General features: G+C 44.4%; 2 protein-coding genes across 3 annotated transcripts; both read right to left on the reverse strand.

The window, feature by feature from the left end:
- Nucleotides 1-19,703: 19,703 nt before the first annotated feature.
- On the reverse strand, nt 19,704-22,915 carry LOC147854728 (receptor-like cytoplasmic kinase 185). Of its 2 annotated transcripts, none has more exons than XM_087331670.1 (7): nt 22,785-22,915; nt 22,205-22,431; nt 21,921-22,110; nt 21,229-21,620; nt 20,282-20,569; nt 20,105-20,149; nt 19,704-20,014 (listed from the first exon to the last, which is right to left on the reverse strand). In XM_087331670.1, exons 2-5 carry the CDS (start codon nt 22,292-22,294, stop codon nt 20,321-20,323), a joined length of 921 nt encoding a protein of 306 aa, XP_087187796.1. In that variant the 5' UTR covers nt 22,295-22,431; nt 22,785-22,915; the 3' UTR covers nt 19,704-20,014; nt 20,105-20,149; nt 20,282-20,320. The 2 variants fall into 2 exon arrangements, with proteins under 2 accessions (XP_087187796.1, XP_087187795.1); XM_087331669.1 differs by having other exon boundaries at nt 20,105-20,141; nt 20,275-20,569.
- A 6,539-nt stretch (nt 22,916-29,454) lies between these two features.
- On the reverse strand, nt 29,455-36,674 carry LOC147854729 (sodium/calcium exchanger NCL2-like). The gene is made up of 7 exons (XM_087331598.1): nt 36,190-36,674; nt 34,364-34,564; nt 34,037-34,218; nt 31,560-31,708; nt 31,147-31,378; nt 30,686-31,006; nt 29,455-29,927 (listed from the first exon to the last, which is right to left on the reverse strand). Exons 1-7 carry the CDS (start codon nt 36,644-36,646, stop codon nt 29,679-29,681), a joined length of 1,791 nt encoding a protein of 596 aa, XP_087187724.1. The 5' UTR covers nt 36,647-36,674; the 3' UTR covers nt 29,455-29,678.
- Between the last annotated feature and the right edge of the window lie 35,415 nt (nt 36,675-72,089).

The following is a 72,089-nucleotide window of genomic DNA, read 5'->3' on the forward strand; positions in this document are numbered from 1 at the left end:
ACGTTTGTCGTGCCCTTCAGGTATCGGAGTATCCACTTGACCGCGTTCCAGTGCTCTTTGCCGGGATTGCTCATGTACCGGCTCACCACCCCAACTGCATATCCGATGTCCGGTCGGGTACACACCATTGCGTACATCAAGCTCCCGACGGCAGAGGCATATGGTACTTTCATCATGTCCTCCTTCTCAGCCTTTGTCTTGGGGCTCTGCTTGCTGGACAGCTTGCAGTTTGCCGGGAGTGTTGACCCGACCGGTCTTGCTTCCGACATGTTGAACCGGTGAAGCACCTTTGTCACGTACTTCTCCTGTGACAGCCACAACTGCTTCTTCTTCCGGTCCCGGATGATGTGCATCCCTAGTATTTGCCTCGCCGGACCCAGGTCCTTCATTGAGAAGGTTCGGTGAAGAGCCTTCTTCAGCATCCGAATCTTGACCTGGTCCCGTCCGACGATCAACATGTCGTCCACGTACAGGAGGAGTATTAGAAAGTCTCCTCCTTCGAACTTCTTCACAAACACGCAGTGGTCGGACTGCGTTTTGAGGTACCCTTCGTCGGTCATGAAAGAGTCGAACTTCCGGTACCATTGCCGGGGAGCCTGCTTCAATCCGTAAAGGCTCTTCTTCAACCGGCATACCAGGTGCTCCTTCCCTTTCTTCTCGAATCCTTCCGGTTGCTGCATGTAGATCTCTTCCTCGAGGTCACCGTGAAGGAATGTCGTCTTCACGTCCATCTGTTCTACCTCGAGGTCCATGCTTGCCGCTATGCTCAGCACCGTCCGGATGGAGGTCATCTTCACTACCGGGGCAAATATCTCGTCGAAGTCGACGCCCTTCTTCTGCTGAAACCCCTTCACCACGATCCTGGCTTTGTATCTCGGGGGGTTTCCGGCATCTCCCGGTTTCAGCTTGAACACCCACTTGTTACGGAGTGCCCGTTTTCCTTTCGGCAACTCCACAAGTTCATATGTGTGGTTCTCATGCAGGGAATCCATCTCCTCTTGCATGGCACTTAACCACCTGCGGCTCTGGGTGTCATGCTTTGCTTCTTCAAAGCTCTCCGGCTCCCCCTCGTCGGTTAGCAACACGTGCTCTGGTTCCGGAAATCTCCGGGGGGCCCTTCTCTCTCTTAGAGGATATCTCCGTTCCGGAGCTTCGGTAACCGGTTCTTCCGATTCTTCTTCATCCGAATCCATTTCGGGATCGGGGCCGGTTCCGGTATCATTTTCATCTTCCTCGGCCGGTTCTGTTTCTTCACCGTCTTCGGCCGGATCCTCGAGTGCTAACCGGTCCCTTGCCGGTCGGGACTGCTCCTCGTAGAGTTGATCCTCACCGGTCGACTTGGAGCTCTTCATCTTCTTCTCCGACTCCCAGTCGGCGAGTGTCTTGTCCTCCATGAAGATGATATCTCGACTCCTGAATATCTTCTTGTCGACCGGGTCCCATACTCGGTAGCCGAACTCGTCATCGCCGTAACCGAGGAATATGCATGGCCGGGTCTTTGGATCTAGCTTTCCTCTCCGGTCCTTTGCCACATGCTCGTATGCGAGACACCCGAACACCTTCAGATGCCGGTAGGATACTTCCCTACCGGTCCACACTCTCTGCGGCGTGTCTCCGTCCAAAGGTACTGAGGGTGATCTGTTTATCACGTATGTCGCCGTCGACATTGCCTCAGCCCAAAACCCCTTGGGTAATTTCGCATGCGCCAGCATACTCCGGACCCTCTCCATTATGGTCTGGTTCATCCTCTCGGCCAGCCCGTTCAGTTCCGGCGTCTTCGGCACAGTAAACTCGAGCCGGATTCCCTTCGAGCGACAGTACTCCGCGAACTGCCCCCGGTATTCCCCTCCGTTATCCGCTCGTATCGCTTTCAGCTTCTTGCCGGATTCCCTTTCCACTCTCGCGTGGAGTTCTTTGAAGACGCACAACACTTGGTCCTTTGTCTTCAACGATGCCGTCCACAGCTTCCGACTGTGATCATCAATGAATGTTACGAAGTACTGGGCTCCGCCATGTGACTTCGTTTCTACCTGACACACATCAGTGTGCACCAACTCCAATGGTGCGCTACGTCTCGTCGGTGGCCTTGAATGGAAGGAGGTTCGGTTCTGCTTACCGGCCAGGCAATCGGTGCACTTCTCTAGGTGCACATGCTTCACTGGAATAAGGTTGTCTTCTGCAAGCCTCTTCATCCCCTTCTCACTCATGTGGCACAGTCTCTTGTGCCACAGCTCACCGGCAGTGTCGGCTGCCACGTTCAACTCTTCCGGACACAGCCAGGCATTCATAAGGTACAGTGTGTTGACTTTCCGGGCCCGAGCCACTATCAGGCTCCCCTTGCTGAACTTCATTACACCGTTCCGGATGCTACCTGTGTAGCCTTCATCGTCTAGCCTCCCGGCCGAAATCAGGTTCAATCGAACCTCCGGAACGTGTCGGACATCCTTCAACAGCATTTTGCATCCGGTCGGGGTTGTCAACCACACGTCTCCTATGCCGGCAATCCGGCACGTACCTTCATTTCCCATCCGAACACAGCCAAGCTCACCGGCTGTGTAGGATGAGAAGTATCTTCTCTCCGGGGTCAGGTGGAACGATGCTCCGGAATCGACCACCCAGGTCGTCTCATCGCCGGCAATGTTTAGTTCACCTTCTTCAGTGATGAGCATGATCTCCTCTTCACTTGCCGCGAGTGCCGTCGTTCCTTTCCGGTCCTGCCCTCGCCGATCCGAACCATTCCGGTCCGTGGCTCCCCGGTAAGTCCCGTTCCGTTCCGAAGACTTCTTCGAATCGGTGTCGTTGGCTCCGTTGTCTTTTCGGTAATGCCGACAATTCTTTCGGAAGTGCCCCGGCTTCCCACAGTGGAAGCATGTGGGCCTTCCTCTTGACTGCGACCGGGTCCCCGACTTCTCCCGTCTTTGCGGACTCCGGTTCCATTGTCTTCCCCGTTCCGATTCGGTAAGCAGCGCCTTCGAGTCGGAGGCCGGTTCTTTATCTCTCCGACGCGCTTCTTCGTTCAAAATACTTGTCTTCACCGTTTGTAGGGACAAGTTATCTTCGGTGCAGGAGGTGCTGAGAGTCACCACCAAGTTCTCCCAGCTTTCTGGCAATGTACACATCAGAATGATGGCTTGCATTGCATCCTCCAGCGGGAACTTGATCGCCGCAAGTTGGTTCACGAATCCCATGAACGTGCTTACGTGTTCCACCATACTCTCGCCGTCCCGGTACTTGAGGTTCACTATCTTCCTCATCAGGGAGGTCCGGTTCAAGGCATTTTTCCTCTCGTAGAGGCCCGACAGCTTCCGCCACATCTCATATGCGTTGGTGTCGTTCGCCACATGTTGTAGAACGCTCACGTCTACGTATTGCCGAATGGTTGCAACGGCTTTCCGGTTCAGAAGCCTCCATTCCGACTCAAGTACCCCCTTCGGTATTTCCGACCTGTCAATCGGTTCGTACAGGTCCCGAACAATCAGAAGATCCTCCATCTTGATCTTCCAGTCGGCGTAATTCTGTGCATTCAGCACCATCATCCCCGGCTGCCCGCTGCCGCCGCCTTCCATTTTCTGCAGCAGCCCGCTCTGATACCAGTTTGTTGAGCAATCGACGCTCCGATTAACCTTCACCGCTCGGCCACAACCGAGTAAGCACGAATCAATGCAGCAGAAAATAGGAACCACAGAGAAAGAACACGAATACATAGGGATTAACGTGGAAAACCCTAGACGGGAAAAACCACGGGAGTACAAGACTCCGAACCAAAACTATGCACAGAGAAGTATACAATGGCGAGCTGCAAGGCAACGACCTTGAGCTCGCTGTCCTCGCCACAGGCGGCGGAAATACACAGAGGCGTCGACCTCTTCCTCTCTCACGCTCTATCTCTCTCTCTCACGGCTGCTCTCTCTTCACTCCTCTTGAGTGGAAAAACAGAAAAAAATAAGAAGCAACAACAAAACTGTTTGCCCTAAGTCATATTTATACACATATGACTTTAGGGCTATTTACAACTATAGCCTCAAGGGCCCTTAGCAAACATATTCACGGATATGTCCCCGCATCCGGATCTCTCTTCGGGTGCATTCGTCATCCGGCTCCGAAGCCGGGGTCTTCATCATCCGGTTCCGAAACCGAAACCGGGCTCGTCGGCATTCATCTCCAACATCCGACCATCCCATCCGAAGGGACCGTAATCCCAACAACATAGACTATGAATAATCAAAACCTAAAAAAGCCCATACACATACAAATTAAAAACAGACGGACAGGAAACAAAGAGAAAACGATAACATACCAATTGGAGGCAGATGGAGCCAAGGTCGAAGGCAGAGGTACCACACCTTCGGAGCACACCAAGCCTTCAAAATCACCTATATGCAAGAGATTGCTGACGAGGTTGCTACAGAGGAGACAAACAAGCATTAACAGAGGAGACAAACGAGCATACACAAGGAAAGCAAATCAACAACAAGAACATCAATCAGGGGAAACAGAAATCTCTGCATATACAGAGACAGAGATCGAACCTGGCACAGAGGGAACACAACAACAACTACGCGGGGAAACAGAGAATCGAAGGTGGAGTGAGAGAGAGAAACAGAAAGAAAGAAAGAAACAGAGATTCAAAGGTGGAGTGAGAGAGAGAGAGAGATAGGTAATAGATATGTGTCGTCTTTCTAACTTTCTGCATCTGTCTGTCTGACAGCTTCGAGACAGAAGAGAGAAAGAGAGAGATTGAGAGAGACACAAAGAGAGAGAGAGAGACTGAGAGAGAGACTGACCAACTATCACATTCCAAACCTTCTCCAGGTGTGCTTTCATACAACTCTACCTAGGAGAATGAAATTACAATTAATGTATTAAATACGGCCTTGGGACATTTCGAGTGTGACGATATTATCTTTGTACATTTGAGTGTGACGTAATGAATTTGTTATTTGAAATTGAACACCATTCAATAGATGATAATTTTTTTATTTTCAATTTTTAATGTTTATTTTCTTCCTCGATTTAGTACTAAATTTTTGGCCAAAAGTTGGTACATCGTAGCATGCTTCGACCCAAGACAAAAAATATGATGATAAAAAGGGAAAACAGAATATGCCAGAATATGAAATGCTTGATGATGGGTCTAGAAACATGGAAGATGTAGATTCAGATACATATATGGCTATGCATTATGCATACATCTCTAAAGTGGTACAAATCCCTGATACAAATAGTTTCGATGAAGCAAAATCTGATAAGAAATGGGTTAATGCAATGCAAGAAGAAATAGATGCATTGGCTGAAAACAGAACATGGGATTTGGTAAAGTTACCGAAAGAAAAAAATGTTGTAGGTTGCAAATGGGTCTATAAAACAAAGCATGATTCAAATGGAAATGTTAGTAGACATTAATCAAGACTTGTTGCAAAGGTATATACCCAGATGCAAGGAATTGATTATGATGAAACATTTGCACCGGTTGCAAAGATGGCAACATTGAGAACACTACTTGCTGTGAGTGCAGCCAAAAGATGGGTTTTCCACCATATGGATGTAAAAAATGCTTTTTTACATGGTAAGTTGGAAGAAGAAGTGTATATGTGTCAACCACCAGGTTTTGAAGATAAGAAGCATCCAGAATATGTATGTAGGCTGAAAAAGGCTCTCTAAGGACTAAAACAAGCACCGAGTACATGACATAAAGAACTTTCAAAATCTCTGAAACAATTTGCCTTCAAAATGTCAAAAGCTAATCCATCATTGTATGTAAAGAAGATGAATGATTGCATTGTTGTTATCTTGATTTATGTTGATGATTTAATCATTGGAGGTGATTCTATGGATGAAATACGCAAGCTGAAAAAAAATCTTGAAATGCAATTTCATATGAAGGATTTGGGAGAGCTGAGATACTTTCTTGGCATTGAGATGATCAGATCTGAAAGTGGTATACATATGTTGCAAAAACAGTATGCAACAACTATGTTGAAGAAGTATGGTATGCTTGGATGCAAACCTATTGGTATACCACTAGATAAGAACTGCAAATTGAGGGTTGATTTGGGAGCCAAAGTAGAAGATATAAACATGTACAGGTCTATGGTGGGTAGCCTCATATATTTGACCATAACAAGACCTAATTTGAGTTATGTTGTTGGATTAGTTAGCCAGTTTATGCAACAGCCAACAAAGCCACATTTGGACTACATTAGAAGAATTTTGAGGTATGTAAAAGCTACTCAAAATTATGGACTGTTTTATAGGGCTGATCTGGACATAAAGCTGGAAGGATATACAAATGTTGATTGGGCTGGAAGCCAAACTGGCAGAACATCCACAAGTGGATATATGTTTACATTGGGAAGTGCAGTTATTTCATGGATTAGCAAGAAACAAGCTACTGTTGCACTATCAAGTGTTGAAGCTGAGTATAGAGGAGCTGCAATAGCTACCTATGAAGAGGTATGGATCAGAAGATTCCTTGCTGATTTGGGACAATATATAGATGGTGCAGTCACAATTTGGTGTGACAATATGAGTAGCATTCAGCTCGCAAAAAATCTAGTGTTCCATGCAAGAACAAACCACATTGAAGTGCATTATCACTTTGTTAGAGAAAAAGTGATTGATGGAGAAGTGGACCTATTGTATGTAAGTACAAATCAGCAAGTTGCTGATATTCTTACGAAGGGATTGAGCATGGAAAAACATACACAGTTTAGAGACATGTTGGGAGTTATAAACATCGGCATGGTAGCTGAAAAGCATGAAGAAAAGAAGATTGAAGATGATTCCAAGAAAGGATAAGTTGAGCTTGAGGGGGAATGTTGAGAAGCAAGCTCAACAAAGGTATGTGATGCTTATTGAGAAATAAGCTATAGTAGCTATTAGCTAATTAGCTACTAGTGGACATAAAGGTGAAACAGTTATTTAGCTACTAACAGCTATTTCGCTACATATGTAAGTGACTTATGTACTTAGGTAAAAAAGTAAGTGTAGTAAGTAGAAAAGGTTGTAAGAGTGAGAGTAGAGAAAAAAAGAAGAAAAAACAGAGAACAGAAAACAGACGAGAGCGAGTTGAGCTCTGCGTGTAATGAAATAGAAGAAGCTTTTTGGTTTGCTACATAGAGGTAAGTCTCCTTCCCCTTCCTTTCTATCTTGAGCACTAAACGATCCAGCACATCACGATCCGATGTGCACACGGAAGAACCGTAGTGCCTTCGTAACAGAAATCACCTTCATCGTACCTTTTGACGAACACACAGTGATGAGCCTGTGTTTTCTGGAACCCATGTTCCACCATGAAGGACTCGAATTTCTTGTACCATTGGCGTGGAGCTTGTTTTAGGCCATACAAGCTTTTCTTCAGTCGACATACCAGATTCTCTTTACCTTTCTCCACAAAACCTTCGGGTTGCTGCATGTAGATCTCTTCATCCAATTCCCCATGCAAGAATGTCGTCTTGACATCCAAGTGTTCGATCTCTAGATCCATGCTGGCAGATATGCTCAGAACAGTTCTAATGGATGTCATATTCACGACTGGAGCGAATGTTTCGTCAAAGTCGATGCCCTTTTTTATTGGAAACCCTTCACCAAAATGTGGGCTTTATACCTAGGCGCACTGTCGACTTCTCCAGTCTTCACCTTGTAGACCCATTTGTTCCTAAGTGCTCTCTTACCTTTCGGTAATTCTACTAGGACGTAAGTGTAGTTTTCGTGCAAGGAGTCCATCTCATCTTGCATCGCGCTCAGCCATTTCTCTTTGTGCTCGTCGGCAATGGCTTCATCATAGCACTCTGGCTCACTTCATTAGTCAAGAGGATGTATTGACTGGCATATGTTGTCGGTGCTCTCCTTTCTCTGAGTGGGTATCTCCTTCCATTTATTGTCGACTCTCATTTAGGTGTCTCTCCCGACTCTCCTCTTTGTTAGGGTTCATATATATCGATCGTCTTCTCAAGGTTGGACGACTCCAACTTGTATTCCTCGATCAACCTTAACAACTCAACCAACTCAAACTCATAGTCGGTCGGTCTCTCCGAGTCGACCGACTTGGAATCGGCTATGTCGGCTGGTTGTCTCCGAACAGCCGACTGTGTCAGTTCACTTGGCCTCAAATCGACAGTAGTAGAGGTTGACAGGGTAGTCAATTCCGACATCTGTTGCTTTCAGTCCTCTATCATCTTGTCTTCCAAGAAGATACATCTCGATTCCTCACTATTTTCTTGTTGACTAGGTCCCATAGCCTATAGCCGAACTCATCTTCTGAGTTTCCCATGAATATGCATGGCGTCAACTTACTGTAGAGCTTCGATCTCTAATCCTTAGGAACATGCATATACACTAGGCATCCGAACAGCCTCAGGTGTCGGTAGGAGACATCCTTTCCTATTCACACCCTCTATGGAACATCACCCTTCAATGGTACTGAGGGAGACCTATTGATCAGATAAACAGTTGTATACATTGCCTCAACCCAATATGATTTCGGCAGTTTAGCATGAGAGCGCATACTTCTTACTCTCTCCATGATTGTTCTATTCATCCTCTCTACAAGCCCGTTCAACTCAGGGGTCTTCGGTACTGTGTATTCGATTAGAATACCTTGGGCCTTGCAGTATTCCTCAAACTGCCCTTTATATTCACCACCATTGTCGGTTTGAACAACCTTCAACTTCAGACCTGACTCTCATTCAATTCTTGCCTCGAACTCCTTGAAAAATGAAGAGAATATGCAGAATAATCTTCGGCCACAACCAATACTTAGATCACTTAATGATAATCAAACATAGAAAGATGAGAAATGGAAGTAAGTACACAAACAGAAGAGAATGCATAGGATGTTAACATGGAAAACCCTAACCGGGAAAAACCACGGGAGTCCACAGACTCCAACTCTCACTATGCAAGGAGAATACAACAAGGGAACACAGATGCAACGACCTCGTGCTCAGAATCTTCACCTGGTGGCGGTTACAATAGACACTCTCTCTCTCTCTCTCTCTCTCTCTCTCTCTCTCTCTCTCTCTCTCTCTCTCTCTCTCTCTCTCTCTCTCTCTCTCTCTCTCTCTCTCTCTCCCTCTCTCTCTCTCTCTCTCTTTCCCTCTGCTACGCTCTGTACAGCAGTTACACCAATAACTCTATACAAAATAATGACAACCACAACACATTGTTTGCCCTAGGTCATATTTATACTGATATGGATTTCGGGCTATTTACAAATGTAACCACAATGGGCTAGCAGAGACATATTTACATATATGTCCCTTCATCCGGTGAGAGGTTCTCACCGAGCCTGCGTCATCTGGTCCTCACCGGGTCTTCCTTGTCGGGTCTCATCATCCGGTTCTCACCGAGTCTTCCTTGTCGGGTACTCATCATCCGGTTCTCACCGGGTCTTCCTTGCCGGGTACTCATGTCCCATCCGGGGGGAGCAAAATCCTAACAAAAAATGAGAGTACTTGATCTTTTGACTTTAGTACAAAAGCCCACAACTTTCGACTATAGTCGTCGATGAAGGTCACAAAGTATTGTCCGCCTCGATGCGACGGAGCATCTACATAACACACATCTGTGTACCAATTCCAGTGCAACATCTCTTCTTCTTGGTGGCCGTGTGTGGAATGTTGCTCTATTCCGCTTTCCGACTAAGCAGTCAACGCACTTCTCTAGGTGCACTCCCTTTACCTCTGGTAGAAGCTTCTAGTCGGCCAACATATGCAGTCCCTTCTCACTCATGTGACCTAGCCTCTTATGCCATATCTGTCCTGCCAAGTCGACTACCACATTCACTTCCGACTTGCACAGTCAGGCTTGCATCATATACAATGTGCCTTCTTTCTGTGCTCGAGCCACTATAAGATTTCCTTGGCAGAACTTCCATTTCCCAAAGCTACCATTGTAGCCTTCGTCGTCCAATCTTCCAGTCGATATCAGATTCAATCTGATGTCGGGGACATGTCGAACATCCTTCAGAGTCAGCCGACACCGTGTCGACGTCGTCAAACAAACACTTTTGACTCCGGCTATCTTGCACTCCCCATTGTCACCCATCTTTACATCACCATGATCCCCAGCTATGTAAGCCGAGAAATACTCTCTCAACGGAGTTATATGGAAAGATGCACTGGAGTCGATCACCCAAGTGCATTCCTTGTTGGCATACAAGGTTGACTCCTTCCAAATTGTATCCGTCCTAGTGTGAACTCATTAATAAGTTAGGGCTTAGTATATAAGTGAATACCTAACATTGTGATGAGTGATGATGAGCAGAGTATTGTATCTCTGAGAAAGAACGAAGTAATAAGAAGCTTTCCATTAAAGCTCCATCCGTGTAAGTCTCCACGCCTATTCTATTTTCTGTATGTGTTGTTTCTGTATGTGTTGTTTGTTGTCCAGTACCGACTACAAATCCATACACGTTTCCGCACATAGCACTTGTAACCACAACTGGTATCAGAGCCGAATCTTTGTTGTTCGGCGGCAACTGACAACAGAAGAAGTTGAAAGAAAAGACCAGGTCAGAAATCTAAAGTTCATAAACAAAATATGGCATCAACATCCAAAATAGGAGTTGAAATCAGAAAATTCGACGGCAAAAACTTTGCCTTGTGGAAGGAGATGATGCAGGATGTGTTGATCATTCGAAGACAGGTCGAAGGCATTCGGCACAGTGAAAAACCTGCTTCAATGACAGCCAAGGAGTGGAGATCAACGGACGAAATTGCACGCTCCACCATATGAATGCATCTGGCCGAAAACGTCTATTTCAACATGGTGAAAGAGACAACAGCATTCTCATTGTGGGAGAAGCTAGAGGCTATCTATGAGAAGAAGTCCTCATCTTCGAAACTAATCTTGATCAAACAATTGTTTAACATGAAGATGAAAGAGACTGATCCGGAAACCTCCCACATCAACACCATCAATAGGCTATTGTCAGAGCTCTCGTCACAAGGGATCAACTTCGAAGAAGAAGTGAAAGCCCTCGCCCTCCTATCGAGCTTGCTGGCGAGTTGGGAGGTATTCTGTACGACTTACGCCAATAGCCGACCGATCCTAAATCTAGACGAAACAACCGGCCAAGTCCTCACAGAGAACATCAGGCAAAAATCGATGGGACTAACCATCGATGAGTCGGCAGAAGCCCATCACTCAACCGAGTCGTTTGACCGACAGAGTCGAACGAAAGAACAAGCTGAAAGAACTCGTCCTCGCTACAGCCGATCGAAAACAAGGGGTGATTGACAGCGGTCGAAGTCGAGAATGGGCCGAACAAGTGAGTATTGCACACACTGCAAGAAAGTTGGCCACAATGTTTCCGACTGTTGGTCAATAAAAAGAAAAGAGAGTGGTCGGCGATCCGAACGGAATCCAGGACGTTCCGACATGGACCACTCTCCAGTCGGCAACCAAATCAATGTTGCCGACACCCGAACCGGAGAAATCCTCTCCCTAGAGGATTCGATGATCGGAGAAGTCCTCTATAGTGCACAAGTTGCACACACGTGGCTACTAGACTCTGGTGCCACATTTCACGTGACCCCCAACGTTGAATGGTTCTTGAACTATTCAGCTGACGCCAGCGGCACATTCCAATTGGGAAACGGGCAGGAGTGCAAGATAGCCGGAACCGGGGAGGTTCCCATCAGATTTCCAAATGGCAACACAATAACCCTGCACCGAGTTCGGCACGTACCCGATCAAAAGAGGAGTCTGGTCTCCATCGGCATGTTAGCCGAAGACGGGTATCGAACGACTCTACACGAGTTGACATGGGTGATCAGCCGAGGAAACCTCAAAATCGGTAGTGAGCATAAGTATAATAATGGAGATCAACCCTGAAGGGTCCGTGAACGTAGCCGAGAAAACCGACCCGAACTTATGGCATGGCCGACTTGGCCACATGTCTCAAGCTGGACTTGATCGGTTGATGTCGGTCGGCTACATCCTGAAACTCCAGGCAAAGATGGACTTCTACGAGCATTGTCGATATGGGAAACAGACCCGAAGTCCGCACTCTCTCCACTACGAGACAATACGACAACCCCTAGAGCTCGTGCACACAGACATATGTGGGCCTATGCTAGAGTGATCACTAGGAGGCTCTCGGTACTTCATTACATTTGTAGATGACTGTACACGGAAAGTTTGGGCATACTCCATCAACTCCAAAGATGAAGCGCTCAAGGTCTTCACTCAATGGATATCTGAAGTGGAGAACCAGTCGGAACATAGAGTGAAGACACTCTGATCCGACAACGGAGGTGAGTACACCTCCAGAGCCTTCAAATAGTACTTGTCTGAAAAAGGGATCCAGCATCAAAAGATCGTTCCTTACACACCCATGCAGAATGGGGTGGCTGAACGGATCAACCGAACAATCCAGGAGAGGGTGATGACAATGCTCCAGCAAGCCGGACTAAAGTTGGAATTCTGGGCCGAGGCATTGCATACGACAGTGTACTTGATAAATCGGGCACCGTCAAGAGCAATCAGACTCGAAGTGCCACATGCACTATGGTCAGGCAAACAGTAGACCTACAATAGGCTCCATATATTTGGATGCGAAGCCTACGCGTTCATCCCCAAGGACAAAAGGACGAAGTTGGCACCCCATGCAACAAAGTGCATATTTCTCGGTTATGGAACTGATGGGGACTTCGGCTATCGAAAATTGATCCGGAGCAACGACGTAGTCTTCAATGAAGACTCTATCTTCTCTCAACGGAACCAACAGAAAATAGTTGGTAAGAAGGTATCCTTCAAAGATGACAGCATTGTCGTAGAGGGACCGACCCAACGGGCTGAATCGGAGACTCAACAAACAATCAAACTCCAACAAATTGCCAACTTCCCTGCCGACACCGAATCGGCAACAAGTCCTAACTTCGAACTCAAAGACCAAGCAATCAAAGACACAGCCGAATCGACAAGAGTCAACAAAGGCAAAGTCGCTAAGAGGCCAGTCAGAATCGAGTCGACAACAACCACAGGGGAGAACAACCAAACACCGCCGAAATCCCAAACCGAGGGCGAGACACCTCACAAGACTCCTGACACAACTGGTTCAACAAATACCGATCGTCAATCCGAACCGATCGAAGAATCCGAACCACATATATTACGGCACCTAGGAGATCTAGATGAGCTCGAAGGCAAATAGAGTTTTATCAACCGGGCCTCGACTATGTCCACTACACGAATGCAGGAGAACCACGCACGTATGACGAAGCTATGGCCGCACAAGACGTCGAAACATGGTTGTAGGCCATGAAATCCGAAATGGACTCGATTCATTAGAATCTGACCTGGGAGTTGGTTGAACTACCAGCAAGAAGAAAGTCGCTACCTTGCAAATGGGTGTTCCAATACAAGTATGTATCCGACTTAGAAAAGCCCAAGTACAAAGCTCGGCTTGTCGCGAAAGGATTTAAACAGGAATACGGGGTCGACTACGACGAGATATTCTCACTAGTAGTCAAGATGACCACCCTCCGACTCCTACTAGGAGTCATGGCGACAAAAGATCTAGAGCTCGAGTAGATGGACGTAAAGACGGCATTCCTACACGGAGATCTTGAAGAAGACATATACATGTCTCAACCGGCAGGCTTCACAGCGACGGGGGAGGACAATCACCTCGTATGTCGACTAAAGAAAAGTCTATATGGCCTAAAACAAGTGCCGAGAATGTGGTACCAGAAGTTTGACTCCTACATACAGCAGCTTGGATACAATAGATCAGACTCCGACCCATGCATGTATGTTCGGCAATTGGCCGATGAGTCAAGGATCTATCTGATCTTATACATCGACGACATGTTAATTGCATGGAGCAATCAAGCAAAGATCAATAAGCTGAAGCGAAGCCTTCACACAAAGTTCGCGATGATGGAACTCGGACAAGCATGACACATATTAGGCATGAGGATAGAGCAAAATCAGACGACCAAAACTCTCCGACTCTCCCAATCCGAATACGTCTGCAAGGTGTTGAAGCGCTTCAACATGGAGAACGCGAAGCCAGCACCGACACCGCTTCCGACGTTGATCAGACTATTGGATAGAGACTCTCTAGCAACGGACAAGGAGAGGGAGCTTAATGGAAAGATACCCTACGCATCGGCAATAGGAAGTATCATGTACGCAATGGTGACGACCCGACCCGACCTAGCCTATGCCGTAGGGGTGGTCAGCCGGTACATGTCAAACCCAAGAAAGAAGCACTAGGAAGCCGTCAAGCACATCCTTAGGTATCTAAAAGGAACCACGGATGCACATCTGACTTTCGGAATGACAATCTTAGTCGAAATAGAAGGCTACACCGACTTCGACTATGCCGGGAACACGGACAATCGGAAATCGACATCAAGCTACATCTTCACCTATGGTGGCGGTGCGATATCATGGAGGTCGAAACTTCAAGAGTGCACGGCTCTGTCTACCACAAAAGTCGAGTATATAGCAGCATCAGAAGCAATGAAGGAAGTGATCTGGCTGCACCGACTTACTACCGACTTCGGAACTGCAAACCGAATAGACCAACCAATGCCGACTATCTATTGCGACTCACAGGGCGCAATACACCTCATCAACAATCCCGTCTACCATGCGAAGAAGAAGCACGTTGAGGTGTGGTATCATCATATCCGAGAGCTCATGACCGAGAAGAAACTCGAAGTCCAGAAGATCGACACCAAGGTGAACATCGTTGATTGCCTAACGAAGCCACTCCCAGATCAACGCTTCGGAACACTAACGATGAGGATGGGGCTACGACAAGCGACCGAGCAGAAGAAAGCCGAACGAGGAGCAAAAGGTAAGAGTTGACCGACACTCATACTATACCTCTATCGACTCGACTACTTGCCGACAGACTTGTAACATAAGATCTAGTTAAATTTGTATCTAGGTTTATGGGGGAGATAACCCCAAGCACTTGTACATGCAAGAAAGAGTAGTCCTTTTACGGGGGAGTTTGTTGGCATAAAAGGCTGACTCCTTCCAAATTGTATCCGTCCTAGTGTGAACTCGTTAATAAGTTAGGGCTTAGTATATAAGCGAATACCTAACATTGTAATGAGTGATGATGAACAGAGTATTGTGTCTCTGAGAAAGAACGAAGTAATAAGAAGTTTTCCATTAAAGCTCCATCCATGTAAGTCTCCACGCCTATTCTATTTTCTGTATGTGTTGTTTGCTTTCCAGTACCGACTACAGATCCATACACGTTTCCGCACATAGCACTCGTAACCACATTCCTCACTCACTAGGTTTGCACTTGCCTGTTCACAGATGAACAGAAGTTCTTCATTGCTCATAGGAATGGCTGAAGTGCCCTTTTCATCAGGAATCTTCCTAGGTTCGACACCATTACCGACACTTCTGTCCTTTCTCATGTGTTGGTAGTCCTTCTGGAAGTGTCCAGGTTTTCCACAATAAAAGCACAGGAGCTTTCCTCTGGCTTGAGGCTTTTCTTGCCTTGGTGGACTCCTTTGCCGGTTTCTTCCTCTACCGGTATGTTGAGTCAAATTTGAATCCAACTAGACTAGGACACCCTTGTCCTTCCTTCTCGCTTCCTCATTTAGGATGCTAGTCTTCACCGCTTGTAAAGACAAGTTCTCTTCTTGACAAGAGGTGCTGAGAGTAACCACCAGGTTCTCCCAGATATCCAGCAGTGTGCACATTAGTAGGATGGCCTGCCTAGCATCATCAAGGGGAAACTTGGTTGCAACAAGTTGATTTACATACCCCATGAATGTGTTGATGTGTTCGACGATGCTCTCACCGTCTCTGTATTTCAATCGAGCATTCTTCCTCTCATATAGACCTGACAGCTTCTGCCATATCTCGTGGGCATTTGTGTCATTCGCCACATGCTAAAGGACACTTACATCAATGCACTATCGGATGGTGGCCACCGCCTTTCTGTTAAGAAGTTTCCATTCCGACTCTAATACCCCCATGGGTATTTCTGCTCTGTCGATCAGCTTGTACAGGTCTTTGACTATGAGAAGGTCAAGACCCCATCTTTATCTTCCAGTCTGCATAGTTCTAAGAGTTTAGAACTATCATTCCTAGGAAGCCACTCACACCTCCTTCCATGCTTGCACCTCAAGCTCTAATACCAGTTTGTAGAAAAATGAATCGTCTGTCCACAAAAAAAAGAAAGGAATATGCTGAAATACACAACTCTTATATACAAAAGATGGTGCACATAGATTTAACGTGGAAACCCTAAAGCAGGAGAAAACCACGGAGAACGGAGCTTCACTATACAGTGGATATACAACAACAAGATTAGAGTACAACACTCTCTACACCGAGTGTATTAGCCGTGCAGGGCTCTTGGCGTATGCTGTTACAGAACACAACTATGGCACTGCTACCTCTCTCTCCTCCTTTCTCAGTCTCTATCTCCCACACTCTTATTTAACCTACTTATCCCTGTATGGGCTATTTACAAATGTAACCCCTACTACACATCACTATTAGTATTATCTATAATAATAAGTAGCCATGGGAATGCACATTGTCCGGGAAAAGGCAAAGAAGTTGCTCCAAAGATTCAACCTGCAAGACACGAAGCCAGTCGGTTTGACACTGCCGACAAATTGCAAGCTGAACAGAGGCCAATGTCCAAAAATGACAGCGGAGAAAGTTGAGATGAACAAGATCCTATAGGCCTCAATAGTCAGAAGCTTGATGTATGCAATGGTTTGCACCAGGCCAGACATTGCATATGTTGTTGGAGTAGTCAGTCTATTTATGAGTAATTCCAGAAAGGAGCATTGGGCCATAGTAAAATGGATATTTTGGTACCTAAGAGGCACCTCGAGTGTGTGCCTTCGATTCCACTCAGGTAACCCTATGTTGGAAGGCTTCACAAATTCCAACATGTCGGCTAATGCAAATACGAGCCGATCAATGTTTGGATATGTGATGATGTTTGCAAGGGGAGCCATCTCGTGGCAATCGAGGCTACAGAAGTTCATGGCGTTGTCGACCACGGAAGCCGAATACATGGCCACCGTTGAGGCCGGCAAGGAAGTCATATGGATGAAGGAGTTTATTGGTGAGCTGGGAATTCGGCAAGAAGAATTCCGACTCTATTGCGACAACCAAAGTGGCATCCACCTTGCGAAGAATGCAGCCTACTACTCGGGGACCAAACACATTTAGAGGAGATACCACTGGCTCCAAGAAAGGGTAGAAGACAAGGACTTTGCTCTAATGAAGATCCACACCACGGAGAATAGATCGGACATGCTGACGAAGGCCTTGTCAGCAGAAAATTTGAACAGCGTGTCGACAGACGAAGACGAGCTCGAGATCGTTGCCTGCGAGTCTCCTTGTACTTTCTCTCTTATAGTGCAATAGTTCGGAGTTTGGGGACTCCCAGGGTTTTCCACTTAAAACATGTTGTGTGTTTTGTGTATTCATTTTCCGTTCTTTCATTTTATTTGTGAGTGATAATCGGTTTTGGCCGATTCCATTAACAACAGTCTATCTTGGTATTTTGCCCTGATGTCAGCATAAGTTGGACACTTGCATGTAAAGTGATACCCATTCTATATCACTACGTGACATAATCTACATATCCTTTCCTCTTTGGGAACTCCATTAGTACAACCATTCTCAATCTCAAGTTGGTGAGATGATATTCTAAGTTGTCCAATGGCAACTCTTAGTGCATTTGGAGAAAAGAAAGGAGAGAAAATGGGGAGATAGATGAGGGAAAAGAGTTTTATTATGATCAATGCCTTGGGCTTTATGATGGGTGGTGGTGGCATTATAGAAGACCACCACCAAGGTGAATGAGAAGGAAACCATCTTTATAAAAAATAACTATTATTATTATTTCGTTTATTTATTTATTATTTTCCACATTGGAAGCAAGGATTTTGGAGCATTGGCATAAATACAATGTTATGAGGCCTGTGAAGGAATTTTTAAAACTCGATTCCAAGCTCCAATCGAGAAGTGAAGGGAAAAATGAATTTTGGACGAAGGGAATCGAACTCGTCACAACGACGAAGGTTGGCATCCTACAATGTCCATAATTGTGATATCAGTTCTTGTTGTTACTACCGTAACTAACATCTCGTTGCTGATGCACCTGTAGCTGGAACTTGTACCTAATGCTACCATCGACATCTACATGTTGACATTTGTAGGTGATGTCAGCAAACAACAACTGGACATGTCACTTGCTACATCACTTGCGTTGAAGACCTTTACATGTTTTAAAACTAACGTCTTATAAAAATCTAATTACATACATCTTGACTTTTCTATTTTCCTAGATACCCCTCCTTCCTGCCAACACATAAACATACATATACACATATACATTCACCTTCAAACCAACACTAATGCAAAAAAACACACATACACGATAACATACATTAGCACTCATTACATATATTGCATATATACTTCTATACAAGTGCATCCACACAAGCATGAATACACACATCATTCATACATTTCTAACTTGCATACTATCGTACAAATAAAAAACATACGAAAACAAATACATGACATATACAAGACAATGACATTGATACTCTTAACGTATTCGGTTGTTGTCACAAAAATATGTTGTGCATGTGAAACGTGAGTGGGACATCGAGGTATTGAACTAGTGAGGATGGCTTAACCCAAGTTGTCAATGTTAAAGTGCTTGAAGTTGTAGATAACAATCGGCAACGATTTGGTTTGAATCGAACCAAATCGCGAAACCACGGCTTAACAGTTGAAACGATTCAATTCCTATTCAAGTTTTTTTTAATGGTTTGGTTTCGGTTTCGGTTGAGTTTTAATGGTTTGAAACCGTAGCTAAAATGGTTTGATGGTTTTTTAAATTCTTTAAAAAAAAAAATTTAAAAATTAATTTTTTTTCCAATAACCTTTTCATTTTTAAGCCTAATTCTCACATTTTAGGAAAAATCTTTAAATTTTTGAAATTTTGAAATTTGAAATAATTCAAATTTCAAAATTTCAAAATTTTGAATTTTGGCCAAGTTGAAAACCGAAACCGAACCACAAAACCGCGATGATAACGATTTAATGGTTTGGATTTCTACATAACGGTTCGAGTTAAACAGTTCTGATTTTATGGTTGTATGGTTCAGTTCAAGTTTCAAAAAATTTAAATGGTTCGGTTTTGACACTCTCGAACTGAACCATTACCGATTGCTAGTTGGATATTATATATCTTTTGGGGAATTAAGTTAATCTTTCTCTGGGACTTTTCATGTATTTGAGTGCATGAATGCACATATATGTGCTTATATATCGATTTGTTAATGTGTTTACATGTAATGGTAGATCAATGTTTGCAAAGTTTTATCTACCCATCAACACCCTAATGAAATAGACAGAGTTTGTCTCTGCCAACAGCAGCATTACACACAACATCAAACATCATAACCCCTATGTGAAGCCACCTCACACATCACCTCCTTATCATGGCTTTGAGAAATCAAGGGCTTTTGCTTTGTTTCAGAATGTATAACCCGAAGGTACACCTTGTTGGTCAACATAGGACAATAATGGATCGATTTTAAATTGGATATGTTAAGCCAACATACGGAACACATGTGAACAAACCAGCATAAGCCAAATCAAAGATCACAAAGAAGAGAATTCGACAAGAACCATGAGGGGGAAGCCCCATACGGAGGATTCAGACTACAAGTCGGTCATGACATTGTGCACGTATTAGAATTTGATGAAAACAAATTATCGAGAAGCATTAAAAGTTATTATTTAGGGTTATAAAAGCATCATTTCTTTATGATGATTGTTTTGTTTGCAAGATCCTTTATAATAAAACCCTGTTGTTTGATTACATATATGTTGATTCTCATACACCCTCATAAATGTGTCATGTAACCAATCGTCCATCCCTGTATTCCCTTTATATGAGACCATTTGCAATGGTATTCTTTCCATTAAGCCAAGGCATTCCACCCGACATACAGCTTTGCACAAAACCAGTTTTTTAACCATGCTGTAGGTAAGTTTAACGAATTAATGGAAAGGCCTTATCATCAAACATGTGAATATACATTAGTAGAAAGTGACAATTAAGGTAACTTACCAGGTATACACATCACAAAATGTGTCGACTCCATTTAGTTAAAACCTAGATAAAGTAGTAGTCAAGGTAGCTTAGAAACGAATAATGATGTCCATTTACAACCATTACACATTATCCATGTACAAAAAAAAAATGTCATTAGTAGAAGATTAGACTCTGTTGTAATGAAGATTTTACCAATTGATCCATGTCCATTTATCAGCATCTATACAAAAATCATGCCGGAGATTGCGTCACTGAACAAGTATCATTACGGATAACTTGTGGAGGACGACATGGTCGTGAGGCTAAAAACTCGAGGGCTGTAACAACATCAGCTATCATGGGTCTCGATGCCGCTTGCTCATGTAGACACATGGCTGAAACCGCTAGGGCTTGGAACAAGCCCTTGACGGGAAAATTGCCTTCGAGCTTTGGGTCAGCCATCTGAGCAAACTTCCTTCTGTCCTTGAAAAGGGGTCGTGCCTGCAAAACATCTCACACACCATTTCATTTATGAAAGTTATAAACAGATTGCAATACAAGAAAAAAAGCATGCAATATAATTTCCTTCAGGGTAGACAAAATCGCATCAACTTTTGAACACTAAATAAATGATAGGATATATTCTAGTTAAGAGTAGGATATTTGCATGTGAATCATATATCTTACGTTTGGGATGGGCAACCCATGGTCATGAATAAGGGTGAAACTTCTGTTAATAGAGATGTGGCCTCTACGAAACTTCTGTTAATAGAGATGGGGCCTCTATGAGCTTCTGTTAAAAGAGTTATATTACATTATGAAATGTACTTTTCCTGATACATAGTGCCATAAAATCAGTTTGTTTATTGGAAAGTTTTAACTTCAGAAAAAAAAATTGTGTCACAGGTGAAATTCATTCTTTTCTGGTTTATGATCATATTAATAGTTTTCCTTGTATGAAATACTAAATGAACTATGCATCAAAATATTTTCTTTCTAGGATACATTGATATTGAAAGAAATAGCTTAATTCAAGCGAGAACAAAACAATTCTAGATCATGACCAAGACAATAAAAACCTTCCAATACGATATAAATTGTGATAACGCTAGAGAAACCAATCAATGGTTAATAATGACTAATAAGACAATAGATTGTACCCATGCAACTAGATTGTGGTCAGCTGACGATCCTGATGGATCGATTGCTCTTCTTCCTGTTATCAATTCCAGCAACACAACGCCAAAACTGTAGATATCAGACTTCACAGTCAACTGCCCTGTCATCGCATATTCCGGTGCGCAGTACCCATAGGTCCCCATCACCCGTGTAGAGACATGAGTCTTGTCTCCAACTGGTCCAAGTTTGGCCAAGCCAAAGTCTGATAATTTTGGATGGTAATTTTTACCAAGTAGAATATTTGAAGACTTGAGATCCCGATAAATAACTGGTGGATTAGCTGTATTGTGGAGATAATCCAAACCCTTTGCAGCACCTGCGGCTATTTTCATACGCGTGGACCAATCCAGCGGTTCTTTACTGGCCGGAAGGTCTGAAATTGGAGAGGAATGGAGCTAAATTAGATATGGGAAAACAATCAGAGAAGAACAGATAATAAAGAGAAGGGATAAGCATTAAGTAATCAGACATATTTGGAGAGTGCCAGAACATAAATGTATACCTACGCACTCTGGAAAACCTATTCTGAGGAACAATCACAAAACACAATCTACATACCTAAGCCTGGAGCTGATACAAATGTCGAGATATGATCCAGACAAGAATCAAACAGGGTTATTGTTCTATGATATATTGCGATTATGGACAAAATTGAAAAGGATTATTATCTTACCGTATAAATGGTTCTCCAAAGACCCCAATGGCATGAACTCATATACAAGTAGGCGCTGATCTCCTTCTGCACAAGATCCTATAAGGTTCACAAGATTCTCGTGGTGCAAAAGACTAAGCATCAATGCCTCCACCAGGAACTCTCTGTTCCCTTGAAATCCATTCCGGTTAAGCTTCTTTATTGCAACCACCTGGCAGTAAAACAAAAAAAAAATTATACTTACACAAAAAAAAAAAAACATCGATTGAAATGGCAACCAGAAATTTAGAGCAGTTTTGTTTCACCTGGCCATTTTCTAGTTGGCCCTTAAACACGCATCCAAATCCACCTTCACCAAGCAAGTAGTCTTCTCTGAAGTTTCTGGTAGCTGTCATGAGCTCACGGAACGTAAATGTGTGTGCAGACGTATCGGTATCCCGAGATGTATTCGCAGTAGGAAAGCTCAGTGGCCCAGCCTTATGATGGGATTCATCTTCTAATGCTTCCAACGGGACTACTGTTTTCGAATTACCTGAAACATATATATGTATGTGCATATGTTATCCATGTACAGTTACACATGCATGCATGCATGCATTCTTATGGGAATCATCATCATCATACTCCCTCCATAGGAATTACGGTTTTCTACATCTATTCGCGTGTGTCTGTCTGTCTGCATGTATCCTTATTTGCTATCTGCACACATGCTTCTTCTTTTTTGTACATTTCCCTGGAAAATGTTTTTTTTGTGTGTAGGCTATGGCGTGTGTCTAATGTAGGTACAATGTCTCGCACAGATGTCTTCCACAATCGTCTATATAAGATTTTCCCTATACGTTCATTTCAGGTAGAACACAGACAGTGTATGTATCGTTTCTTCACCTGGTTGAGCCCTGGGATGAGGTCGAGAAGGAGTCTGCTCAGGATGACCTAACGCACGATTTCTTGCCCCTACATCTTCATCTGCTTCTTCTTCTGCTTCTTCTTCTTCTTCTTCTTCTTCTTCTTCGTCTAAGTCTTTGTCTTCTTCGTCTTCCTTGCTGTTATTGCGAGCAGCACCATAACAGAAGCTAAACAACCACCACATGAGTAGCGAAGATCAAAGGCTGTGCAGAGATGGAGACGAAGGAAGCTCTGAGGAAGGAACATGAAGAAGCAACAAAAGAGAGACGAGCAGATCAAAGGCTGCCGATGGCGAGAAAACAGAAGAAGAAGAAGAAGAAAGAAAGAAAGAAAAATGCAAGAGTTTATTAATTGAGTGCGCAAAATTCTCTCACTCTTCTCTTTCTTTCTCTTTATTTTTGTTTTTGTTTTTCTTTCTTCTTCTTCTTTTGTTTGGAGAAGAACAATAAATAACAACATGATGTCATGTCCATCTATGTACGTACGTACGTACGTATGTACGTATGTATGTCATGTATGTACGTATGTATGTATGTATGTATGTATGTATGTATGTATGTACATACGATGTGTCTAACTACTACCAAATCTTATTAAAGAGGGCAAGTGAGGGAATTGCGGGCACGGACGGACGGTATCTGCACCGCCCGATGCAGATAAAAATAACCGCACGCTCAAAATTGCACTTTATTGGAGGGGGGCAGCCCCGAGGAGCCCGGCTCGCCTAATGCAGGACCCTTGCCATTTGTCTTTTGGAGATTATAAAACCCCTGATGCCTGTCGTTTTAACTTATTTTTCAAACAGGAAGCCGGGGCTTTTGGACGGAAGAATGACCCAAGGAGCACCACCTGTTGTTAGTGATCACCTACCAACCACCTGTTGTCGGCGAGCCCCTGCCAACCACCCACATCCACATGATATATCGTATCTGTAGAGCTTGTCACAAGAGGTATGTATTTTAATGTTTTCTTTTTCTTTCTTGGGGGCTACAGAAATAGTCACAATGAAACTTTTTGGGGTTTAGGGTATATGTTAAAATGACCCTGATGACCCCCAAAATAATTAAAATATGTATATGGAATGATTGAGTCAAATATCTTTAGCAACATGCTAGACACATGATGGTGAAAGATACTGATAAACACTAATTTATGTTCATGAAATGAACCTTTCTTAATCAACCCATGTTTTTAGTAACACAGTATGGAGCAATGAATTAGATGCCATGTCATACATAATTACACATGTATTGTGAATGGGACCTCATGTGCATTTAAGCCTTATATTGAAAAATGATTTTCAAAATGGTAGATGTTCATGTATATCATGCGTTAGAGTTATAGCTTCATAGTACATTGTGTCTTTTTTTCCAACCATAACCATGACGAAGAAAAGCCATCCAAGTGTTTAAATTTGCATGAACCACAACTTAAGTCCAAACTTTTGATATCAAAATCCTTAATCATTTAAAAATCCTTTTGGCAAGTTCTCCTTCATAGTGTAAGTCTTTGAATATATCATGCCAATGTAGTGGTACTTTAAAGGTATAGTATACAAATAATCTTTCCCCCTACGGTTGCATCTGAATCTTATGTAATTATGGGAGTGGCAAATGTGTGAACCTTATGTAAGATTGAATCGTGTGTGTGAATCTTATGTAAAACTAAATATTATGTATGAACTTCAGCGTATGAATCATGGGATTCCCATTTTGGAAGATGATGGCAATTGCATCACCCCATGGTGTGGTTAACCAACCCTCTCTTGCAACAACCCCAAAACCAAGGAGGCCGAAAATCCAATTCCAAAAGAAAGAGGTGTACATGTCTAGCTATCATGAGATTACATCGTCCTTGGCAGATGAGGGTTCAAATGTTGGGACTGTCTTCGTGGGATTTGGGAAGGCCACAAAAACATGGGATAGAACAACAAGAAATAAGTTTGCACGGTATGCCAATATGTTTTGGATATGAGATAATGAGTTAACTTCGTGTTTTTGTGATACATGTTGATATGGCCTAAGAAATAGGTTCCAAGTGGCATACCGAAGACTAGACCTAGCGGTCTTCATGACTGAGGCGGAATTGCGTTCGTTGTGCGCCGTGCGGGAGATGGCATCCACGTGGACAATGACCCTCTTCCGCATGTGGATGGAATACTCACTGCCCCTCAAGATCACCGAGTGGTTTCAAATTGTCTATCCATTATGGGGTACAACTGGCAGGGCAAATTGCCAAGGTGGAAGACATCCTCAGTCGCACCCCTGAGCGGGAATATGTCTTCATTCCAACATTGCACTCAGGGCATTGGGTGCTTTGGATGAAGATGCGGCAATGTCCTACATGCATGAATAGGTTGAAAGTGAGCAACCGAATAGTCTTTTCTAATCCATTGAATAATCCTCCAACTAGCATTTTGAAGACATTGGGTGATTTGGCTATGTGACATATCTCCAGTGTTGCACACAACCATTGCATCATCAACGAAGAGCGTCATCATGTATTGCACATTCCAACCCAACCCAATGAGACGGATTGTGAGTATTACGTGATGCAGACTATTTGGATATTGATCGAGGAGTTCATTCATGGATTCCATTTGGATGATTTTGTAAGTATGGCTCTGGATTGAGTATCAACAAATTTTGTTTTTGGTAGGGCTTTAGTGATTGTGTAATCTTGGTGTGTAGGGTAATGAGCAATGGTTCGGTTTTGAAGACATGGATGTTGAGAGAGCAAGCTCAACTAGATCTGGATCGGCTGGATAAGCCTAAGCCGAATGATATCCGGAACCAGGAGCCAAATCAGAGAGCTGGATTGGAGAGCCGGATTCAAATGTGAACCAGAAGGCTAGTAGTAGCCTATACTCCTAGACTACTATGTAGTCAGAGTCCTCGTAGCTAGTGTCAGCCGCTCGTATGAGCATTGAAGTAGATAGTACTTCTATCAGTCCTTTTGAGGACTTGTATAAATAGTGTTGTTTAGCACGTTGTATGTACAGAGTTATAGAGTGTTATTTTTTAATTAAGTTTATGTTATGCTCTCTCTTTGTCTCTCCCATGTATGCTAAATATTCTCAAGCTTCCATTGAACCTGTGTTTTCTATTCTCTGTTGCTATCGGGCTAAACCGGTTTTGTCAAGCTTCCGCACGCTAACTTTTATAGTGGAGCTCCTTCGAAAATGCTTGGCCAAATGGGCACACCGGATTGTGGGCTTTCCCATATATTAAATGTTTGTGACAGCCATCCAAATTGCTAGCATGGTTTGTATGTATTCAACGTTCATAGTGTGCTCTCGGGGTACTATCAAATGTAGAAAATTATTTTTATATAGTGGAACCAAGGCTGTATATGTTTTTTGTATATTGGAACCAAGGCGGCCAACCTTTTTTGTATATTCTTGGCCATTTGTATGTGGTTAATTTTGTAATTACAAATCAATGGTCAACACTTATTCCCATTTGTATATGAAATTTGTATCTCTTGTATATGAAATTTGAATAGGTTGAATATATATTTTGTATGCGCGTTGTGAATCTTATTCCCATTTGTATATGAAATTTGAATAGGTTGAATATATATTTTGTATGCACGCTGTGAATCCTTTGAATGCAATCACCAAAAATAATCACAAGTGTCCAACCTAAATACAATTTCTGTTGGATTCATTCACACTGAAATCAATAATCAATCTTCACTTCCCTCATTGTAGTAATTGATCACACTAAATTCATTCACTACAATTAATTTAACACAAAAAGCAATGGATTGCACAATTGCACAATTAATTTCCCATGTCGGAAGATGAATTGGAGGATACGTCATGGTCGTCCACAACATCATTTATAACTGAGGACAATTTGGAGATGCCAAATGAGTCGTCATGTTCTAATCATGAGGATGAGGCAATGGATCCCTTCATGTATCGTTCCCCGAGGTATTTTGCATTCTCAAGAGGCACGTATGATTTGATGGTTAAAGATTTATCGGGACAAGTTACAATAACATTAGAAGCATTAAGTGATGTCATAAGGGGTGCACCTCTCAATCTCCATGCATGGAAGCACATGAAGAGTTGACTCATGCTCGGGAATGAGCGTGCGATTTACCTTAAGGCATCACCTAATCTTCAAGTAATATACGTAGAGAAATGGAGGGAGGTAGTATTAGCGTCACATGGTGGCGCATCCCATTGCACATTTTCAGAGACTCTTAAAGAATTGAAACAGGATTGGGTGACTCATGTACGCGATTATGGCATCACATCGGAGTACAAGAAAGCACTCATTTCCCATTGTGGTTGCCAACTAGTGTCAAAGGTCAATCCGAACAACATGTTGGGAGCAAGCATTGCCAAATATAACAAGACTCTACCCATAGAGGTGATCAAGGTTGAGTCCCTTAAGTTAGACAATGCGCTCACAGATTTGCAAACCAAGTATCACACATGCTTAAGGAAAGGAGCCAAGAAGGGTGTGTGACTAGGCATAGTTGTCTTCATGTTGGGACATCTCGACACACACCTAATTCCACTTGACGACGCAAGTGTACACCCCAACGTGGATGTACATTTCATGTGGACGTTAGAATGAATGATGGAATTGACAATGGGACCTTGGTTCAAGCTTTCGGGATCGTCTTTCGATACGAGGTCATATGCCTTGCATCCGATAATCCTCAGCTTGTCGTAATTCGGCTTACTGCCGATCCATAATTCCTGAGGTATTTGAAGTCCTAGAGGCCTCCTCGGCGACATATTAATTATGTGTACTGCCATAAACATGACCTTTGCCTAGAAGCCATCCCACAATCCGGAGTGTTGGAGCATAGCAACGATTTTTTCTTGAATTGTCTAATTCATTCATTCGGCAATTCCGTTCTGGTCCGAACTATATCGTGTTGTGTATTCAAGTCAAATGCCATGCAACCGGCAAAATCTAATGAATTCCTCTTATTTGAACTCTCCTTCATTGTCGAACCGTAAGCATTTTAGCTTTTGTCTAGTATGGTTCTCCACCATGGCAAGTCATTCGGAAAATATCGAGAACATCCAATCTTTGGTTCTGACCAGGTATGCACACACCTTACGAGTCGAATCGTCAATGAAACTAATGAAGTAGGAGGCGCTGCCAAGAGACTGATGTGCCATCGGGCCATAGATGTTCGAATGGACCAAATCGAGCAGACTCAATTCTCTTGGTGTTGTCGTCGGGTGTGAGGTTGTTGCTTATTTGCCATATTGGCAATGCTCGCAGAATTGGTGGTTCGAGAAGGAGAGTTTGGGGATGTATTCGACTCTGGATAAATGCATGATGCAGGCCTTGCTGAGGTGTCTGAGTCAACTGTGCCATAATGATAACACGAGAATATCGACCAGAAATAAAACATTCTAATATCACCCTTCTTATAAATGTAGGAAAATAATGCATTTGAGTAGAGATTCTTATAAGCACATATATTTTATTATTGTATTTGGTAGTGTTGTTTTTGTGGGTATAAAATACATGTTTGTAATCGATGACTTGTTTATAATGAAGGAACATTTGCAAAATATAAGATGACACGTGTATATTTATAATGTCATCTCATAAATCTTTGTTTGAGATATATGAAGACAATGATTTTGCGTTGCCTATAATATATTGTTAGATAGCTTTTAACAATTCCAATATTGGAACACTTTGAGTAAACAAGAGTAAGTCATCATAAAAAATAGGATGTTGTAGTGGTTACGGTAATTTTATGTAAAATTAGGACATTGTAGCAATTAAGGTCGAAGGCTCTACCTAAGGAGATTGTTGGTTTGAACTTTGAATATTTAAAAAGGCTACGCATTTCGTATGTGTGTTCAAGATAGTTGGCAATGGGCATGACAAGTGAAGTTGTCCTTTTATGTCCTCTCTAGGTGGAACCAAGATAGCACTAACCAAGCCAATATCCCTCTAAGGCCATTGCCTCCTATTCATGGAAATGCAATGAAGCATTAGATCAACCTCTCTCTCTCTCTCTCTCTCTCTCTCTCTCTCGTGCCACCACCAACACCTTTGCTACCAATCACCAAGTTGCTCAATAACCACTTTTAGTCACCAAATCAATCAAGAAATGATGAGTTGATCCCAAACATATTCAAGCTCTCTTTGCCTACCCAGTACATTCAGAAAACCTATTGTCCCATGACTCACTCTACTGTGTGTTGGTCATCTAATGGGTGTATGTAACTAGTTTAAAGGAGGATAGGTGGAAAATAGGAAATAAAGATCTTTAAATAAGAAGGCTATCAATTTGGGATTGAAAATGATGGTTAATAGACCCATATAGCTTTAAAGCCAGCTAGTGGGATGGTAATCTCTCCAACAACTACACATATCACCCATAATAAAATAGAAGGGTGTGATGGTGGGGGGGATTTGCATAGTGATTCATTCCTCTTGATGACTCAATACTAAGGAAACATCTATCTATTTTGTTTTGTTCTATGCTCGTCTATCTGATTAATTAAGCAAAGTCTTTTAGTGGTTAATATGTGTATTTTCTAAACCATATGATGGGTTGTGTATACATATTTAGAATCGGTAATTGTCTTAGCTTGTTAGAGTAGAGCGCTCAGTGTACTAGTAGTTCATTCCGATGTTGCAAGGCCGCAGCCGCAATACGAAACTATTTAGTATTCTTTTATGTCCAACCTAGAACCTAAACAAAAGAAAAGCCTCTTAAACTTCTCATTAGCTTTTCCTCCTGTTTTGCTAATAGTTTCAACAAATTTACTGCATTCATACTGTTACAAATTCACTTGAACGGTGAAACCCACCCTTTTTACAGAAATAAATAAATGAATGAATCCACCCACCCAAACAGAAACCTTTCTTTGTTTTCTTACTCCCACCCAAATACATAATCTAGGATGGCAACAAGACCGAGAGAGAAAGGATATAAAAGCAATGCAATGCCCGCCACCCATGTGGGGAACACTTTCCTGAAAGATGCCAAGAGACCCATGATAATGGTGACCGCGCATACGATTAGCACCTCCGACGAGAAGTCCCAAACAAGCTCTCGGAAGTACACCAATGCCAAGAAAATACCTAATCCCATTGTACAATTCATTGTCACACCTCCATAGATCTGTAAATACATCATGAATCAAGAACATTAGTCATCCTCTCCACGTCCCATTTTACACACAATCCGCAAGACAGATTTATCGTCAAGCCCTCCAAAATCTTAAATGGGTACACACCTATCTCATGCACTCTAGGACCTCTTCACAGAGACAGGCAAATATGCACACAAATCTATGGAAGTGCATTATCTGCCAATCGTGCTTTCGGGATGTGGAATCAGATCAAAACTGTTCGCTAATCTTGCCAAAAATCATGAGACATAGAAATTATTGTAGACAATACAATAAAACCACAAAATGTTTTTCGACGCCCCTCATATTAATACCAGTCAATCAAGGGCTACACAAGCAGGTTCTCAAACACAACATTCAAAAGGGTTTACAATAGATCGGGAAACAGCAAATTGTTGTGCATTTAAATCACATCCATCTAGATCATGGGCACATCACTCTTGTCATTGACAAATAAACGTCATCATCGCCAAACACCGAATGTGCTCTCTTACTTCGGAGTCCTCTCCAACTTGGATTGGCCCTTCTTGGAGATCTTTCGAAGGCAGAAGTTTCAATTCATCTAAACTCAGAAAATCTTAAGCTCTTAGCTAATGAGATTATCTGGTATTTTAGGTGATTTTACTCATTTTGTGATAAATCGACATACATCCCTGTGACTCTAGTCTAATCGTTGAGTAGAGATCCCTATCCTAACTCATGTCAAAATACTAGAAATGAATTTGAAACAATTAAAAGTGTTTATTACCTGGGAGTATGTTAATGACATGTTCCTCTTTTTCTTGCGTGATGAGAAGAGGATAGATGTTACTGCTTCATTTGAGTTTGCAGAAAGTGGAAGCAGCACAAAGGAGATGAAAAAAGAAGGAATATTACTTGATGCAGAGAATTCTGTTACAGCATCCACGAGTGGATCTGCAAACACAGCTGTAATGATAGTCCCCATGATTAGCAGCAACACTGCTTTTCTGATTATCTGCGATTTGGTTCGTAAGCCGTTTTCTGCTTCTTCTTCTTCTTCTGTTTCTTCGCTCTCAAATCTCTCAAGATCGTCCAGATAAGTCCGAGCCTGAATGCGTATAATTCAATATAAATAATTGCTAAAAACAATCTTCTGAGAAAGAAGACTTCCAACCATATTTATTTGAACAAACTTAATTGAAACAAAACGAAAAAAAAACTGAAAAAGCTCTTGAATGAGAAGCTCACTCGGTTCAGTTTTTCCTCATTCAAATCTGTACTCCATTTCCGTAAACCATTCAGAAATTCATCAAGTGTTATTTTCTCGTCATGGTTAACGTCATATTCCTCCATAATCTGGTTTGATAATATCTCTGCCAATTGATTGTCTTTTCCTTCAACAGAAGCAATTGCCAATACAAGCCTGAGTTCTTTTCTTTCCAGTAGGCCATCCCCATTATTGTCAATTGTGTCAAATAGCCTGAGGAAATATGATAATATACCAACTGAATTATTCAGCACATAATCAAATGAAAATGGAAACTTGGACCGATAAATCAGCATTCTTTTGAATGTTAAGACAGGTGTTCAACAAACACATGAGTTCTCCCTCCATTATCACTGATTTCAACAAGGAGTACACAGTGAACGTCTTCACTTACTTTTTGGCAACATCGAGATCTAGGATCCCACGGTCATTGATCAAACGAGCATTCGGAACTTTATGACGAAAATGCTTCAGTACACCATCCTTTAATAGAACTTTTTGTGCTATTTCTTTCCGTCGCATCTGTATCAGTGGAGTGAATACCTGCAATATAGTGCAATACAAACAGTTTCACATACAATGAGCTATCTTCAGGCATTAGCAAACATATATTCAACATAGTTCCATTTTTAAACATAATATTCAGTATATGATCACAGTATAGGAATAACTGGACCTCTGTTGCACAGTGATGCATCTTATGAGGTTGTGCTGTTGGTTTAAGACAAGGATAGAGAACGATGATTTTTTGTAGATTTATTAAGAGCATATAAGCAAGCTAGATCAGGTATATAGTCATTGGAAGAATGTGTTGAAGAAAAAATTCATGATGTTTTGGAGGATGCAAGGGAAGATGTCCGAGAGGAATAAAGCAATGTTTATATGCCAAATGATGCCTCAAAGAGTTAGCACACAAGATTCCGAGAGGTGGATATTTCTGAACACCACCAAGGGGATATTTGTGCTTCCAATTAGCACAAATTCTTACACACAGCAAAATGTGTGAAAAGCTGAAGCAATGGATCATCCTCCATGAATGATCATATTCTGTTTTATGACGGTTCAGTTATTTGCATTTCTGCATTCGATATGACAGCTCAGTTATTTGCCTTTCTCTAGCATCTTGGATAGAGTTCTCTCTAGTCCAGACTCCTCTGTCTATGGCTTCAAAGAACAGAGCTTTTTAAGGTTTCTTAGGGTGTCTTTCCATCATCTTAGGTCTTCAAAATTTTTACTTTTCTGAAATGGTCAATGGTGAACATGTGAGTTTTCTACTATACATAATATAATACATTTTTAAGTGTGAAGTTAGTTTCTGTTATTGTTGCAAAATATGTTGGATGCTAAGGTGTCTAAGAATAAAGCTCCACAAAGATTCAAGTATCATAACAATCAAAGAAGGAGCTTGAAGAGATAAAAGTTAGAGGCGTTTTCCAAAAGTGTCAAAAATTAAAAAAAAGCAGGGCGTGGATATGAAGATTTAGAAAGATAAAAAAGCTCACAGCTTCTTCATCCGATATCCAAATTTCGAAAGAAAATATGCATAAAAACGCTGACAACGAGAGATTTCCAAAAATATATTGTATGATAAATTTGGGATTACAGAGGAGAAACAATGGCTCGAATATATTTGTTTTTTAAAAATACAAGAATAACGCAACCAAAATCCTATAAATAGGAGGGTATTATTAGCCATAGGGAGAGGGATGAAAGAAGAATAGAAGGTCTACAAGAAGTGAGAAGGGGCTTGGTAGAAGAAGGAAGGAAGAAGGAAAGCTATTGTTATTTAGAGTTATACAAAGAAAAGGAGTTCTATGGAGTTGTGTTTGTATTTGGAGTCTAAGAAGTTTGTATTGTTCACATTCTTTTATCTTCCTCTTCTCTTCTCTGTCTTGTCTCTAGCTCTCTTCATCAGTAAGCTTCTCAAATGTTTAAGGTATTGAGTAGATAGTAAAAGGAAAAGCAGAGACAACGTCCATGGAGTGGATAGCTTACAGGTATGGAGGAACAAGATAGTAAGAAGAAAACAGCATCGAATCAAAGCTTTAATATAGATGATGCTTCAAGCATAAAGAAATTTGGTAGTGATCAGCTTTCTCTTTAACATTGTCTTTTATAAGTGTAACTTAAGTGCTATTGTACATATCTCTGACCAAAAAGTGTTACTGCTTTCTATAATGGATGTAAAATAGGCCCAAGTCCAACAACTGAAGACAATACCTTCAGGTTCTGAAGCATAAGATTTACCGTTCTATCATGTTTATATATTTAACTTTTCCTAAGACATTTGTTGCAATGTTTTCACACTGTGCTATAGCACGAAAAGTTCTGTGCATTTTGTTCCTTTGCCTGTGCTCCATTCCCTCATTCTCCATTCCTCTGCATTTCTGCTATGTTTCCTACAAAATATAATTGCTTCTCCATAGGAGCAATGTGAATATAAAACCATATTCATCAAAGCCAGTCCTTTAAACTCCAGAGACTGCAGCATTGAAATCTCCTCTGAAGATTATTTACCCCCCATGTTTCAACAATTTCTTGGAGGCTAATGGGCATTCTGCAAAAACACAGTCAAATACTTTTCTATTGACCATTCATTAACTTCCTTCCCTGATAACCTGTTCATAAAGCAATAAAACAAGAGTATTCTCTCAACGACCATACTGGGAGCTGCCAGCCATTCATAGGGAACCCTTGACTGTGTTTTTCATAAGTATGGAGGGCAGGCAGCTAGTTAATACTGTATTGATAGGACCATTGATATGATCTATGGTGACTTAATCAGTTTGACATCTCTTAACATGAAAATTCAAAGTGGAAGTAATTATAGCAGACATAGCTTTAAGAAACAAACATAACAAGGTAGCAAACCTGGTACAGACAGTAGCTCAATAGTCCAGCCAAGGATAGCACCAAAGCTACTATGATAGGAATATTCCCAATGCCAGTGAAATTAAATATTCTTGAAAGTTGGGCTACAATGAAAGGAATAACAGATAAGACCATGATTCGAGCTGACAGCATGGTCAACTCATCATTTTCGACTCCCGTTCCTGCACCAACAATACAAGAAAAGTAAGGAAGACCATATAATGATATAAAAGTGTAAAGGTAACTTTTCCTACAAAACCCAATTTGAAGAATATTTTTAAAATTTTCCAGAAAGAAAAACAAACTAATAGAAGATATTGTCGATACCTGTCAGATCAAAATGCCTTGTAAGTTTTTTGTCTTCTGCCGTAAGGTTGTGGCTATCATCAACCTTTAAGTCACATCGTCCAAGTAAAAGGCAGCTTCCCCACAGAACCGTTAAGAGCATCACAGTTGACCCTGCTAGCAACCCAATACCAACTAGTATCTGTTCCTGAGCTTCAGTTTGTGTGCCCCCTAAGCCGGACACTACAAAACAGCAAGAAACTCATTATACCAGTATTCTACTGCTGATGAGAATAACATGCTTGTATATTTCACCAAAATATCTAGAAGGATGCTGAAACTTACTTAATAATCAGAAACAGAAAAATCTCCTAGCTTAATTTGCAGTTAATTTTTTTATGCATTCTATATGTTTCACCAAACATATACGGAAAGGGTATATATACTTAATATACTTCTATTTTTACAAGATTGAAAAGACTCAAATGATCTGATGCAAACCCTAATTTAGTCCAAATATACATTGTCTTTTAATATAGTGTACGATGATGAAAACAAGATCTATACATCTGACTAGAACATAACGCCAAATCATGTGCGCATAAAACTGTGTTGTGAAGCAAACATATGCAAGATTGGATTTCGTGTTCTCAAACCAGGTTGCATCGAGATAATCATTGCTGGTGTGCTGACTTTACAAGAATGGCTCCTATCACATGACACAAATATAAATGCATTACCCTACTTGGACGTGACAAAGTAGAAAAGAACAGAGTGATATGAACTGATATCATTAAATTGGATAATGAAAGAATGCAGCTCAGCCCCACAACAGCTCTTCATAGGCATATGGCCCACCCAAAGGTCCCCTTTTTCCAGTCAGCACATGTATAAATCATCAGGCTCTCTTATATGGTTACACATCTCCGTAATGTGCTTCGTAGTGTGATAAGGCAGCTCAAGACCTTTTCACATCAATTGTAGAATCAGGATATGGAGTCAAAGGCACATTATATCTGCCATTGCACTATTTTTGCATGAAATAAGGGGGAGATACCATTGCCTCTTTAAACAAGGCTTTGATCCACTCCACAAGTTAATAGAATACAAAAAACGGGAATCCTTGGGACAGTTCTTGCTAGAAATCAAGAGTAATAGAAGATGTTGAAGAACCACAAAAACTCATCAGCAAATCACTCATGCTACAATGGTCCACACATAAATGCATTGGTCCATCTTTTTCCGTCACAGATAAGATTGGCATGAAGACAGGGTAATTTACTTGGCGAAATAAAACCTTCTGCCACGTAATTAGAAAGGTGTTGTGATGCTTCATTTTTTTCCAACAATACTCAATGTATTGAGGGATTTACTGATATAGTTTTCTTTGGGTATAAAGACTATAACATGTTTACGTGAGGAGGGGATCTTTAAAGGCCAGTTTTCTGGAAATTCACCATTAAACTTACTTCCTAAAATACCTATTTGAAAGCAAACTTCATTTGAAGATGAGTCAAGTAATTCAGAAAATTCCTTATTTTCACAGAATTTAACTTCACTTTGATAGAGTGGAGAGGTGATGTGACATAAAACAATCCTAAATTTACCAGTATTCTGAAGGATTGGTTCCCAGATGTACATACAACATATGTATCCATGTATGGACGGATGGGCGCATGTATATATGTATGTATGTGTATGTATGTGTATGTATGTATGTATGTATGTATGTATGTATGTATGTATGTATGTATGTACGTATGTATGTATGTATGTATGTACGTATGTATGTATGTATGTAAGTAAGTAAGTAAGTTTGTATGTATGTATGTATGTAAAGGATGAGAAAGAGTTAGATGAGGCATTACCAAGTATAAGAATGGAATCAGGTAGGGCACCCAAGATCGGAAGGAGAAGGCCGCCGATGAGACCCACATCGAGTATGGTGAGGAGAAGCTCACTGCCTTTCGCCATAAGCTTTGCTGCAACATAGAGTAGGTAGACATAGACTGCCAGGAGGAAGAGATTTCCAAGGACTGAATCGGTGCAGGGGAGGAACCCATATGTGGGTTCGCAAGAAGATGATGATTTGATGGAAGATGCATTAGTATCTGATGAAATGGACCCTGGAATATCTTCTATTATGGCTTCATCCGAGAATGTAGTGTAGCCGATGGAATGGAAGTGGTCATCTGAGAGCAGCAAGGGGCGTGGGCTAAAAGGGGTAGCTGAAGAGAGAAAGGAAGAAGAGAGTATGAATGATAAAATCATGAACAAAGAGAAGCAGAGTATTGAAAATGAAGAAGAAGAAGAAGAAGAAGCCATGGATTCTTCTTTAATCTCTCCTAACTGATCGATCACATAGAGAGCGAGCTGTGTATGTACATATGTCAAATCATTAGTCAATCGCTAGTTTACTACAAACAAATTATAGTCTCCGACTACTTTACTAAATTTAAAACAGCTACAGAAAATGGGTCTTTTAGATAGATCCTCGGGATATTCTTAATAACAAAAGTGGGAATTGGAAAGTATGTATGTATGTACATTATACATATGTATATGAATGCAATCCACTTAGAAATGTAGTGATCACATTTTGGGGGTCATTGTTGATATCATAGATTAACAGCAATGTTAGGCTCATTCCAATTAAATAAATCTACAATAAAAGCATCAAGAACTTGGTTTGTACGAGTTTATCAGTGAGTTATACTCTCATTCTGATGATGCCTTACCTATCCATATTGTGAGTGATAACGATGCTACGTTTACTAGTTATGTTTGGACGGAAGTTCTTAAGAAACTAGAAACTGCTTTTGGCATATGAGTTTCACACTCCATCATCAGCCTAATGGACAAATCGAACGAGTTAGTCAAATAATTAAGGATGTGCTTGGAGCGTATGCCACTAGCCTAGCAATGGGAACAATATCTTCCTATTCTGGAGCTTTCTTGTAATAGCTCCAAACATACATCGACTCGATATGGTCCTTTTATGTTAATGTATGGTTTTCAACCACATGTTGTTTTGTCATGTCCATGTCACGTTGTCGTGATGTTTTCGACGCATAGTGCGAAACCCCACCCTGAAAAGAGAATAAAATAGTAGTCCAAATAAACTACTGTTGTTAAATCAACTATTGTAATAAATGAAAGGATAAAAAGTTAGAAGCAGTTTTCGAAAGTAGACAAAAATAGAGAAAAAGATGGGAAAAGAAAAGCTAGTCGTGGATAGGGATCGGCAACGGTTCGGTTTAGGCTTAGCCGGCTCGGCTTGATCCAAGCCAAACCGGCTAAGCCTAAACCGTTTACAGGATCTCAAACCTAAGCCGAGCCGGTTCACAAACCGGTTAGGCTAAACCGGTTTATGCTAAACCGGTTTGTGAACCGGCTTGGTAAACGTCTTGTAAACCGGTTTCTAAACCGGCTTGGAAACCGGTTTAGAAACCTCCCTCTCTCTCTCTCTCCCTACCTCCCTCTCTCTCAAATGATCCACTATATACTATATACTATATACTATACATTGTACAAGCTCTCCCTCCCACTCTCTCTCACGTCTGTGGTCTCGACTCTCTCTCCCTCTCCCTCTCTCTCCCCTCTATGTAGTTCCTCTCTCTCTCTCACGTCTATGGTCTTGACTCTCCCTCTATCTCTCTCTCTCTCCCCTCTATGTAGTTCCTCTCTCTCTCTCTCTCTCTCTCCCTCTCTGTAGTCTCTCTCTCTCTCCCCTCTATGTAGTTCCTCTCTCTCTCTCTCTCCCCTCTGTGTAGTCTCTCTATATCCCTCTCTCTCTCTCTCTCCCCTCTGTGTACTCTCTCTATATCCCTCTCTCTCTCTCTCTCCCCTCTGTGTACTCTCTCTATATCCCTCTCTCTCTCTCTCTCCCCTCTGTGTAGTCTCTCTCTCCTTATATGTTGTCTCCCTCCCTCTGTCTCTCTCTCCTCGTCTATGTAGTTCTCCCTCCCTCACTCTCTCTCTCTCTCTTTCCCCTTGTCTGTTGTCTCTCTCCCCCTCTCTAAAGTTTATAAATGGCTTAAACGGCTTAAACGGTTTATCCGGCTTAGCCGGCTTGAGCCGGTTTGGCGAGGCTCAAGCCAAGCCGAGCCGAGCTCAAACTGTTAAGGCAAGTTCAAGCCTAAACCAAGCCGAGCCGAGCCGCTAAGCCGCTAAGCCGTTTTCAAGCCGGCTAAGCCAAACGGTTTAGGCTTGAGCCGAGCCGTTGCCGATCCCTACTCGTGGATATGAGGAGCAAGGTCGAGTAAAAAGCTCGTAATTTACTTGTCCAATGTCCAAATTAGAAAAGGAAAGATGCATAAGAAAGCTAACTGAAATAGCTTTCTAAGAGTTGCTTGCATGTCAGATTTGACGTTGCGGAACAGAAATAGTGATTAAAAGAAAACTCGACTCATATAGAGAAGCTTTTGGGAAAAAGAAAGGAAGCAAGCAAGCAAGCAATCCTAAACTTATAAATAAGAGCTTATTTTAAGAAGAAGAAGAAGGGGGGAATTTGAAGAAGAAAAGATTTATGTTTCCTCTCTCATACTCTTATACCCTAAAAGGGGATAGAAAAAAAATCATGCAACAAAATAGATCCATTATAGTGATGATTTAGTAATAAAAAGCTTTCCATGTTTCCTCTCTCATGATCTCTTTCTTTAAACTTTTCTTATGTATAAGTAAAATTAAGTGTTATTCATGCTTGCTTACTCTAAGCCTTCTTACTCATAAGAATAAATAAGTATTATTTAATCTCGCATAATCTCCTACTCGAATATTTGCTTATGCATAAATGTAATTAACTATTATTCGATCTCTTATACTACCAATTTACTCTTATTAGAGGGAAATCTCTCGTCTTTAAGCTTAAAGTGCATTAAGCGTAAAGCCCTAGATCCTTCCGGTCCAGAACCCCGGTGGTTCCGCCTCACGATCCGCACTTATTGGCGGATTTTCACGACAACGTGTCTCGATCAATGTCAGCATTCCATTGTGATGAGTTACAACGCACACAAAACTTTCTAAGGTATATGCAAGACATGTTGCATATATCTTGAGATAATATAAAAACGGCTTAAGACAATGTCCACTTTTATGCAAGTGGTAAGTGTGTTAAATTTGCCCCACGCCTTTTTGAACCTTTGACAATCCTCAAGTGTATTGGTTCATTTGCTTATTGCCTCAACCTTCTAGCTTGCATCAAAGTTCATCCTATCTTTCATATTAGTCATATGAAAGAGCCCTTGGGTTCTTATGATAATTTAGTTTCCATCAAAACTTTGGTTACACATGAGGATTTGTCATCCAAACCTTATAATCTAGAAAGAACTCTCAATTCAAAAACTAAAGGTTGACATTCTAATTATATTCGAGAGTTTAAAATTAAATGGATGGATAGTTCTATTGAAGATGCTTTTCAAACAAACTTTCTGGACTTTCCAACTCAAAAGTGCAATCTTTTAGACATGGGAGTATATTATGAGCATAACCGTAACCGTAATTGTATGCTAATTTGTATGTATGACAGGTAAGGATTTGAGTTATCTCGATCCTACAGTGGGATATAACTTTGAGAGTGTTTCATCACTTGGTTGTTTAAATATTAAAAAACAATCTAAATATGAAACACAAAAGGGCCTAGAGTTTAAGCCTATATAAGAAGGCTAGCTACCTTCATGAAAGGGGATCTCTTTTCTTTATTGTTTCGAGGTAGAGACTTTGACAATGTGGCAAAGCTCTAGTTTCGTACATGTGTGCCTCATTCTTCTTCAAACCCACGGTATAATCCACGTTTGTACAAGATGGTATGGGACGTTGGCAGGGGACTTAAATTCGTCTCTCACCTTCGCTAGGGGGTAGTCGAGTGGATTGGCACCCTTTCTTGCTTATTTTCCTTCTTTAATTTTGCTTACCATTAATTTAGATTCTAATAGTTATCGAAAACTTGTTATTAGATCTTAATCCATAGTTGATAATCAAGGTAACAAAAATATAAAAGGTTTAAGAAGTGATGGTGGTGGTGATTACAGTTCAAACGAATTTTGAGAAAAAAGAAATGGAATAATGAGATGTATAACACCAAAGCATGATCCCGAGATGAATGGGGTTGTTGAATGAAAAAATCAACACATCTTAGAGTGTCTTAGAGCCACGATGTTTGAAATGAATGTCAAAAAGGTGTTTTCAACATATGCATGACATCACCAACAGTAACATTAATTAGTAGAATGCCAACAATAGTTCGTAAAAAAGAAAACTTCATATGAACTATTTTTTGGACAATAGCCAAGAGTTGATAGTCTAAGAGTGTTTGGATATGTTTGTTATATGGATGTTCCTAGTCATGTTTGAAATAAATCATGGATATTGATGTTATGATCCATAAAGCAAGAGATTTTATGTTTTTGGATATGTCAAATTTGATGAGAACACAAGTTTCCAATGTTTAGAGTGTAAGGTGCAGGTACATTAACCACAAGAAGAACTTGTGGAAAAGAAAGAAGAAAAAGGAAAGGAAGATGACTCACAAGAAAAAAAAAAGAATAAAATTATGACTCTAATATCAATCATGGAGGTATGTTTGAGCATGACGATCGCAATGGATAAGAAAGCCTATAGAAATATTAACTTATCATTCATTGTTGGCAAAATATTATTTGTTTATGTCACAAATTGAATATTGTGTGAAACCAAGTTTGTATGAAGAAGCATATAATAAAAATGAATGGTTGGAACTTGGACGCCATGCAAGAAGAAATGAACACATTAAAGAAAAGTCGCACATGGGAATTGTTGTCGAGAATTGATGGTCAAAATCTAATTGGATATAGGTGGATTTATAAAGCAAAATACAATTCTGATATTACAATTAATTGATATAAAGCTAGATTTGTTTTGAAAGGCTGCGCACAAACTTATGGTTTAGATTATGAAGAAATATTTTCACCTATCGCAAAATGTTTAGTGTAAGATCTGTAATATCACTTGCCATTAGTCCAAATTGGAAGCTTTCGCAAATGATTGTCAATTAAAAAAAAAAAAAAGGTAATTGAAATGAAATTGTTTACATGGAATAACCACAAGGATACATAATATGTGGTAATAATTTCGCGTGCAAGCTAAAGAAAGCTTTAAATAGATTGAAACAAACATTAGGTTCTTGGCATGACAGGTTAACAAAGTAATTTACAAAAGACATGTTTTAAACAAAGTATAGCAGATGTGTCTCTCACAAGCACATACAACATAAAGACGAAGAGAAATGCACAAGACGTTTAAGCTAAAGAAACACAAACAAGGTAGTGGTCGTGTTCCACATTTCACATGTATGCACAAGATTCGATTACAACGGCTCAAGTTATTGCCATGTAAGCGACTTGGGGTCTTTGCTAACAATTGGCAACGGTTCGGTTTGACGGCTTAACGGTTTGAACGATTCAGTTTGGTTTGGTTTGGTTTGGTTCAGGTTTAGGTATTTAAAAACGGGTTCGATTCGGTTTTAATGGTTTAATGGTTTTTTATTTTTTATTTTTTAAAATTTAAAAATTGTTTTAAAACTATCTTTTCATTTTTAGACCTTATTCTCACATTTTAGGAACATCTTAAAAATTTTAAAAGTTTAAATAATGAAATATTATAAATTTTAAAAAATTAAAAATTAAAAATTTGACTTATATTGAAAACTGAAACCAAACCACGAAACCGTGGTTTTTTACAGTTTAATGGCTTAACGGTTTGAAAATGGTTTACCGGTTCGGTTTAATGGTTTCATGGTTCGGTTCGGTTTGGTTCAGGTTTCAAAAAGTTTTAACGGTTTGGACCCTCTCAAACCGAACCGTTGCCGATTGTTAGTCTTCGCGTGGAATGTGTGAGGGATCACTCTTGACCACAACCAAGATCCAGACTCAAATAGGAAGAAACGGAACAGAAAATAGAGATTGATACACTTACACAAGAATGAGACACATCGTATGTTAATGTGGAAAACCTCGAGAGGCAAAACCATGGGAGTTTGAAGACTCCAAATAGGATCACTATAGGAGAGAGGAAGGGTACAATAGAAGACTCAAAGGCAACGATCTCAAGCTCTATATCTTCGCCAACCGGTAGTTACAGCAGATACAATTTCTTGTCTCTCTCTCTCTCTCTCTCACACACACACACACACACACACACACACTCTGTACAATAACTAGCAACTAAACTCTAACCTCTTCTTATTGCCCTAGTTATATTTATACTTCCAAACATATTTACTAATATGTCCCTACTTCTAGTTCACACCGGATTCGACCGGATACCTTCCGGATCCATCCGGTCTGATTTCTTCCTCTGGTTCATCCGGTTCCCGTTCGGAGGAACCGATTTCCCAACAAACTCCCCCTTCACTCTGGCATGGGATGTCTTGTCAATTAGATCCATCTCCGACACACATCCAACTTCTCAGTTGACAATAGTGTGGTCAACATGTCCAACCTGTTCTCCTCCGTGTGGATCTTCGTCAAAGAAAAGTCTTTGTCTTCTACCTTCTCCCAAAGCCAATGATATCTCCTCTAGATGTGCTTGTTCCTAGAATGGTAGGCTGCGTTCTTCGCAAGGTGGATGACACTTTGATTGTTGCAGTAGAGCCGAAATTCCTCGTACTGGATTCCTAACTCTCCGATGAAATCCTTCATCCAGATTACTTCCTTGCTGACTTCTACAACCGCCATGTACTCCGCTTCTATTGTCAACAATGCCACAGACTTCTACAACCTTGACTGCCACGATACAACTCCCCCTACATAGGTCATGATGTATTCGGACGTGGATCGGTTGGTATCTACATCAGCTGACATGTTCAAATCAATAAAACCTTCTAGTAGGGGTTTACTTGAGCCGAATCGGAGGCACATGCTCGTGGTGCCCTTCAGGTACCGGAATATTCACTTGACCGTTGTCCAATGCTCTCTTCCCAGATCGCTCATGAACCAGCTGACCACTTTGATTCGGCTTCGGATTGCATATCCAATGTCCTATTGGGTACACACAATTACATACATTAGGCTTCCGACTACTGAGGCATAAGGTACCTTCATCATCTTGGCTTTCTCCGTCTTTGACTTCGGATTTTGTTTCCCAGACAACTTGCAATTTGTCAGAAGTGTCAACCCGACTGGCTTTGCATCCACCATGCTGAACCTTTGGAGCACCTTTATCACGTTGTCCTGGGAAATTCCGGCTATTTGGAGAAACAAAACTAAACGCGCGTGAACGAGGGTGTGCATTGATGCACTCAGAATATGTCTATGTACAAACATGAGTAAATAGTATAGTGTTAGTTTAAGTGTCGAGGAGTACTAGGTAGGAGTGATTCGATAGGTACTTTAAGGCCACACGCATAGAGAATAATAATAATATATGATGGAGAGAATTGAGAAAAATCTCTGCCCGAAAGTGGTTGTCTTTATTGGTGATGTAACGGCCCCCCTTTGTTCTATAAAAGGGGAGGTTTGGGACTGTTTTAGGGATCCACCATTTTCGAGAACAAAGTGTTGCCGATTTGACATCCGCACTTTCTCGTTCCCTCCGTTGTTTGTTCTGAGCTGATTTCGAGAAGGTGTAGTCCTCTCTTCGCCTAGGTAGCCCATGTGCTCCCGACCAACAACTCATCTTTCTGAGTTTGATGCGTGCGTCGCGAGCTCGTAGCTCCTTTATCGGTTGCGTCTTGTTGCACTCTTTCTGTTCCTTTGTTAATCATTCGTTTTGCCGATTCCTCGTGTGTTTGGGTACCCCCTGTGCTTTATTTATGCTCTGATTCTGTTCGAGCGTGCGTTTTCGGGAGTGTTGTGAGTTCTTCATTCTACCTGACATCTAGTCCGGACGACCCTTCTTCTTTTGTTGGCTCCTTGGTCTGAGACCCCGGTGGTCTTGCCCCATTCCAACACGTACTCGCGGATTTCCGCGACATATTTGGTGAACTCGACGTGAAGGGGTGCCAGAGGAGTTTGAAAATGAGGGGAAATGAACTCGCTGAAGCGATGGCAGTGGCTGCCAACCGCCTTGTTAATGCTCGTGAGAGCAACAATGGTCTCGATAGGGCCGTGGAAACAATAGTCGGCACGACAGGCCGATTCAACGGAAAGGACGTCACAAACTACCAGGAGGCGTTCAAGGCCAAGATGTTGATGAGAGATGTTCCGGACGATAGATGGTTGTCTGCGTTTCCACGGGTAGTTACGTCGAGCATCCACGCAGAGGTGCTCAAGATGCAGGTTGACTGCCAAAGTTGGCCGGCGTTCGAGGAGCGGCTCCTCAAAAGATACGGTTTCGATGACTCACTCCGGTTATCGAAGAGGGAGTTGATAGAGTGGGTCAAGAGCCCCAGAAAGGGGAGGAACACATTAACGCTCCTCCAAGAGTTTGAAAGACGATTCGCGCGGCTCTCAGCGTTGGACCAGACCGTGCTCGACACGAGCAAGGTCCTATTGTTTATCAAGTCGGTTGATCCAGTCCTGAGTCAACCGAGAAAAGGTAGGTCTCTTGTTGGAGATGAATGAAGGGCTCATGACCGATTGGGACGTGGTAAAAAGGGTCTGTGGCCGTTTCGACAAACGACGAGAATGGAACGATGGGGGATCGTTGACGACTGGCCTTGGTGTCGGGAAGAAGCCGAAGGAACCGATTCTAGTACGGGTAGAAGAGACACGACGGTGGTTTGAGTCAGGCACGGTTTCGACCGACGTGGTCAAGGGCCTATCCATGGGTGTAACTTTGGAGGAGCTGACGAAGATGTGCACGATCTCTAGATCGCGCAAGCTCGAAGAGATGGTGGGGGACAGTCATGTGACCGGAGGCCTCCAGTCGACCAAGGATGCATGGGGTGCGATGCTGTTGGCCACATCCGAAGAGAGTGCACCGATTTCGCCAAAACCCTCAAGAACAATATTGCGTATCTCTAGAATGGGCGGGTACACATGTGTGACACGCGAAGGCCCCTCTAGGTGAATATCGGATGAGGCGGCATGAAGAGGATAATGAAAGAAGTCATTGTCCGGAATGCTGAGGCCATTCGCTACTCGATGTCGATAGGGATCTAGGTAGGCGGAGAGAAGGGCACTGGATTCGAAAGCAATACCTTATTCTAGCCGCTCGTACTAGAAGGCATGTCGGGGGTGAGGCTACGAAAGGAAGAGGCGGACCGCGCGGAGAGGAAAGTCCAACAAGGCACCGGATGGAATGATCCGGCTGAAGAGAAACCCGGCTTCGTAGAAGTCGTGTGCCAGAACTATGAGGTTCTGGTCGAGGACAAACAAGCCGGAGAGGCCGGAAGCGCCGATCCCTCGAACCGGTACAAGACCTGGAGTGGGCCAAAAAAGAATGACGGAGGCCCAACTAGCGCACAGGGGAAGGCGAAGATTCTGAGCTTCCGGCTGAGCTCGGAGATAGAGAGGATGACGGTTTTGCAGAAGGTCTTGGAAGACCGGATCCTCGATAGCAAGGTGGAGCTCTTGTTACGAGAGGTGTTGGGGATCACAAAGAAGGAATTCCATGATTCCATCGTGGACCTGGTGAAAAGGAAGTGGCACTCGTCGGAGCCAGAGCCGGAGAAGCCAGTGGAGGTAAAGGCGGCCCATATCGAAGAGGTGGCGATGGAACAGGAGACCTCGGATAGCCAGTTCTTGAAGCCACACTGGGCAAGGACGACAATGGAGACCCCAGTCCGGATCAAGGACGTGAAGGAGCCACTAGTAGCGTTGATCGACCATGGATCAGAAATCAACCTAATGTCAATGGACTTCTACAAGAAGGGAAAGTGGTCGATCAACACCAAGCATGAGTGGAAGATACGTGCGTCGATTGGGCCACAGAGTGAAGGTCTACGATGTCGAGATTGATCAACACTTATTCATGCAGGAGACGTCTTCCCATTTGGTAATTCTAGGCGAACCCTACATCATGGTGGCCTGGATGGAAACCAAGGTGCTGGACAACGGCTCGGCCTACGCGTATGTAAAAAGTCTGGACGGTCGGCACTCCGTCCAGTTCTTGACGGTCCGGCCAAACCACGAGCGGAATCGGGATTCTCTTGGCGACGAAGGCCGAGAGGATTTTTGAAGAGGGCTATCAAGGCGTGGGGCTGGGATAGTCCGGACAGCCAGAGGAAACCCCACACTTGTACCATAAGTACGAAATTTTGGCTCTCCGAACACAGAGATTGTACAATAGCCGGTATCGGTGGACCCATACGTCTGAAGCAAGTTGAAAGACATTTGAAGGAATGTGGAGCCTTGGACCCGAACGATTCGATTAGCAGCGCCATGGAGGCAGTCTCATTCGTCGACACCCTGGGGGAAATCAAGAGGGTAGTCGAGGAGGATCTGAGCGAAGATCGGATCATACTGGTTAATTCGGTCGAGCTGTACGAAGTCATCGTCGACTTTGGGAGGATGGTCAGGTTGGATCGGATGGCCAGAGTAAATTAGAAATACAAGAATATGGATTAGAAAGTGAGGCTATCGCGGGTCCCTTGCCCGACGATAGCTGGGAGCGGATGAAGGGGGTTGCGACAGACCTCAGTTTGTGAGATCTGGCTAACACAAGACATTGGTTTATCGACGAGAAGCTACGGGAGCTGAAGATCGGTGGGGGTGGCTTCCTACTGCCGACGGAGGAGGACTAGTTTCAGAGTATGCTTGGGAGGCATGGGAAAGCCTTCGCATTCTCGTTGGGGGAGATCGGGTGCGTCGACCCGAAAATCGTGGAACCAATGGTGATCTTCACATTCCAGTACCGAGAGCTCACATCCCGAAGCTAATGGAGCTGCTCAAGCAGAAGGTCGAAATGGGTATCCTTGAACTGTCGAGTACCCCTTATTCGAATATGCTTTACGATGCCGAAGAAGAAGGACACACTGTGCTTCATTTAGGACCTGCAGTCGGTCAACAAAGTGGCCATTTGGAATGCCAAGATCGGTAGGGATCTGCCCAACGATTGATGAGTTCGCATAGGACTTCACTGGAAGGTCGATCCAATCGATCGGGGACCTATACTCAGGGTATGACCAATTCCAGTTGGTCGTGGAAAGTGGGGATATCACGATGATGTGAACCCCTCTTGGCGTAGTTTGGAAACAGGTCCCTCCGGATGCGAAGGGAGAAGAACAGTGCTGATGAGCAAACACGGCTGAGGCCGAAATCAGATGAGAAGTAACCGGCTACGGAGAGCCGGATAGCGCAGACCCGGTGAGAACCGGATGAGGAGTACCCGGCTACGGAGAGCCGGATGGCGCAAACCCGGTGAGAACCGGATGAGGAGTACTCGGCTACGGAGAGCCGGATGGCGCAGACCCGGTGAGAACCGGATGAGGAGTACTCGGCTACGGAGAACCGGATGGTGCAGACCTAGTGAGAACCGGATGACGAGTGCCCGGCAAGATCCGGATGATGCAGGCCCGGTGAGGAGCGCTCTCCGGATGAAGAGACATATTCGTAAATATGTTTCTGAGAGTCCATCGTGGCTATAATTGTAAATAGCCGAAAAGTCATATTAGTATAAATATGACTTAGGGCAAACTTTTGCTGGGGGCTGTTATCATTCTTGTTGGTGCAAGACTAGAGAGCCAGTAACAGTGTACAGAGAGAGAGAGAGAGAGAGAGAGGAAGAGGTCGTTGCCTCTATTGTAACCTCCACCTGTGGCGAAGATCGTGAGCACGAGGTTGTTGCCTCTGTGAACTCACTGTTGTAATCATTGTGATATAGTGATAGTTTGGAGTCGGTGGACTTCCATGGTTTTTCCCTCTCAGGGTTTTTCCACGTTAAACATCCTGTGCACTCTTCTCTCTCACCTTTGTGTCGTGCGTTCATTACCTGTTTTCTGTGTTTGATTTTAGACTCGGTTGTGGCCGAGCGTTGTTCACCGGAGCATGTAGTTCCTATCAAAGTGGTATCAGAGCGAGGTTACATAGAAAAATGGATGATTAGTTGGGAGGCATGTTCAAGCTCACCGGCTCCAACTATTCGGTGTGGAAGTCGAAGATGAGGGACATGCTCGTGGTTAAAGATCTTTGGCTGCCGGTTCAGTTCGGGGACAAGAGACTGGACAAAATCAACGCCGCGATATGGGAGGTGATGCACATGAAGACAACGGCGTACATACGGTGCTTCATCGACATGAGTCTATACAACAACTTCAATGAAGAGAGCAAGGCTCATGAGCTCTGGGAGAAGATCGGCATTATGTTTCAAAACAAAAATGCTGTTAACCAGGTTTCGGTATTCCGGAAGCTAGTAAGACTCCGGTACCAAGATGGCTCTAGCATGGCGGAGCACATGAATGCCTTCCAGGGGCTGATACACCAGGCAACATCATTGGAAGTACGTCTCGCCGATGAGGTACTAGCACTACTCCTGCTCAGTTCCCTCCTGGATAGCTGGGAGACGTTGGTTGTCACCTTGGGCAACGCCGGGCTGGAAGGGAAACGGTTATCCCTAGCAAGAGTGAAATCGAGCTTGCTAGATGAGGAGGCATGTCGGAAAGATAAGGATACGAGCTGCGACTCCAAAGCGCTCCTTACCGAATCCGAACGCGGAAGACAAAGGAGCCGTAGTCCCCAGAACCGGGAAAAGTCGGGGACGCGGTCAAAGTCAAGGGGGAGGCCTACTTGCTTCTATTGCGGCAAGCCGGGACACTTTCAAAAGAACTGTCGGCATTTCCGAAAAGACAAGGAATCCGACGACACCGATTTGTAGCGGACTTTGGACCGGAACGGTAAAGACAGGAGGGGAACGAACCGGAAGGGAACAACGGCAATCGCGGCAAGTGAAGAAGAGTTGATGCTCATCACCGAGGAGAGTGAGATAAACCTTGCCGGCGACGAGCTGACCTGGGTGGTCGATTCCGGAGCGTCGTTCCACCTTACCCCGGACCGCAAATGCTTCTCATCCTACACAGTCGGTGATCACGGTTGTGTCCGGATGGGGAATGAAGGTACATGCCGAATTGTCGGCATAGGAGACGTGTGGTTGACAACACCAACCGGATGCAAGTTGCTGCTAAAGGATGTCCGACACGTTTCGGAGGTTCGCCTGAACCTGATATCAACCGGTCGGCTAGATGATGAAGGCTACATGGGTAGCATCCAGAATGGTGTCATGAAGTTCAGCAAAGGAAGCTTGATTGTGGCTCGGGCCCGGAAGGTCAACACGTTGTACCTGATTTATGGCCGGTTATGTTCGGAGGAAGTGAACGTGGCATCTGACACTGCGTGGCAGAAGAGGCCGTGTCACATGAGCGAGAAGGGGATGAAGAGGCTTGGAGAAGTGCACTGATTGTCTGGCCAGTAAACAAAACCGGACCTCCTTCCGATCAAGGCCACCGATGAGACGTAATGCACCACTAGAGTTGGTGCATACTCATGTGTGTCAAGTGGACACGACGTCACATGCCGGAGCGCAATACTTCGTGACGTTCATAGATGACCACAGCCGGAAACTGTGGGCCACACCGTTGAAGACGAAGGATCAGGTGTTATCCATTTTCAAAGAGCTCCACGCGAGAGTGGAAAGAGAAACCGGCCGGAAGCTAAAGGTGATTCGAGCTGATAACGGAAGTGAATACTGGGGGCAGTTTGAGGAGTACTGTCGCTCGAAGGGAATCCGACTCGAATTTACCGTGCCAAAGACGTCAGAACTAAATGGGCTGGCCGAGAGGATGAACCAGACCATAATGGAGAGGGTCCGGAGTATGCTGGCGCATGCAAAACTACCCAAGAAGTTTTGGGCTGAGGCACTGTCAACGACGACATATGTGATAAATAGATCACCCTCAGTACCCTTGCACGGAGACATGCCATAGAGAGTCTGGACCGGTAAGGAAGTGTCCTATCGGCATCTGAAGGTATTCGGGTGTCTCACGTATGTGCATGTAGCTAAGGACCGGAGAGGAAAGTTAGATCCAAAGACCCGGCCATGCATATTCCTCGGTTACGGCGACGATGATTTCGGCTACCGAGTGTTGGACCTGGTCGACAAGAAGGTATTCCGGAGTCGAGATATTATCTTCATGGAGGACAAGACGCTCACCGACTAGGAGTCGGAGAAGAAGATAATGAACTCCGAGTCAACCGGTAAGGATCGATTCTACGATGAACAGACCCAACCGACAACAGACCGGTTAGCACTCGAGGAACCAGCCGGTTACGGTGAGGATACCGAACTGGCAGAAGAAAAAGTAAAGGAAGCTGAAATCGGAACCGGCCAAGACCCCGAATCGGATTCGGATGAAAAGCAAATGGAGGAGCCGGTCACCGAAGCCCAAGGACGGAGATATCCTCTTAGAGAGAGAAGGCCCCCCCGGAGATTTCCGGAGGCAGAGCATGTGCTGCTGACCAATGAGGGGGAGCTAGAAAGCTTCGAAGAAGCGAAGGATGACACCCACAACCGCAAATGGTTAAGTGCCATGCAGGATGAGATGGATTCCCTGCATGAGAACCATACGTATGAATTGGTGGAGTTGCCGAAAGGAAAGCGGGCACTCCGAAATAAGTGGGTGTATAAGTTGAAACCGGGAGATTCCGGCAACCCCCCAAGATACAAAGCCAGGATCGTGGTGAAGGGGTTCCAGCAGAAGAAGGGCGTGGACTTCGACGAGATATTTGCCCCGGTAGTAAAGATGACCTCCATCCGGATGGTGCTGAGTATAGCGGCAAGCATGGACCTCGAGGTAGAACAGCTAGACGTGAAGACGACATTTCTTCACGGTGACCTTGAAGAGGAGATCTACATGCAGCAACCGGAAGGATTCGTGGAGAAAGGGAAGGAGCACCTGGTATGCCGGTTGAGGAAGAGCCTGTACGGACTGAAGCAGGCTCCCCGACAATGGTATCGGAAGTTCGACTCCTTCATGGCCGATCAAGGGTACCACAAGACGCAGGCCGATCACTGCGTGTTTGTGAAGAAGTTTGAAGGAGGCAACTTCCTGATACTCCTTCTGTACGTGGATGACATGTTGATCGTCGGACGGGACCAAGTCAAAATACGGATGCTGAAGAAGGCTCTCAATCAGACTTTCTCAATGAAAGACTTGGATCCGGCAAGACAGATGATGGGGATGCATATTATCCGGAACCGGTCAGTGAAGCAATTGTGGTTGTCAGAGGAGAAGTACGTGACAAGGGTGCTTCACCGGTTCAACATGTCAGATGCGAAACCGGTCGGATCGACACTTCCGGCAAACTGCAGGTTATCCGGTAAGCAAAGCCCGACGATGAAAGCAGAGAAGGCGGATATGATGAAGATTCCATATGCCTCTGCCGTCGAGAGCTTAATGTACACAATGGTGTGTACCCGACTGGATATAGGATACGCAGTCGGAGTGGTGAGCCGGTTCATGAGCAATCCCGACAAGGAGCACTGGAACGCGGTCAAATGGATACTCCGATACTTGAAGGGCACTTCGAATATGTGTCTCCGATTCGGCTCCGGAAAACCTCAACTTGACGGTTTTACCGATTCGGACATGTCGGCTGATGCGGATACCAGCCGGTCTACATCCGGGTATGTAATGACATATGCAGGGGGAGCTGTTTCGTGGCGTTGTCAACGACGGAGGTGGAGTACATGGCGGATGTGGAAGCCGGCAAGGAAATATTATGGATGAAGAACTTCATTGGAGAGCTCGGTATCCGGCAAGATGAATACCGGCTCTATTGCGACAATCAAAGTGCCATCCACCTTGCTAAGAATGCGGCCTACCATTCCCGGACGAAGCATATTCAGCGAAGGTATCACTGGATCCAGGAAAGAGTAGATAACCAGGAGTTCGCGCTGACGATGATCTACACGGTCGAGAACGGGTCAGATATGTTGACCAAAGTACTGATACCAGAGAGGCTGGATGCATGCCGGAAGCGAGTCGGACTAGTATGACATCCCATGACGGAGTGAAGGGGGAGTTTGTTAGGAAACATGTCCCTCCGGATGGGAAGGGAGAAGAACAGTGTTGATTAGCAAACTCGGTCGAGGCCGAAACCGGATGAGGAGTACCCGGCTACGGAGAGCCGAATAGTGCAGACCCGGTGAGAACCGGATGAGGAGTACCCGGCTACGGAGAGCCGGATGGCGCAGACCCGGTGAGAACCGGATGAGGAGTACTCGGCTACGGAGAGTCGGATGGCGTAGACCCGGTGAGAACCGGATGAGGAGTACTTGGCTACGGAGAGCCGGATGGTGCAGACCCGGTGAGAACCGAATGACGAGTGCCCAGCAAGATCCGGATGATGCAGGCCCGGTGAGGAGCGCTCTCCGGATGAAGAGACATATTCATAAATATGTTTCTGAGAGTCCATCGTGGCTATAATTGTAAATAGCCGAAAAGTCATATTAGTATAAATATGACTTAGGGCAAACTTTTGCTGGGGGCTGTTATCATTCTTGTTGGTGCAAGACTAGAGAGCCAGTAACAGTGTACAGAGAGAGATAGAGAGGGGAAGAGGTTGTTGCCTCTATTGTAACCTCCACCTGTGGCGAAGATCGTGAGCACGAGGTTGTTGCCTCCGTGAACTCACTGTTGTAATCATTGTGATATAGTGATAGTTTGGAGTCGGTGGACTTCCGTGGTTTTTCCCTCTTAGGGTTTTTCCACGTTAAACATCCTGTGCACTCTTCTCTCTCACCTTTATGTCGTGCGTTCATTACCTGTTTTTTGTGTTTGATTTTAGACTCGGTTGTGGCCAAACGTTGTTCACTGGAGCGTGTAATTCCTATCAAAAAGTACTGAGTGAACAACAGTGAGGGTATGCCTTGGTTAAGCGTGAACTGTGGGGTATCGTTTCGGTGGTCAAGGCCAACAAAGACTACTTGATCGGGGCAGAGGTTATAATCGAGACGGACTACCTACCGATTCTCAGTATGGTTTTCAGATGCGCGACTCCAGACCTGGTGTTGCTCAGGTGGATCACATACATCAAGTCCCTAAATCCAGAGATACGGCACATCTCCGTAAAGGACAATGCCATGGCTAATATGCTTTCAAGAGCACGGTGTCGTGAAGATCCGTCACTACGCACGGATCGTGAGGCGGAACCACCAGGGTTCTAGACCGGAAGGACTCGAAGTTTGTACTAGCTTTAGTGAGAAAGGAATTAAGATAGATTGAAAGAGAGAGAGATTCAGATAAGATAGAACACTTGACTTTAGATTGAAGAACAAGATTGATACATCAATTGGATAACAAATTTCTTACCAACTCGTAGCTTCCCCTTCGTCTCTTTGGTGAAGACATGACCTATTGTCTTCGGATCTCTTAAGCTTGGATCGTTAGCGACTTCCTTCATCTTTTGCCAACTATCTTCCATTAACGGAACCGTAACTGGCTTAATCTTCCTATCCACCGTTTTATATTTTGTGTTGATGTCAGCTTCCTTCATCAAGATGTTTCGATGATATTCATTGATGATAGCGTACATGTTGATGGAGCTAACCGAAATCATGCGATGATCGTGTAGGTAGCTGAAGTCCACGACATCCTCGATTTCGCCAATTGTGTCGTTAAATGAGGCTTCTTCCATAATATGAGTCATGAACTCTTCTTTTTCTATTATGTTTTCTTCTTTCAGCATCTTCTCGAAGTCTTGTATCCGACACATGTCCTTCTTGTCGGGTAGTACTAGTTTATATGCGCCACTAGGTGTGACACATGTTGCTTCTCCTCGCAATCCACGCGCTCTACTCTCTTGTGGGGACTTGTGATCGCTCGGACTATTTGTGCCCCATGTTTCAATAGCCTGCTCTAAAAATCTAAGGATTCGCCTCCAAGACTATCTCAATTTCTTTCATGATTAGCTCGCACCGTTAGGAATTGAACAGATCTTTGATTGTCAAGACTCTTGATTCGTGCGAAGGTTGCTCCATTATCGAACACCTTGGTCTCCATCCAGGATGATGTGATATACGGTTGTCCTAGGATGACAGGATGCGACGCCAATTCTTGCATGAAGAAGTGTTGATCCATCTCCACATCCCCGACCGTGACTTTAACATAGGGACAAGCTCCGTACAAGTCCTTCGTAGACTTTGTTGCCACTCGAATCTTCCATCCGTGGTTTGTATTGATTGGCCATCTTCCTTTTTTGTAGAACTCGGTTGACATGAGGTTGATCTCCGAGCCATGGTCGATCAAGGCTACCACGGTCTCTTTCTTCTCCCCGATCTTCACTGGTGTCTCCGTTGTCGCTTGTGCCCAATGAGGTCGAGCATAGTGGCTGTCAACCATATCTTCATCGACTTCGTCCCTTGTCATTGTTATGGCATTTGTCTTTGCTTTTTGTGGCTTCTCTTCTTCCTCGTCCAATTGTTGTCGTTTTCTCTTTACAAGGTCCACGATCGTGTCATGGAACTCCTTCTTCATAATGCCGAGTAATTCCCTCAAGGACAAAGTGACATGGCTATCAAGAACGCGTTCCTCGAGAATCTTCTTCAGGTCTGTCGTCTACTCTATGTCCGACCTTAGCTTATAGCTAGGCATAGTTCTTGTCTTCCGAGCGGGGTCTTCAACACCAACCTTCACAGGTCGAACCGTTTCTTTGACTCGTTTACTTGACTCTTCTTTCCAGCTTGAGTCTCCATCCTCCGTTTGTAAAGCTCGAGTTGCTTCTACATCTTCTTTCTTCTTCGTGCTCCTTGTTTCATGTCTTTTTGATGGGCTATCTTGCCCTTCCATTCTTTTTCTCTTTTCATCCACGAACACCTCGTGGTTGTCACACATCATTTCCACGAGTATGGTGTTGTCATCTACCGGATCCGACCATCCGGTTATACTTTGTACACTTCGATCCGCAAGCTCTACCTCGTTCGAAGTGACTTTTCCCTTCTTCTCATACTCAAAAACGGTAGACCAAAACTTTGTTCCCGTTCTAGCAGCTTCATTTTTATATTTTCTGACTCTAATTCCAGCCGTTGCAGCATAGTGCATCGCATCCACATGAGTCGCCTCAACATCTTCCATAGATTTCTTCATTCCCCCTCTTCCGAAATTCACCCGCAGGGGTCTTTGAGTTTCAGTCGAGCAGATCATGTTGTCATCCATGTATACAATATTTTGTCGGATCGCCTCTCGAAGGCTCGCGCAATCCCTTCTCATGTGGTCCATGCTATCGCACCACACGCATCTAAAGGGTTCTTTTCCTTTGGGGCCCCGACGATTCATGTTGGCTAGCGTGACCATCTCGAACTTCTTTGCTAGCTCTTCGATGATGTCGTTATCAATCTTCTTTTCTTCCGGGCTGCTTTGTTTGGGCGGCTCAGCTACTTTCGGTTGCCTTGTTTTCTCCACGACAGTCGATCCCGCCAAGTCGGTGTCATCAACCCACTGACGACGCTTGTCGAGCCTAGTGCATGCTTGCTTCACCGCAACCCAGTTCGCCACAAGCCCGTTCGCTTGGGTATCATCTTCGAGGAGAGTACCCAGTTCTCGTCTATCCTTCATATCCACAGCCTTTAGGAAGTACAAAGTTTTGTCCTCCTCAAGTAACATTTGGTCAATGGCGAGGAAACGACAAAACATTTGGTCGAACTCGTCGTACACCCTCGAAGCACGCATGATCCTCTTATTCTTCTTTTCTATCCACTTCATCAAGGCATGTCGAGTCATTCTTGACAAATCTTCCGTCGCGAACTTCGCTAGTATCACTTTCTCGAACTCCGACCACGTTGTCTTCCCTTCTTGAAGCTCGATGACGCGCCTTTGGGTGTTGTTGGAAACTTGTGATTTGACGTGCTTTAGACACGTCCCTCTGATTCATCTCCCTTTTGTATGCATCAAGGAACTTTGTAATGTTCCTTCCATCAAATTGACCCTCGAGCTCAACGACACGGTCAACAGCCTTCTCCACGCTTGCATCGTTGTCTTGAGATCTCATCATTTGTTCGACGATCAGCATCATCCTTTCGAACTCTCCCACTTGGTTGCTTGAGGATGTCATCTCCAAGTATCGGTTGATCCTTGATTTGATCATTCTTGCCGCCTCTTTCATGTCAGGTTCACCATTTAATTATGTCGTGAAAATCCGTCACTACGCACAGATCGTGAGGCGGAACCACCGGGGTTCTGGACGGGAAGGACTCGAAGTTTGCACTAGCTTTAACGAGAAAGGAATTAAGATAGATTGAAAGAGAGAGAGATTGACATAAGATAGAACACTTGACTTTAGATTGAAGAACAACATTGATACATCAATTGGATAACGAATTTCTTACTTTTAATTTCTTGATTAATACATCGCCCCCCCCTTTTGTCTTTTTCAACCCCTGTTTTATAGACACCCCCATGCATATGATGCATGTGAGGCTACAAGACATGCATATAATGCATGTGATGCATGTGATGCATGTTTGCCATTTGGCGCTCATGCATTACATTTGATGCATGATAACCATGTCACTCAATCAAGCTCTAATATGAGAATTTACATGTAAAAGTATAATGATAGAAAAAACATTTTTAAGCAAATGACTTAGCTTAGTGGTAAGTCTATTGCCTCCTATCTTGGAGGTGCAAGGTTCAAGCCTCCTATCTTGGAGGTACAAATTTCTAATAGGTTTTTTAGTCTAGATGATTTTGTTCATTTCACACTAAAATCGTCGTGATTAACCTATCCGAGCGATCCGTCTATCCGGTCGGGTTCCGACCTGGTGATTTGGTCTATCCGGTCAGGTTCCGGTCCTGGTCCCGGTTCGATCGCTGTCACCGTCCGGTTCTGGATCCGGTTCGATCACTGTCACCGTCCGGTTCTGGATCCGGTTCCGGTTTCGTCGCCGTCCGGTCACCCAAAACCATTACGAGCAGTTAAGCCACAGTTTAGCCCAAGAACAATCTGTGCTCCACTCATAGACAAAAATTTATAAGTTTTGGCTCTGGTTATATACTGTGGGATCCTGATTTGTCCTATCTATGTGGGATATCTCACAATTTTGTTTTTCTCTTTTTCTTCTCAAACTTCACACTCACATAACTTGACACTAAGTTGTACATTTCACATGTAGTAAAATGCATTCGGAAGCTCTTGAAGACATCCATCTTTTCGTACCAAGATATAAAATAATATCTACATTATTATTGTTTCATATTGTGTGTGAAGAACCACACTCGATTTTGTACGTTCCATGCAATTTTCACACCGTTCCCGAAAATCTTCATGACAACGGTTCGAGAACGAGGACGACATGGTGTCGGAGAACGAAGAAGTCAGTGTGGATTTCTTCGAATCGGCCCAAATGTCGGTGAACAATCAAAGCACTCTGTCCTTGAATGAGTTCTGCGAGGACGATTACGACGGGGAGTAGCTTCAAATAAGGCGGTTCCTAAGCACGATGGCGCCGGATGTGGACGAAAGAGGAAACGGGTTGGATTAGGAAGAAGGCTTACCGGCACTTCCTACAGGACGGGAAGGTCGGGCGACATTCAAAGTAGCGAACCAGCACACCACTCCGGACGGAGACAAAGGAGGAGGAACAGTCGATGCTCGTGTCGGAGTTCCACGAGAGTCCTTGGTCAGGACATCGGGGAACGTGGACCATGTTCGAGAAGATAAAGGAGAAGTTCTAGTGGCCTAGAATGTATGGGGATGTGTACTCCGGACGGTGACAAAGGAGGAGGAACAGTCGATGCTCGTGTTAGAGTTCCACGAGAGTCCTTGGTCTGGACATCGGGGAACGTGGGCCATGTTCGAGAAGATAAAGGAGGAGTTCTAGTGGCCCAGAATGTACGGGAATGTGTACTAGTTCGTGATGACATGCAAAAGCTGCCAGATGCATTCCAGAGTCTAGCTCCACAATGAGCTACACCTGACCTACCCGCCAATCGTTCACTTTAAGTGGATGGTTGATTTAGTGACGATGTTGATGGGGGTAGGGAAACTGCGATATCTAGTGCTCGCACAAGAGGACCTGACGAATCAAGTGGAGGGTCGAGCCCTAACGAACCAAACGATTGTGGCGGTATGCCGGTTCATGATCGAGGATGTGATTTGTCGGTACAGAAGGGGGAGGAATAGTCCATGCTCATGTCGGAGTTCCACGAGAGTCCTTGGTCTAGACATCGGGGAATGTGGGCCATGTTCGAGAAGATAAAGGAGAAGTTCTAGTGGCCCAGAATGTACGGGGATGTGTACTAGTTCGTGACAACATGCGAAAGCTGCCAGATGCACTCCAAAGTCCAGCACCACAACGAGCTACATCTAACCTACCCGCCAAAGTTCACTTTAAGTGGATGGTCGATTTAGTGACGATGCTCATGGGGGTAGGGCAACTGCGATATCTAGTGCTCGCACAAGAGGACCTGACGAATCAGGTGGACGGTCGAGCCCTAACGAACAAAACAATTGTGGCGGTATGTCGGTTCTTGATTGAGGATGTGATTTGTCGGTACGGGTGTGTCGGGAAGATAATAGCCGATCGAGGGGAGTTGGATGCGCACGAAGCTGAGGAGTTGTTCAACCTGCTAGGGGTCAAGCTCTCCCTCATGACCGCGTACAACCCGAAAGCGAATAGGAAGGTCGAGCGCGGGCACAGGCCAATTGTGAAAGCATTGGTACGAGCATGTGACGGATGGGTCGGCAATTGACCGAGACTACTTCCTTATGCTTTATGGGCCGACCAGAGTACGCACAGTTCGGTGACTGGATACATGCCGGCGGAACTTATGTTCGAACAGAAGTTGATCATGCCAGTGGAACAGACAATCCCTTCATGGATGACGGTCGAATGGATGGAGGATATGAGCCGAGAAGAGTTGTTGGCGGCGCAGATTCGATAACTCGAGCGAAGACCGGAGGATGTAGAGCGCGCTAAGAAAAAGCTAGGGGCAGCGCGAGAAAGGAACAAAAGGCGGTTCGACCAGACGCACCGACTCCAACCAAAGAAAATCGAGGAAGGCAACCAGGTGCTAGTTTATGACAGCAACCTCGACAATCAACACAGATCAACAAGGAAGTTTGTGCGGCGGTGGTTCGGGCCGTACGTGATAACAAGTACCAACAATAATGCGACATACCACCTTGCGGAGCTTGATGGGACGAGGATAGCGGTATAGATTGTGGGGAAGAGGATCAAGGCCTTCAAGAGACGGTATGAAGCGGATCCGGATCCGGAGATCGAAGACGGAAGTGCCAGTGAGGGCGACGAGTTGGATGAAGACCGGACCAGCGCCTGATCGGGGGAGGACGAGTGAAGAGTAAGCCAAAATCCCCACCGCTTCACTACTTGGCACATGCCGGAGGATGTGCAGTTTGTTGGGGGTGGATGTCCTGGAAAATTCCGACTACCAGGAGAACGGGGGTGTGCATCGATGCACTCAGAATATGTCTATGTACAAACGTGTGTAAATAGTATAATGTTAGTTTAAATGTTGAGGAGTACTAGGTAGGAGATTCGATAAAGAGAATAATAATAATATATGATGGAGAGAATCGAGGGAAATCTCCGCCCGAAAGTGGTTGTCTTTAGTGGTAATGTAACGACCCCCATTTGTTCTATAAAAGGAGAGGTTTGAGACTGTTTTAGGGAATGAAGTGTTGTCGGTTTGAGATCCGAGCTATGTTGTTCTCTCCATTCTCTATTTTGAGCTGATTTCAAGAAGGTGTAGTCCTTTGTTCACGTAAGTAGCTCGTGTGCTCCCGACCAGCGATGCATCTTTCTGAGTCTATGTGCGTGCATCGTGAGCTCATAGCTCCTTTACTAGCTACATACGATTGTACTATTTTTGTTCCTCTATTAATCATTAGTTTTGTCGATTCCCCGTGTGTTTGGTACCCCCCGTGCTTTATTTCCGCTCTGATCTTGTTCGAGAGTGCGTTTTTGGGAGCGTGAGCTCGTGAGTTCTTCATTCTACCCAACATCCGGTCCAGACGACCTTTCTTCTTTCGTTGGTTCCTTGGTCCGAGACCCCGGTGGTCCCGCCCCATTCCTACACGTACCTGCAAATTTCCGCAACAACGTACTTTTTTTTGTGAAAGCCACAATAGCTTCTTCGTCCAATCCTAGATTATGTGCATCCCCAGGATCTGTCTCGCTGGACCCATATCTTTCATTGAGAAGGACCTACTCAAGGCCTTCTTCAAAATCCAGATTTTGATACAGTCTTTTCTGACGATATGCATGTCTTCCATGTACTGTCATAGACACGATGGAATGTAGGGGGTTCAACCCATGACCTCCTAGTCTTATTGGGAAACCTTACCAATTGAGCCACATCCATCTATGCATTATTGTCTTGTATAAGTTTCAACTTATTACATTCTATGTTAATCACTAGAACTTTCAAGAAACTTCTAGAGAATGCATCTTCATGCACTCTCTAGAAGTTTCCATGCACTCTCTAGATGTTTCCTAGCTTGCATGCATACCACCACATTATAAACACTTCGGTGCACCTTGATTACAATCAAGGTGAACAACACCAGTTACGGAAGCATAATTTAATTCTTTCTCTTTTGTCTACCTTCTCTCTCTCTTGTTCTCTTGTCTATGCTCTCTCTCTATCTATATATCTATCTTTCGCTCTCTCTGAATATTTAGCTCGCCTACTTATCCATGTCATGGTCTACCTGTCCGTGACAGTTTGTTCACCTTCCCTTCTTGTTACTGACGGAAACTCAACGCTCCTTATGCACAACGCTCGGCCACAACCGAGCTTAGAATCAAACACAGAAAACAGGAAACGGAAAAGCATGACACAAAGGAGAGGAAAGGTGCACAGGATGTTTAACGTGGAAAACCCAAACTAAGGGAAAAACCACGGCAGCTCACAGGTTCCAAACTATCACTATGTTGGAATGTACAAAACAGTGAGTTCACGGAGGCAACGACCTCGTGCTCAGGATCTTCGCCACAGGCGGCGGTTACAACAGAGGCAACGACCTCTTTCTCTCTCTCTCTCTCTCTCTCTCTCTCTGTACGCTGTTACGCGCTCTGATCTCACACAGACAAGAAATAATAACAACAACAGACATATAAAAAAGTTGCCCTAAGTCATATTTATACTAATATGACTTTTCGGCTATTTACAAATATAGCCTCGATGGACTCTCAGAAACATATTTACGAATATGTCTCTTCATCCGGTTCTCACCGGGTCTGTACCATCCGGTTCTCCGTAGCCGGGCACTCCTCATCCGGTCTTCACCGGGTCTGTATCATCCGGCTCTCCGTAGCCGGGTACTCCTCATCCGGTCTTCACCGGGTCTGTATCATCCGGCTCTCTATCGCCGGGTACTCCTCATCCGGTTCATACCGGGTCTGCACCATCCGGCTCTCCGTAGCCGGGTCCTCCTCATACGGTTTCGGTCGAGGCCTATCGGCCTCGGCCGAGTTTGTTCATCGGCACTGTTCTTCTCCCTTCCCATCCGGAGGGACCATTCTCCCAACAGTTACCATGTCTGACTCGGTCTTAAGCCAAGTAATGGCAGCCTTGGAACAACTTCAATTAGAAAATGAAAGCCTTCGTCAATCATTACAAGAGCTTCAAAATAGCATAGCCAACAACCTGTTGAGCCTCACCTTCCGTTAGCACCTAACCCAACCCCTTCCTCTTCCCATTCATATGTCCTCGAACCTAAGATCAGCCTACTTGACAAATTCAATAGCTCAAGAGTCAAGGGCACATCTTCGTGACTTCATTAATCAAATTCGGTTTATCATCCGCTTACAACCCCAATGTTATGCTAGTGATTTCTCTCGGGTCTATCTTGTTGGCACCCTTCTCTCGGGGCCAGCACAAGCGTGGTTTGCACCATTGATCGAGACCTCATCCCCACTCTTAGACAACTATCCTAGCTTCCTTGCGGAGCTTGAAGCCACATTTGGAGAGACACATCGACAACGAATGACACTCACAAAACTCTATTCCTTACAACAAGGCTCTCGTCCAGCTTCCGTCTATGCTTCAGAGTTTCGTCAGATCGCATGCGATGTCAGCTGGGATGACCAAGCTTTATGCGACCAATTTCGTCGAGGCCTTAGAAATGATGTCAAGACTCTTCTCTTAAATTTTCCGGAGCCCACATCATTGTTCCAAGTAATCTCCCAAGCCGTTCAATGTGATAATCACCTTTTCGAGCTTCGACAAGAGGAACGGGGGACTTGAGGATTTCCATCTTCCTCCCGCAATGCTCCACTCACAAGGCCATATATATCAGTTTCGCCAAGCATGCCACAGTTGCCATCTTCCAATGATACTCATACCCCGATGGAGGTCAACCCCCGTATTCCAATGGAGATCGACCACGCTCAGTTCCAACCATTAACCGATGTCCAACGGCAACATCGACGTGACAATGGCCTCTGCCTCTATTGTGGTGCCCCCGGCCATGTCATCCACCACTGCCCGATGCGCGGCCCTCGTCATCAATCCCACCGTGCAGTAGGAGCCATGCCACTGGACACTTCCCGTCGCCCTACTTCTTTGTGCTCCTAAAATTCAATCACGCCAGCAAGAGGTTTTACTTTGCAAGTAAGTTCTTGTTTTGGGTCTATTTCAGTAAAATCCCATGCCTTGCTCGATTCTGGTGCATCTACTTGCTTCATCAATATCGCATTCGTCCGAACACATAAAATCCCCACCGTCCGCACAAAACAACCCATATCCGTTGAAGCTATCGACAGACGGGTTCTCTCTTCGGGGCGGTTGCTGAAGCCATTGTCTCGTTGGTACTTCAAGTCGGTTTCCACCAGGAGGTATTAACATTCTATCTCATTGCAACACCTTGACATCCGATTGTTTTAGGGCTCTCCTAGTTGGAAACACACAATCCGATGGTGGATTGGTGCATCCACTCCATCACCTTTCCACAAACACTAGCGCGGGTCTCTTCCACAAACACCGTTACTTGTGTGGGGGTTGCTTTCAGCTTGGTGCACATTCTTCTGATTTCAACTCAATCTCCAACGTTGCTGATTCTGTTGTGGTCAATTCAAGACCTTCATAACGCATTTTACTACACATAAAATGGATAAACAAGTATCAAGTTATGTGAGTGTGAAGTTTGAGAAGATTGGGAAAAACAAAACTATGAGATATCCCACATAGATAGGACAACATTGGATCCCATATTATATAAGGAGAGCCAGAACCTATTACTTTATGTCTATGTGTGAAGCATAGAATGTTCAAGGTGACTTGGGCTAAATTCTGTGGATAAATTGCTCAAATGATTTTGGGTCACGGCGTACGGCCCGGTCGGGATGCGCGTGCGTGCAGACGAGTGCGCGGACATGTACATGGTGTGTGTGTGTGTGCGAACACGCACACAGATGCGTACACGGCGTGATTAGGACACGCGCGTGTGTGGATGCGTACATTGCGCACGCGGACACGTCTACAATTTGGTTGCAATGCATGTACCGATTACGCACGGGCTGAACTTTATGGATGATTGTGGATCATGTGGCCGAATTATACGAACGGTCGCATGCAACTAAAAGTAAAGGTCAAGCAACTAAAAAAGGAGGCCATGCAACTAAAAGTAAAGGTGAAGCAACTAAAAAAGGGGACGCATGCAAAGGAACATGGGAGGCTATGATCAAGAAGGAACTCCGTATATGTTCCACTTTTTTTTTCTCTTCCCATTCTTTTCTTCTCTCTCCCATCCCTTGGGGAAGAATAATCTCTCATTTTCATATCGGACCACTCCTTACATGGTTGTTGGCTCCTTTCTTCCAAGGATAATCTCTCATACTCATATCAGACCACTCCTTACATGGTTGTGGGCTACTTTCTTCCAAGGATAATCTCTCATACTCATATCGAACCACTCCTTACATGGTTGTTGGCTCCTTTCTTCCAAGGATAATCTCTCATACTCATATCGAACCACTCCTTACATGGTTGTTGGCTCCTTTCTTCCAAGGATAATCTCTCATACTCATATCGAACCACTCCTTACATGGTTGTTGGCTCCTTTCTTTCCAGAATAATCTTTCAAATTCATATCCAATCCGTTGTAACATGATTCTAGAATTATAAAGAATCTATTTCCTTTTGCAATAAACAAATATTTTATTTTACCTACTTGTCTCATGTGCAATTCATGCTTGTGCTAAGCATGTGAGCCTTAATTCCTTCCAACCCATAACCCCGGCGGTTCCGCCTCACGATCCGCACATAGTGACGGATTTTTCACGACACCAGGATGGGTTACTATATCGTAATCATCTCTTGTACGTTCCCGAAGGATCATGTCTAACACGGGTACGACAAAACTGTCATGGTGATCCTCTTGCCGGCCACTTTGGGGTCATGAAAACCCTCGAATTGCTATCTCGAGGGTTTTGGTGGCCCCAACCTTGGAAATTTGTCAAGGAATTTATCAAATGCGATGTATGTGCTCGGTCGAAAATGCCTCACCATCGGCCATATGGTCTTCTCCACCCGCTCCCCATTCCAAGTCGACCATGGGTCTCTCTATCCATGGACTTTATCACCGACCTCCCTCTGGTTGGTGGCCATGACACAGTGTTAGTCATTGTCGATCGGTTTTCGAAGATGGCTCACTTTGTCCCATGTTCCAAAACCATTTCCAGGGAAGAGACAGTAGACCTTTTTCTTAAAAATGTTGTCCAATTACATGGCTTACCCGAGGATATCACCTTTGATCGAGGTTCTTAGTTCATTTCCCACTTTTGGCGACGACTTCTACAAACATTCGGGACTTTTGTAAACTTGTCCTCAGCATACCATCCTCAAACTGATGGACAAACGGAATGAGTCAACCAAATCCTCCAACAATACCTTCAGTGTACCGTGAGCTACCAACAAGAGGATTGGGTGGCCTTCCTTGCAATGACGGAATTTGCCTACAATAATAGTATCCATACTTCGACTAAGGTTTCCCCCTTCTTTGCAAACTATGGATTTCACCCTCGTTTCAACATTTCCATACCTGCAACTTCGGTCAATCCATCGGCAGAGACACATGCCCGCGCTTTACACTATGTCCGTTGTGATATCTCCTTGGAGCTCTGTGTCGCTAGCAACTAGTATAAACATCAAGCGGACGAGATCTCTTGGTTGCACCGACGTTTGCAGTCGGGGACATGGTTTGGTTGTTACGTCGTCACATCGCCACCACACGTCCTTGTGCAAAATTGGACTACAAAAGACTAGGCCCTTTTCGTATCACCGAGCGGATCAACCCAGTCGCCTTCCGGTTAGCACTTCCTCCAACATTCAAGATTCACAACGTTTTTCACATTTCTCTCCTCAAACTCTACCATCCTTCTCGAATTCTGGGACGACAACCTCCTCCACCACCACCTATGGAATTGTCGACGGGCAAAGAATATGAGGTTGACCAAATCCCCAACTCCAATATTTGGTCTTATGGAAAGGTTACCCCATTTCCGACGCCACATGGGAACCAGTTACACATTTGCAAAATGCTCCGGAGGCCATTCGTGATTTTCATCAACGATACCCACATAAGCCAAAACTCGTGGCCTTAGAGGGAGGATAATGTCATAGACACGATGGATGGAATGTCGGGGGTTGAACCCATGACCTCTTGGTCTTATTGGGCAACCTTACCAATTGAACCACATCCATCTATACATTATTATATTGTATAAATTTCAACTTATTACATTCTATGTTAATCACTAGAACTTTCAAGAAACATCCATCTATACATTATTGTATTGTATAAGTTTCAACTTATTACATTCTATGTTAATCATTAGAACTTCTAGAGAATGCATCTTCATGCACTCTCTAGAAGTTTCCATGCACTCTCTAGATGTTCCCTAGCTTGCATGCATACCACCACATTATAAATACTTCGGTGACCTTGATTACAATCAAGGTGAACAACACCAGTTACAGAAGCATAATTTAGTTCTTGCTCTTTTGTCTACCTTCTCTCTCTCTTGTTATCTTGTCTATGCTCTCTCTCTATCTATATATCTATCTTTCGCTCTCTCCGAATATTTAGCTCACCTACTTATCCCTGTCCTGGTCTACCCATCTGTGGCACGTACAGCAGGAATATTAGGAAGTCTCCTCCATTGAACTTCTTCACGAACATGCAGTGGTCAACCAGCGTCTTATGGTATCATTGGTCGGTCATGAAGGAGTCGAACTTCCGATAACATTACCGAGGAGCTTGTTTAAGTCCGTATAAGCTCTTCGTCTATTGGTACACGAGGTTCTCCTTTCCTTTCTTGATGAATCCTTCTGGCTCCTGCTTGTAGATCTCCTCCTCGAGGTCACCGTGCAAGAATGTAGTCTTGACATCTAATTGCTCGACCTTGAGATCCATGCATGCTTGCCGCTATGCTCAACACCGTCCGGATGGATGTCATCTTCACGACCGGGGTAAAGATCTCATTGAAATCCACTCCTTTCTTCTGCTAGAACCCCTTCACCAAAATGCAGGCTTTGTACCTTGGAGGATTTCTGACATCTCCCGATTTCAACTTGCGTATGTGTGGTTCTCATGTAGGGAATCCATCTCATCCTGCATGACACTGAACCACTTGCGGCTGTGAGTGTGAGTGTTTTTCTTTGCTTCTTTGAAGCTCTCTGGCTCCCCCTTGTCGATCAACAAAACATGCTCTTTATCCGGAAATCTCCAAGGCGGGGGGGGGGGGGGGGGGGGGCTTCTCTCTCTAAAAGGGTATCTTCTTTAGTCGGTACTTCATCCGAATCCAATTTAGGGTCTTGTCCGGTTTCGGTGTCCAATCCGTCTTCGATCGTTCCAGTTCCTTGTTCGAATCCGTCTCCCAACTATCAATGCGAATTCGATTGACTCTCCATGTTCTTTAGTCAGCTGTCAGCTTCCGACTGTTCAGGAGGATGTGTTCTTCTCTGACTCCCAGTCGACAATAGTCTTCTCCTCCATGAACACTATGTCTCAGCTCCGAATGACCTTCTTGTCGACTAAGTCCCTTCCGTATTCGTCGTCACCGTATCCAAGGAATATGCATGGCCGAGTTTTTGGGCCTAGTTCACCCCGTTTATCCTTTGCGATATGCACATAGGCAAGGCAGCCGAACACCTTTAGATGCTGGTACGAAACAACTTTGTTGGTTCACACTCTCTATGGTACATCTTCATCCAAGGGTGTCAAGGGTGATCTGTTTATCACGTTTGTCATTGTCATCAGCACCGAATCCCAAAACATGTTGGACAACTTCGCATGTGCCAACATACTTCGTACTCTCTCCATGATGGTCTGGTTCATTCTCTTGGCCAAAACGTTCAGCTTTGGCATCTTTGGCACAGTGTACTCAAGCCGGATTCCCTTCGACTGGTAGTACTCCTCAAACTCCCCTCGGTATTCGGGACCGTTGTCCGCTCGAACTGCTTTCAGCTTCCAGTTGTTTTCTCTTTCTACTCTCACATGAAGCTCCTTCGTCTTCAGCGTGGAGACCCATAGCTTCTGATTGTGGTCATCTATGAAAGTCACGAAGTACTACGACCCGGCATGTGACTTCATGTCCACAGAGCATAGCCTTTCGTCTCATCGGTGGTCTCAACCGGAAAGAGGTTCTATTTTGCTTGCCAGCTAGGAAAGCGCTGCACTTCTCAAGTTGCACGTTCTTCACCTCCGGAATGAGGTTATCTTTAGCAAATCTCCACATCCCCTTCTGGCTCATGTGACACAACCTCTTGTGTCATAGCTCACCAGAAACATTTACTTCCTCACTTACTTCCTCTCGGCATATCCGAGCATGCATTAGGTATAGCATGTTTGTCTTTTGGGCTCGAGCCACAATCATGCTTCCTCTGCGGAACCTCGTTGTGCCGTTCCGTATGCTACCTGTGTAGCCTTCATCATCCAATCGACCAATTGATATTAGATTCAATCTGACCTCCGAAACGTGTCGCACCTCTCTCAACAGTAGTTTGCGCCTGGTTGATCTTGTCAAACACACATCTCCTATGCCGAAAATTCGGCATGCTCCTTCATTCCCCATCCTTACACAACCGTGATCTTTGGCTCTGTATCATAAGAAGCACTTCCGGTAGGGGGTCAGATGGAACGACGCTCCAGAGTCGACCACCCACGTCATTTTGTCATTGACAAGGTGTAGCTCACTCTCCTTCATGATGAGCAGTAGTTCCTCTTCACTTGTCGTGATTGCCAATGTTCCTCTTCTTTCCGAAATCTTCTTCGGTTCGGAGTCGTCAACTCCCCCTTTTGCTTTCTGGAAGTGTCTGCAATTCTTTTGGAAGTGCCCCGACTTTCCGCTATAGAAGCAGGTGACCTCCCCCTCGACTTCGACCTTGTTCCTGACTTTTCCCAGTTCTTGGGACTTCTGTTCCGGCCTCTTCCCCAGTTTGTGTCGCCTTCCATTGTTGTGGAGGATTCCGTCCATAGGGAGAAAAGGAGTCGGATGTCCATGAACGAGGGTGTGCGCGGATGCACACTAACTAGTCTTTATGTACAAACATATGCAAATAATTTTGTGTTATTCAATCTCTCTTCCCTTCCGGCTCCTTGGTCCGAGACCCCGGTGGTGCTACCCCGTTTCAACACATACTCGTGGAAAACCGCGGCATCTTTGGTGAAAAGGGGCGGCAAAGGAGTCTGAAGATGAGAAACGATCCGCACCGGCTCTCGACGCTGGACCAGACTGTGCTCGATACGAGCAAGGTCCTATTGTTCACCAACCTAGTCGATCCACTTGACAGGGAGAAGGTGGGTCTCCTCTTGGAGACAGATGAGAGGCTCACGACCGACTAGGCCATAGTCAAAAGAGTTTGTAGCCATTTCAAAAAGTGGCTAGATTGGAACAACACGGGGTCGTCGTCGACCGGGCTAGCTGTCAGGAGGAAGTCGAAAGAACCGATTTCAACTCAGTTGGAAGATACAAGGAGGTGGCTCGAGTAAGGCGCGGTTCCGACCGACGTGGTAAAGGGGTCATCCCGGGGCGCAACTCTTGAGGAATTAACGAAGTTGGTACGAGACCTTCAGATTGCCCAAGCTTAGAGGAAAGGCAACAACCAATCACGAGCTCGGTGCCTGCTGGTAGACCATGTGGTGCGATGTGATCGGCCAAATACGGAGAGACTGCGTTGACTTCATCGACGCGCTCACAAACAACAATGATAGTGTACTTATGAAACAGTCTGGTACACACGTGCGAGACCCGGAAACCCCTCAAGATGAACATCAGCCGAAGGGGAATGAAAAGATTAATGGAGGAAGTCGCGGCCTAGAACGTCGAGGCTATTCACTACTAGGCCTTGGCCAGGAATCCGGGTAGGGGGAGAGAAGGGCACCGGCCCCGAAACGAACGTCGGATTATGGCCACTAGTACTTGAGGGCTTATCCGGAGTGAGGCTAAGAAAGGAGGAGACGGACCGCACGGAGAGACAGGTCCAAGAGGGAACCGGATGGAACGATCCAGTAGAAGTGAAAACTAGCTTCGTGGAAGCTGTTATACGCAGTGCTCGGCCGCAACCGAGAAATAGGATTAACTTTCAGAAAACAGGAATTACAAAAATGCACGAAGAACAACAGAGAGAAGAGCACACAGGATGTTTACGTGGAAAACCCTAAATGGGAAAAAACCACGGGAGTCCTCTAACTCCAACTATCACTATACACAGAGATGTACAATGGTGAGGCTACAAGGCAACAACCTTGAGCTCGCTGTCCTCGCCACAGGCGGCGGTATTACACAGAGGCGTCGACCTCTTCCTTCCTCTCTCTCTCTCTCACTCTCGCTCGGCTGCTCTCACTTCGCTCCCTCTTCGTGGAAAACAGAAAATGAGCAACAACCGCATAAAACTGTTTGCCCTAAGTCATATTTATACACATATGACTTTTGGGCTATTTACAAATATAGCCTCAAGGGCTCTTGGCAAACATATTCACAAATATGTCCCCGCATCCGGATCTCTCTCCGGGTACATTCGTCATCCGGCTCCGTAACCGGGGTCTTCAGCATCCGGCTCCGTAACCGGGGTCTTCATCATCCGGCTCCGTAACCGGGGTCTTCATCATCCGGCTCCGTATCCGGGTACTCTTTATCCGGCTTCATGCCGGGTACTCTTCATCATCCGGTTCCGTAACCGCAACCGGGCTTGCCGTCATTCATCTCCGGACATCCCATCCGGAGGGACCGAAATCCCAACAAACTCCCCCTTCACTTCGGCATGGGATGTCTCTCCAATCCGACTCTCTTCCGGCACGCTCCCAGCTTGTCGGGTGTGAGCACTTTGGTCAGCATATCCGACCCGTTCTCGTCCGTGTGGACCTTCGTCAGCACGAACTCCTTGTCTTCTATCCTTTCCCGGATCCAGTGATATCTTCGCTGGATGTGCTTCGTCCGGGAGTGATAGGCCGCGTTCTTCGCAAGGTGGATGGCACTCTGACTGTCGCAGTAGAGTCGGTACTCCTCCTGCTGGATACCGAGCTCTCTAATGAAGTCCTTCATCCATATTATTTCTTTGCCGGCTTCAACAGCCGCCATGTACTCCGCCTCCGTGGTTGACAACGCAACCGTCTTCTGCAGCCTCGACTGCCACGAAACAGCTCCCCCTGCATACGTCATCACATACCCTGATGTGGACCGGCTGGTATCTGCATCAGCCGACATATCCGAATCGGTGAAACCGTCGAGTTCGGGTTTACCGGAGCCGAATCGGAGGCACACATTCGATGTGCCCTTCAGGTATCGGAGTATCCACTTGACCGCGTTCCAATGCTCTTTGCCGGGATTGCTCATGTACCGGCTCACCACTCCGACTGCATATCCGATGTCCGGTCTCGTACATACCATGGCGTACATCAAGCTCCCGACGGCTGAGGCATATGGTACTTTCATCATATCCTCCTTTTCAGCCTTTGTCTTGGGGCTTTGCTTGCTGGACAGCTTGCAGTTTGCCGGGAGGGTCGATCCGACCGGTCTTGCCTCCGACATGTTGAACCGGTGAAGCACCTTCGTCACGTACTTCTCCTGTGACAGCCACAACTGCTTCTTCTTCCGGTCCCGGATGATGTGCATCCCTAATATTTGCCTCGCCGGACCCAGGTCCTTCATTGAGAAGGTTCGGTGAAGCGCTTTCTTCAGCGTCCGTATCTTGACCTGGTCCCGTCCGACGATCAACATGTCGTCCACGTATAGGAGGAGTATTAGAGAGTCTCCTCCTTCGAACTTCTTCACAAACACGCAGTGATCGGACTGCGTTTTGTGGTACCCTTCGTCGGTCATGAAGGAGTCGAACTTCCGGTACCATTGCCGGGGAGCCTGCTTCAATCCGTACAGGCTTTTCTTCAATCGGCATACCAGGTGCTCCTTCCCTTTCTTCTCGAATCCTTCCGGTTGCTGCATGTAGATTTCTTCTTCGAGGTCACCGTGAAGGAATGCTGTCTTCACGTCCATCTGTTCTACCTCGAGGTCCATGCTTGCCGCTATGCTCAGCACCGTCCGGATGGAGGTCATCTTCACTACCGGGGCAAATATCTCGTCGAAGTCGACGCCCTTCTTTTGCTGGAACCCCTTCACCACGATCCTGGCTTTGTATCTCGTGGGGTTTCCGGCATCTCCCGGTTTCAGCTTGAACACCCACTTGTTTCGAAGTGCCCGCTTTCCTTTCGGCAACTCCACAAGTTCATATGTGTGGTTCTCATGCAGGGAATCCATCTCGTCCTGCATGGCACTCAACCACCTGCGGCTCTGGGTGTCATGCTTTGCTTCTTCAAAGCTCTCCGGCTCCCCCTCGTCGGTTAGCAGCACGTGCTCTGGTTCCGGAAATCTCCGGGGGGCTCTCCTCTCTCTTAGAGGATAT

This window comes from Azolla caroliniana, unplaced genomic scaffold, assembly GCF_043228905.1.
Source record: "Azolla caroliniana isolate FFs.n. ecotype wild unplaced genomic scaffold, voAzoCaro1.0.p SCAF_15, whole genome shotgun sequence".
Classification (NCBI taxonomy): domain Eukaryota; kingdom Viridiplantae; phylum Streptophyta; class Polypodiopsida; order Salviniales; family Salviniaceae; genus Azolla; species Azolla caroliniana.

Excerpts from the sequence above, each read along its gene's own strand:
- LOC147854728 (XM_087331670.1), bottom strand. The coding sequence starts at position 22,294 with ATGACAGCTACCAGAAACTTCAGAGAAGACTACTTGCTTGGTGAAGGT. Across the intron at positions 21,621-21,920 it reads TTTGGAGAACCATTTATACG|ACCTTCCGGCCAGTAAAGAA; the intron begins GTAAGATAATAA and ends CTCCAATTTCAG. Across the intron at positions 20,570-21,228 it reads ACCACAATCTAGTTGCATGG|GCACGACCCCTTTTCAAGGA; the intron begins GTACAATCTATT and ends GATGTTTTGCAG.
- LOC147854729 (XM_087331598.1), bottom strand. The coding sequence starts at position 36,646 with ATGGCTTCTTCTTCTTCTTCTTCTTCATTTTCAATACTCTGCTTCTCT. Across the intron at positions 31,709-34,036 it reads TGAGCTACTGTCTGTACCAG|GTATTCACTCCACTGATACA; the intron begins GTTTGCTACCTT and ends ACTATATTGCAG. Across the intron at positions 31,007-31,146 it reads ATGAGGAAAAACTGAACCGA|GCTCGGACTTATCTGGACGA; the intron begins GTGAGCTTCTCA and ends ATACGCATTCAG.